The 72,089-nt window shown below is 32.6% G+C and overlaps 3 protein-coding genes and 1 pseudogene across 3 annotated transcripts; 2 read left to right on the top strand and 2 right to left on the bottom strand.

Moving 5' to 3' along the window:
• Positions 1 to 47,650: 47,650 nt before the first annotated feature.
• Positions 47,651 to 51,186, bottom strand: LOC131172660 (uncharacterized; annotated as a pseudogene).
• Positions 51,187 to 53,430: 2,244 nt separating this feature from the next.
• Positions 53,431 to 56,322, bottom strand: LOC131172661 (uncharacterized). Its single transcript, XM_058134108.1, has 3 exons — positions 55,915 to 56,322; positions 53,956 to 54,056; positions 53,431 to 53,842 (listed from the first exon to the last, which is right to left on the bottom strand). The coding sequence occupies exons 1-3, from the start codon at positions 56,047 to 56,049 to the stop codon at positions 53,446 to 53,448; spliced, it is 633 nt and encodes a 210-aa protein (XP_057990091.1). The 5' UTR covers positions 56,050 to 56,322; the 3' UTR covers positions 53,431 to 53,445.
• A 2,959-nt stretch (positions 56,323 to 59,281) lies between these two features.
• Positions 59,282 to 62,811, top strand: LOC131173130 (zinc finger A20 and AN1 domain-containing stress-associated protein 8-like). The gene is made up of 3 exons (XM_058134943.1): positions 59,282 to 59,430; positions 59,557 to 59,651; positions 61,990 to 62,811. Exon 3 carries the CDS (start codon positions 62,011 to 62,013, stop codon positions 62,512 to 62,514), a length of 504 nt encoding a protein of 167 aa, XP_057990926.1. The 5' UTR covers positions 59,282 to 59,430; positions 59,557 to 59,651; positions 61,990 to 62,010; the 3' UTR covers positions 62,515 to 62,811.
• A 3,967-nt stretch (positions 62,812 to 66,778) lies between these two features.
• On the top strand, positions 66,779 to 68,176 carry LOC110643700 (zinc finger A20 and AN1 domain-containing stress-associated protein 5). Its single transcript, XM_021796159.2, has one exon. The coding sequence runs from the start codon at positions 67,227 to 67,229 to the stop codon at positions 67,761 to 67,763; it is 537 nt and encodes a 178-aa protein (XP_021651851.2). The 5' UTR covers positions 66,779 to 67,226; the 3' UTR covers positions 67,764 to 68,176.
• Positions 68,177 to 72,089: the final 3,913 nt, after the last annotated feature.

Genomic DNA, 72,089 nt, shown 5'->3' with positions numbered 1-72,089 from the left:
ATATGATAATTAAAATACTCATAAGGATAATTAAATATTAAAAATGATATGAATATGTAAAGTGGGACTAATATCCTATTAATATGAAATTAATAGTACCAATAAACAGTACCAGAAAATAGTAACAATAAATAGTGCTAAAATAATTAAAAATGTTTAATTGCCCATAGTATACCTAGACTTATTTATTTAGTTTGGATAAATTAGTATACCAATTAGGGACTACAGATAGCAGTACCGCCTACTGAGAAAATCATGAACTGACAATATATGTCTTGTATGATTGTTCTACAGGCTATATGCCTACTTACTAGCTATTGTGCCTACTTTATTTCTGGCTTTACAAGCCTGACAACGGGTCTCATGTCCGACAGCTGGCCTCGTGCCTGACAGATGTATAATGAATAGGCATATGGCTATCTAACCAGTATACACCCGTGCATCCAGCTTTTATAATTTGTTATAAGTTTCTTGGGCACTGATAAAAAAATTGATTAAGACTTAAACTATAATAAGTAATCATAAAAGATCCCGATAATGTTAATTGCTTCGAAAGAGCAATAAAAATGTAAAAGACCCAAAAATTATGATTTGCAGATATTATTTCAATTGTTAAATTATTGTTATTATAAATTATGCACCACTAAGCGTTATGCTTAGCGCATTGGTTTTCCATCGTGTAGGTACTGGAGATTAGTTCCAGTAGCCGCAGCAGCACCACCAGTAGTGCACTGACAGAGCTCTGACCAGATCTGCCTTTGTCCAGAGTTACCTCACCGGTCTTTTATATTTTGGTGGAGCCCATTTATAGACTAGTATTTTGGTTCATTGTATTTAATCATAATGTAATTACTAGTTTATGATGTACTTTATTTTGGACTTGAAATTAAACTTGAGATTGAAATGAAAACTTGTAATTTATTATTTATGAATTTCCATATGAATGCAATAGATGATACTTCATTTTGAGATTTTATAAATAGTTGTGAATGATATGATAAAAGAGAATATGATATGGAAATATGTGAGATGACTATGAATATATTAACAGGTGATAGTGGAAGCCGCCAGATGCTAATAAAATAGAGGAGGATCTGTCCGGGTCTCCACAGAAATAAGATATAAAAAAAAAAATTTTCTACACATAAATTACATGATTTAAATGACATTAAAATTTACAATAGACATGACAAGACAAGATAGGGTGCTCCGACACCGAATGTGGCACTCATCGCTCGGCTACACTGTAGACGAGTGAGGGGTGTCAAATTTAGTAGTATCAGAGCAGAGGTTTAAGCGGTCCTAGACCTAAATAGCTAGAAATAGATAGAGTGCATCACATGCATGGGCCTTTAAATAGAGTCGAGGTGACACTAATGCGGATCTGTTCTTTGTCTGTTTTATAGGATCGATGGCATCTGATCCTTCAGAGCATGGACCTCCAGGACCGATAGAGGAGGAAGTAGAGAGTCACGCACCTGCTCCTAGTCGGGGGAGAAGTGGTAGTAGAGCAGAGTCATCTCGAGGTACTGTGAGTAGGTCACAGCAGGCCTTCTATGAATAGATGACACAGCTGTTCCGTTAGATCACTGGAGCCATTCCCCAGCCACAGCCATCTCCACAGCCACAACCACCTCCACCTCCACCTCCACAGCCACAGCCACCACCACCACCACCTGTACAGCCACCTCCACCCCCACAGCCGCAACCTGTACACAGATCTCTACCAGAGAGACTGCGAAAGTATAGGATAGTTAACTTCAGAGGTAAGAGGGATGATGATCCAGCCGCAGCAGAGTATTGGCTGGAGAGGACAGAGAGGGTATTACAACAGTTGCACTACACCCCAGAGCAGCAGTTGGAATGTGCTCTGTCACTGCTATAGGAGGATGTATCTAGATGGTGGGTGATAATATCTAGAGTGGTACAGCCTGCACAGATCACCTGGGAGTTCTTTCTGGCTGAATTCAGAAAGAAATACATCAGTCATGTGTACTTGGAGGCCAAAAGGAGAGAATTCTTGGCACTGAGACAGAGGCAGCTGATAGTCTCTGAATATAAGCGAGAATTCATGAGACTTAGCAGATATGCATTGGAGTTGATGCCGATAGAGGTTGATAAATGCAGAAGATTTGAGGATGGATTGAATGATAACATTAGGTTGATAGTGACATCTCACCACTTCACAAATTTCTCTCTGTTGGTAGCATCAGCCCTTGATGTGGAGAGAGTAAAAAATGAAGAGCAGTCCAGAAAGGATAGGCAATGCAAGAGGGGTTCTAGATTTGGTCAGTCTGGTTCAGCAAGCACAGGTAGTAAGAGGCCCAAGGAGTCTCAGGGTCAGACTCAGGGTCGGGGCAAGAAGCAGAAGTCTTAGTTTGCTCCAAGGAGAGGAGGAGGACAGTCTGGTGCATCAGTGGATAGTTCACCTGGTGCAGCTACATGGGGATCAGCCCCACCACCTACTTGTGTAAATTATGGTAGACCCCATAGAGGAGAGTGCAGATTGTTAACGGGTGGATGTTTCAGATGTGGGTCTACGAATCACTTCCTGAAGAATTGTCCACAAAGGAACACTAGTGCTCCCACTGCTCCACCTCAGATGGAGAGGTCTGCCCTAGCAGCACATAGGGGTAGAAGACCTACGAGGCCTGATACACCTATTGCAGAGATAGTCCAGAGGCAGGAGAGTAGGGTAGCACCTCGTGCTTATGCCATGAGAGCTCGAGATGAGCTAGAGCCCATTGATGTCATTAGAGGTACATTTTCTCTTTATGATATGCTAGTATGTGCATTGATTGATCCGGGTTCCACACATTCATATGTGTGTATCACATCGCCAGTTGATAGAGGGGTACAGATAGAGGAGTTAGAGAAGGACATACAAGTCACAAACCCTTTAGACCATAGTGTTATGGTGAAAAAGGTCTACAAGGGTTGTTCTCTGAAAATACAAGGGTATGAGTTTTTAGCTGACTTGATTGAGCTACCATTCCATGAGTTCAATGTGATATTAGGTATGAATTGGTTATCACATCATCAGGCGACAGTAGATTGTCGGCTAAAGAGGATGCCACTACAGACAGTAGATGGGGATGAGTTTACAGTTGTAGGTGAAGGAATGGGTTGTCTTTCCACCATCATATCAGCCACAACAGCCAGGAGATTTATAAGAAAGGACTGTGAGGCTTTCTTAGCACATGTGGTTGACATCAGGAAGACTAGCCCAAGCATGCAGGAGATCCCCACTGTATGTGATTTTCTGGATGTATTCCCGGAAGAGTTGCCGAGTTTACCACCTGATAGAGAAGTGGAGTTTGCCATAGAGGTTGTGCTGGGTACTGCACCGATGTCCATTGCTCCATATAGGATGGCACCTACTGAACTGAGAGAGTTAAAAGTTCAGTTACAAGAGCTACTAGACAAGGGCTTCATACGCCCTAGTGTGTCACCCTGGGGAGCACCAGTGCTATTTGTAAAGAAGAAGGACGGTACCCTTCGGCTATGTATAGACTAATGGCAGCTGAATAAGATGACTGTGAAAAACAAATATCCTTTACCTAGAGTAGATGACCTGTTTGATTAGTTGAGGGGAGCTGGAGTATTCTCCAAGATAGATCTCAAATCAGGCTATCACCAGTTGAGAGTGAAGGAGACAGATGTTCCTAAAACTGCTTTCAGGACCCGGTATGGACACTATGAGTTCCTAGTGATGCCATTTGGGCTGACAAATGCACCAGCAGCTTTCATGGACCTAATGAACCGTATCTTTCATCCCTACTTGGATCGGTTTGTTGTGGTCTTTATAGGCGATATCTTGGTGTATTCTAAGAACCGGGAGGAGCATGATGAACACCTGAGAGTAGTACTACAAACACTATGGGAAAAGCAGTTGTATGCCAAGTTGTCCAAGTATGACTTCTAGTTAGATGAGATATCCTTCCTTGGACACATTGTGTCAGCAGATCCAAGGAAGATTGAAGCAATAATTGAATGGAAGCCTCCCAGAAATGTAATAGAAGTCAGAAGCTTTTTGGGGTTAGCTGGATATTACAGGAGATTTGTGAAGGGATTTTCCCTTATAGCAGCCCCACTGACTAAGTTACTGCATAAGAATGCAAAGTTTGACTGGAATGATAAATGTCAAACCAGCTTTGAGAAACTAAAGGCTATGCTTATAGAAGCTCCAGTGTTGATACAGCCAGAGTCAGAGAAAGACTATGTGATCTACAGTGATGCCTCTCAGAATGGGCTTGGGTGTGTTCTGATGCAGGAAGGGAAAGTAGTTGCCTTTGCTTCTAGACAGCTAAGGCCACATGAAAAGAACTACCTAACTCATGATCTGGAATTGGCGGCAATAATATTTGTATTGAAGATATGGAGGCATTACCTATATGGTGAGAAGTGTTACATCTACACTGATCACAAGAGTCTAAAGTACTTGCCAACTCAGAAGGAACTCATTCTGAGACAGAGGAGATGGATTGAATTCCTTAAAGACTATGACTGTGTATTCGACTACCATCTTGGGAAGGCAAATGTAGTGGCTGACGCCCTAAGCAGGAAGTCCATGATGGCTTTGAGAGCATTGAATGCTCAGTTGTCTTTAGCACATGATGGGGTACTTTTGGCTGAGTTGTGTGTAAAGCCAAGTTTATTATAGCAAATATAAGAAGCACAGTTAAGGGATGAAAAGTTGCTAACTATCATAACTCAAGAGGGGAAGGAGACTGATTATGAGTTGAAAGGAGATGGGTGCCTGTACTATAAAGGCAGAATATGTGTACCAAGAGATGAGGAACTGAAGAAGAATATCTTGAAAGAGGCGCCTTTTGGTGGAATGGCCTGGAGAGTTGGAAGAACTCCAGGATTAAGCGTGCTCGCTTGAGAGAAATCCTAGGATGGGTGACCTCCTGGGAAGTTCTCCATTCCACCTATGGGACAAAACCGTGAGGCTTATGGCCAAAGCAGACAATTCCTCTAATGGTTGGAGCCCGATCATTGCAATTTGCCTCCTCACTATAGTCTAGGTGTAGTTCCAGACATTTTAACTGTCCGAATAGACATTAGTCATCGAAACAGTATAATGTACGGACTACCTATGGTGAGGGCGTTACACAAGTAACCTATACAAATTGACCGGACTGGATAAACGGGTAAACTAGCATTGGGTACTAGGTACCTCAGGCCGTCACACCATCGGTCACAATGTGTCTCCCGGTGTGTAAACAGAATGGCTAATAAGCCATACAAGAAATAAGGCATAAAGCCAAGTATAACATCATAATCAGTATAGCCATAGGCTATCATATCACAGAATGGCATGAAGCCATGCGCAGTACTGCTATCAGAACCCCATTGGCATGTCAACCTATCCAAATCAATCACACTAGGCCTACTAGGGTATTTAACATTTTTAATTATGTAATTCTTTGGAATTGAATTTTAATTGTTACTATTCATTCCATTAGTCAACTAAAATGTTGACTTTTTCATATAAAATAGGTATATTGGTTCTAATATCATCAACATACCACATTTTGCATTCTAAAATTATTGGCATTGGTTGCCAATACCATTATAAAGCTTAGTGTTGGTTATTTTAAAATTTTCAGATTTCAAGCACTAAGTTTACTGTTCTATTGGTTATCTGTACAGTAGGAATTTGACTAAATTCTCTTCATGAAAGTTGTTCCTTTATATATCTTCTTTAATTTACTTTTTGAATCACTCCATTTGGAGTTTTCTAGCTCAAGATATACCAATTTGAATAAGGCTGGCCAGATTGGTATCTGGCCAGAAATTCTAGGCAGAATCCTATTCTGCCAGATTTGGTAGTTCAACTTTGGCTAATAATTTCTTTTGGTTATGTCCAGAATTAGAGTTTGTGTTCTGCATAAAAGTTGTTGTAATTTGTCTAAGCTTTTCATTGATATAAAGTTCAGGTCAAATGGACATTTCTACACTGAGTTATGACCAAATGAATAAACACTGTTTATTTAGTCATTTTGCCCAGGCAGAATGTGTGTTACTCGAATTTGGTAAATTTTTAAGGCATTCTAAGTTTGTTTTATAGATAGGGTTCCTTCATCAAAGTTGTGCTATTATGTGTATAATTTTATGTCCAATTGGCCTTATATCAATTAAACCTGCACAACTCAAGTTATAGCTACCCAAACTTGTTGGACTCACATTCAGCCCTGCAGGTCACCCAAGGCAGCACATCTAACCTCAAATCCAAAGCTACAATTCACTTCAATTTCTCATCATACATAGCTAAATGGTCACTAATTGACCATTAAAACTTCCATTCACCAACACATGAGCAAAACCCTAGGTTTTCCCCAAACCCTAAATCCACAATTCTAATTTGCTCAAACAACATACAATCAAGTGTTCTAATCATCAATTCCATGTTCAATGACATCTATACATAATTATAATTCACTTGAATCATTGAAACTCTATGGTATCTTAAGGCTGCCAAAATTTGAAGGAGCTCAAACATGTAAAATTTGTTTCATTCAATCCAAATTCAAGCTCAATTCCTAACCTACACAAGGTTAACTCAAAGATTCATAAGAAAAATGGCACTAACCTCTTGGGTGCAGAATTGTTCCAAGCTTTATCTTCACTTTCTCTTCAATTCTTGGCAGCCAAGCACTTTCCCAAGAGGAATTGACAAGGTTTAATGAAGGAACTTAGGTTTAGCGGTGGAGATTCAAGGTTTGGAAGAGAGAAAATGGAAGAAATTTAATGGAGGTAGAGAGGGAAAAGGGAGCTAGCTGGAATGGATCTAGAAGATGATAGAATTTTCTTTTCATTTTTCCTCATTTTTATCTCTTTTAATTTGGTTTAAGAGTGCTTATTGAAAGGTGATTGGTGGAGGCATTATTAATGACATCATAATGATGTCATAATTCATGTTTTCCTTCATTTTCCTTTCTTTTATTTTCTACCCATTTTCAATTCAATTTTTAGCAATATTTATTCACATTTTATATCATATAAATTATTTATTTAACTGGACAAGTTGGCCAAAAATCATCTCTGAAGATGAAATGACCAAAATGCCCTCCATTTGGCTTATTGAGCCAAAATTGTCTGTACCAAGTGAAAATTTTTTCTAAGCATTTTCTTGGAATTCTAATGTCATCGAAACCTCAATGACTCTTCTCTAGAGTCCCAAGAATTATTTCATAAATTTTCTCCTAGGTTTAGGGCTCCTAGCTGCGAGGACCGTAACTTCCCACTAGGTTACCCATCACTAGGGCACCGGCTCATTTAACTTCATTATAATTTATTTCTAAAATTTTTCCTAGATTTTTCTTACCATTATTTGAGTTATTTATGACTCCTCACTTTAGTCTAAATATAGTTCCAGACATTCTGACTGTCCGGACCGACACCGATCACCGAAACAGTAGAATGTACGGAATGGCTACAGCGAGGGTGTTACAACTCTTCCCCTCTAATTTAAATTTCGTCCTCGAAATTTGCCTGACTTAAGTAATCTTGGAGTTGCTACCTCCTTGCTTCTTCACTTCCTTGTATCGCCTCATCAATGTCTGGGTTCGGCTCCTCCTGAGCTTCCATAGCATATACCCGTGGTGCCACCATGACTTTGGGCCTTTCAACTATCTCAGAAATAATCTTCTGTAAAATGTCAGCTGTCTCTGCTCTACCCGGTCTTTTACCCCTTTGAACTGTAGGGGCAGGTCTATCAACTTTTACTGGAGCTATTGAACCACTCCTCTAAGGGCAATCTCTTAAGAAATGATTTGTAGCCCCACACTTGAAACACTCTCAAGTTAATAGTCGACACTCCTTTTTGTGTCTCCTACCACAGTGCATACATTCAGACACTAGGGCTAATCCCCTTGTTACTGTGCCCGGAGAGCTAGCTATAAATATCCCAGTCTGGCCTCTCTGGCCCTGTGTCTGATCTTGTGAACCAGAACCCTTAAGCTTCTTACTATCAGTCAGTATACTTGACTGTCCTGGTCCAAATTCCCTCTTACGTTGCCTATCTTTCCTATTCTGTTCACTTACTCTGACCCTTTCCACTTTCAGTGCGGCTTCAACTAATTTCGTGAAGTCCGTAATCCCCAAGGCAATGATCATTATTTTAATGTTGTAATTTATCCCCTCTTCAAACATTGTGCACCTCTCTGCTTCTGTGGGGACTATCTCCCTTTCGTAGCGGCTTAGTCTGACAAACTCTCTCTCATACTCCGTAACTAATAGCTGCCTCTGCTTCAGACTAATAAACTCTCTTCTTCTGTTTTCCAGGTACACATTTCCCACATACTTCTTCTTAAGTTCAATGAGGAAGAAATCCTAAGTTATCAACTCTGGCCGGACCTCACTAGATACGGTGTCCCACCACTGATAGGCATCGTCTTGGAGCAGGGATACAACACCCTCTAAGTTCTGCTCTGGGGTGCAATGCAGTTGCTTCAACACCCTTATGGTGCGGTCTAGCCAATTCTCAGCCGCCATCGAGCCATCTTCTTTGTTACCCATGAAGTCCACAGTCTCAAAATTTTTGAGCTTTTCTAAATGTGACTTCTGCTGTAGAGGTGGTGGCAGTGGCATAACTCTGGCTATTTGTCTGAAAAACTCAGCCATTTGCTGAAACATGGCCTATGGAGGCTGTGCAGGCACCTCTGGTGCTAGTGGAGCAAGTTCCTCCTTGTCTCCAGCTTCAACCACTGGTGGAGCATGACTCTCCACCTCTTCATCAATTGCTCTCTGCGATGTGGGGTCCATATCCTAATCAAAAGAAGAAAAAACAAACAAATCTGCATTAGTGTCACCTCGACTCTTACAAATGCAATGCATGGTATGGACTCTATCTAGACCCAGAAACGCACTAAATCGTGCTCTGATACCACTAAATGTGACACCTCTTACCCGTTTACAGTGTAGCCGAGCAGGGCATGTCACACTTGATGCCAGAGCACCCTATATTATCTTATCTTATGTCAATTTATTACTTCTTAATTATCACATTCAATTTTTTTTCATTAAATTTAATCAATTGTTCATTTATTTTATTTTATTTTATTTTTTTCTGTGGAGAAACTGACGGAGTTTCCCCTCATTTTTTAATAAATTGATGATTTTTCCACCTGTGTAAAATAATTATCTTTGCACAGATTCACAAAATCGCTTTCTCATTCAGAACATTAATAAATTTCACTCATATAAATATATAAGAAAATTTAAATCATTTTCATACATATACAATTCAAATATGAAAATTTTAAATTGTATTAATTTACATCATCTGCACATTTCATGTACAAAAATACATAATTTACATTAAATGTCCAAAATTTGATTACAATGATCAAAAATAAAATACAAGCTGCTGGACACTGCCAATATATGCAATGCTGAGGAGGTGACACTCGGGACCCAAATACAGATCAAAACTTCTAATCTCCTAGTCTATGATCTATTGGGTTCTCTGGCCAAATCTTCAGTACCTACGTGTTGCAAACAACGACGCGCTAAGCATAAAGCTTAGTAGTGCCAATAATACTAGAAAATATAATATACAAATAAAAGTAAAAATTTCCTAATTATTGTACTTATAAGAAAATAAATAATTACTAATTTATTTTAAGTTGAAGGCTAATTACATTTTATAATATTAACTTTTCCTAGCATTTTATTAATCGTTCTCATGATGATTTTGAACCTCTTTTTATTGAAATCATTCTTGTTCTTTATCTCGATATTTAATTTCCTTACTTCCTTTAATAATCAATTCAATTACATTTATACTTTTCCATGCCCAAGTAACCTATACAAATTGACTAGACTGGATAAATGGGTAAACTAGCACTGGGTACTAGGTACCTCGGGCCGTCACACCATCGTTCACAATGTGTCTCTCGGTGTGCAGACAAAATGGTTAATAAGCTATAAAAGAAATAAGGCATAAAGCAAATAATAACATCATAATCAGTATAGCCATAGGCTATCATATCACAGAATGACATGAAGCCATACACAGTACTGCTATCAGAACCCTATTGGCATGTCAACCTATCCCAACCAATCACACTAGGCCTACTAGGGCATTTAACATTTTTAATTATGTAATTCTTTGAAATTGAATTTTAATTGTTACTATTCATTCTATTAGTCAACTAAAATGTTGACTTTTTCATATACAATAGGTATATTGGTTATAATATCACCAACATACCACATTTTGCATTCTAAAATTATTGGCATTAGTTGCCAGTACCATTATAAAGCTTAGTGTTAGTTATTTAAAATTTTTTAGATTTCAAGCACTAAGTTTATTGTTCTATTGGTCATTTATACAGTAGGAATTTGATAAAATTCTCTTCATGAAAGTTGTTCCTTTATGTGTCTTCTTTAATTTACTTTTTGAATCACTCCATTTGGAGTTTTCTAGCTCAAGATATGTCAATTTGAATGAGGCTGGCTAGATTGGTATCTGCCCAGAATTTCTGGGCAGAATCCCATTCTGCCAGATTTGGTAGTTCAATGTTGGCTAATAATTTCCTTTGGTTAAGTCCAGAATTAGAGTTTGTGTTCTACATGAAAGTTGTTGTAAATTGTCTAAGATTTTCATTGATATAAATTTTAGGTTAATTGGACATTTCTACACTGAGTTATGACCAAAAGAATAAACATTGTTCATTTGGTCATTTTGCCCAGGCAGAATGTGTATTACTCGGATTTGGTAAATTTTTAGGACATTCTAAGTTTATTTTCTAGACAGGGTTCCTTAATCAAAGTTGTGCCATTATGTGTCTGATTTTATGTTCAATTAGCCTTGCACCAATTGAACCTACACAACTCAAGTTATAGTTGCCCAAACTTATTGGACTCACATCCAGCCCTGCAGGTCACCCAAGATAGCACATCTAACCTCAAATCCAAAGCTACAATTCACTTCAATTCCTCATCATACACAGCTAAATGGTCACTAATTACCATTAAAACTTTCATTCACCAACACATGAGCAAAACCCTAGGTTTTCCCTAAACCCTAACTCCACAATTCCAATTTGCTTAAACAACATATAATCAAGTGTTCTAATCATCAATTCCATGTTCAATGGCATCTATACACAATTATAATTCACTTTAATCATTGAAACTTTATGGTATCTTAAGGCTGCCGAAATTTGAAGGAGTTCAAATATGTAAAATTTGTTTCATTCAATCCAAATTCAAGCTCAATTCCTAACCTACACAAGGTAAACTCAAAGATTCATAAGAAAAATGGCACTAACCTCTTGGGTGCAGAATTTTTCCAAGCTTTATCTTCACTTTCTCTTCAATTCTTTGCAGCCAAACACTTTCCCAAGAGGAATTGACAAGGTTTAATGAAGGAACTTAGGGTTTAGTGGTGGAGATTCAAGGTTTGGAAGAGAGAAAATGGAAGAAATTTAATGGAGGTAGAGAGGGAAAAGGGAGCGGGCTGGAATGGAGCTAGAAGATGACAGAATTTTCTTTTCATTTTCCCTCATTTTTATCTCTTTTAATTTAGTTTAAGAGTGCTTGTTGAAAGGTGATTGGTGGAGGCATTATTAATGACATCATAATGATGTCATAATTCATGTTTTCCTTCATTTTCCTTTCTTTTATTTTCTACCCATTTTCAATTCAATTTTTAGCAATATTTATTCACATTTTATGTCATATAAATTATTTATTTATCTAGAGAAGTTGGCCAAAAATCATCTCTGAAGATGAAATGACCAAAATGCCTTCTGTTTGGCTTATTGAGCCAAAATCGTCTGTACCGAGTTAAAAATTTTTCTAAGCATTTTCTTGGCATTTTAATGTCATCGAAACCTCAATGACTCTTCTCTGGAGTCCCAAAAATTATTTCATAAATTTTCTCCCGAGTTTAGGGCTCCTAGCTGCGAGTACTGCAACTTTCCACTGGGTTATCCATCACTAGGGCACCGACTCATTTAATTTCATTATAATTAATTTCTAAAATTTTTTCTAGATTTTTCTTATCATTATTTGAGTTATTTATGACTTCTCACTCTAGTTTAGATATAATTTCAGACATTCTGGCTGTCCGGACCGACACCGGTTACTGGAACAGTAGAATGTACGGAATGACTACAGTGAGGGTGTTAAATAGAGCATGGGAGAACCTTGACTCCCTAACTTATAAATTTTAACATATTTTTAAAAATTATTATTTACTCTTTTAATATTTTTATTCTTTATAATTGTTATTCATATTTTGTATATTGTTTAATATTAATCTCTTAATATTTTATATTTTTGTTTTAGTTCTATATTTTAAATAAAAATTTCACCAAATTTTGCCTTGTAAACTTCCAAGATAGAGGCGAAACCAGAAATTGACATTGAAGGGGGCAAACGAAAGATTTCATAATTTTATTTTCTCTTATAAAAAAAAATAGTGATTACTTTTAATTGAATTGAAAAAATAGCTTATAAATTTTAAGAATTTCTTTTTCTTAAAATACACATCAATAATTTTATTTTTATTCATAAAGATGACTTTTTAATTTTACTAGCTTCAAATTTTATCAATTCGCTATTCAAAATATAAAGTAATAACTTTATAAGCTCATAATTTACGCATAAATATAGTTATCAAAATAAAATACAAGTTGTTATAACTTAATAAAAAATTTCACCAAATTTTACATCTACCTATACTAAATATCAAAGTTAATAAAAAACCCTCTAAATAAAATTATCAATTTTAATTACAAATATAATGAAAAGGAAAAAAAAAATAGAGAACAGTTATAAATAATGGATGAGAAAGAAAGTTGAGTTTTTTTTTGAATCTTTAGATCTTGAGCTTATAAAGTATATTTATAAGTAATTATGATTTGTTATTTTGATGGCTAAAATATTTATTTAATTAAGAGTTTAAATTATGAAATGTGATAAATTAAAATTATGACAAAAATTAAATTTAAACATCACAAAACAAAATTTTTAATTGAACTAAGAATATAGCGCAATAATTCAATCAAGGGGCAAAATGAATATGCACCAGAAAAGTCCAAGTAGCCCTCAAAAATTTTCTTTTGGCTGGGGGGCAGTGGCCCCTGTTGGCCCGCAGTTTTCTTTGACCAGTTGCTTAGACTCACGCCCTTAACTAATACGTTCAAACCGCAAGGGCATTAAGAATGTGATTTTAATTAAGTCAACAGCAGGTTGATCTCCTGTTTGATATGAGTGAAAAATCCAAAAACACCGGCAACCACTGAGAAGCTGCTGAATATCATCAACCATTGTTACCAGACGCGAGCAGAAAGTAAATATTAGCAACTTTTTTATTAAAAAGGAACAATAAATTTATTAATGATTTTTTTTTTTTTGTCTTTATAAATATATTACAATTATTTTTTTAATTTTTTAAAAGAATAAATAAAACATTTATTTGATTTATAATAACTATTTACGCTTACACGAATGACGTCAGGATAAAAGGGCCAATTACTTGTGCCACTGCTAACTTTCATGGTATTCCCATACATTTCTTTCTTCTTGTACCAGCTGGTAGAAGATTTTCCACCCAGTGAAACCCAGTTACATAATTCTGGTTCCAATCTCTGGATTTGCTTCCCAAGCCAAACGCCGATGTACGTATACTTCTTCTTCTTGTTGAACTCCATATTTTGCTTTAAGCTCTTAATATCTACCTCAAAGCTTCTTGTATTTTATCATCAACTTGATGAATTAATTTCAAGATATAACTATTGTAACAGATGTGTCATGTATTTTATCATCAACTTTATCCTGTGGACTCTTGGAGATTCATTTTATGTTTCTTTCGTGTTGCTGTTTTTGGTCTTGAGGAGATCAAGAAGGAGAAGTCCGATTTCAGCTCCAAATCTCAACATTCACACAGCTTCATATATTCGTCCACCCATATTCCCATACACTTCTTTCTTCTTCTTCTTCTTCTGCCAGAAGGTAAAAGATTTTTTTACTCATGCCAAACCCAGGCACTTGATTCTGGTTCCAATCTCTTGATTTGCTTCCCAAGCCATCAATTTTGTTTTAAGTTCTTAATATCTACCTCAAGCTTCTTGTATTTAATCATTAACTTGATGAATTAATTTCAAGATATAACTATTATAACAGATGACTCGTGTATTTTATCATCAACTTTATCCTATGAACTCTTGGAGAGTCATTTTATGTTTCTTTCGTGTTGCTGTTTTTGGTCTTGAGGAGATCAAGAATGAGAACTCAGATTTCAGCTCCAAATCTCAACATTCACACAGCTTCATATATTCGTCCACCCATATTCCCATACACTTCTTTCTTCTTCCTCTTCTTCTGCCAGGAGGTAAAAGATTTTTCTACTCAGCCAAACCCAGGCACTTGATTCTGGTTCCAATCTCTAGATTTGCTTCCCAAGCCATCAATTTTGTTTTATGTTCTTAATATCTACCTCAAGCTTCTTGTATTTAATCATTAACTTGATGAATTAATTTCAAGATATAACTATTATAACAGATGACTCATGTATTTTATCATCAACTTTATCCTATGGACTCTTGGAGAGTCATTTTATGTTTCTTTCGTGTTGCTGTTTTTGGTCTTTAGGAGATCAAGAATGAGAACTCAGATTTCAGCTCCAAATCTCAACATTCACACAGCTTCGTATATTCGTCCACCCATATTCCCACACACTTCTTTCTTCTTCTTCTTCTTCTTATGCCAGGAGGTAAAAGATTTTTCTACTCAGCCAAACCCAGGCACTTGATTCTGGTTCCAATCTCTAGATTTGCTTCCCAAGCCATCAATTTTGTTTTAAGTTCTTAATATCTACCTCAAGCTTCTTGCATTTAATAAATAACTTGATGAATTAATTTCAAGATATAACTATTATAACAGATGACTCATGTATTTTATCATCAACTTTATCCTATGGACTCTTGGAGAGTCATTTTATGTTTCTTTGGTGTTGCTGCTTTTGGTCTTGACGACTCAAGAAGGAGAACTCAGATTTCAGCTCCAAATCTCAACATTCACACAGCTTCATATATTCGTCCACCCATATTACCATACACTTCTTTCTTCTTCTTCTTCTTCTTCTTCTTCTTCTTCTTCTTATGCCAGGAGGTAAAAGTCTTTCAACTCAGCGAAACCCAGGCACTTGATTCTGGTTCCAATCTCTAGATTTGCTTACCAAGCCATCAATTTTGTTTTAAATTCTTAATATCTACCTCAAGCTTCTTGTATTTAATCATCAACTTGATGAATTAATTTCAAGATATAACTATGATAACAGATTACTCATGTATTTTATCATCAACTTTATCCTATGGACACTTGGAGTGTCATTTTATGTTTCTTCTGTGTTGCTTCTTTTGGTCTTGACGAGTCAAGAAGGAGAACTCAGATTTCAGCTCCAAATCTCAACATTCACACAGCTTCATATATTCGTCCACCCATATTCCCATACACTTCTTTCTTCTTCTTCTTCTTCTTCTGCCAGGAGCTAAAAGATTTTTCTACTCAGCCAAACCCAGGCACTTGATTCTGGTTCCAGTCTCTAGATTTGCTTCCCATGAGCCATCAATTTTGTTTTTAGTTCTTACTATCTACCTCAAGCTTCTTGTATTTAATCATTAACTTGATGAATTAATTTCAAGATATAACTATTATAACAGATTACTCATGTATTTTATCATCAACTTTATCCTAAGGACTCTTGGAGAGTCATTTTATGTTTCTTTCGTGTTGCTGCTTTTGGTCTTGACGAGTCAAGAAGGAGAACTCAGATTTCAGCTCCAAATCTCCACATTCACACAGCTTCATATATTCGTCCACCCATATTCCCATACACTTCTTTCTTCTTCTTCTTCTTCTTCTTCTTCTTCTGCCAGGAGGTAGAAGATTTTTCAACTCAGCGAAACCCAGGCCCTTGATTCTGGTTCCAATCTCTAGATTTGCTTCCCAAGCCATCAATTTTGTTTTAAATTCTTAATATCTACCTCAAGCTTCTTGTATTTAATCATCAACCTGATGAATTAATTTCAAGATATAACTATGATAACGGATTACTCATGTATTTTATCATCAACTTTATCCTATGAACTCTTGGAGAGACATTTTATGTTTCTTTCGTGTTGCTGCTTTTGGTCTTGACGAGTCAAGAAGGAGAAGTCCGATTTCAGCTCCAAATCTCAACATTCACACAGCTTCATATATTCGTCCACCCATATTCCCATACATTTCTTTCTTCTTCTTCTTCTTCTTCTGCCAGGAGGTAAAAGAATTTTCTACTCAGCCAAACCCAGGCACTTGATTCTGGTTCCAGTCTCTAGATTTGCTTCCCATGAGCCATCAATTTTATTTTTAGTTCTTAATATCTACCTCAAGCTTCTTGTATTTAATCATTAACTTGATGAATTAATTTCAAGATATAACTATGATAACAGATTACTCATGTATTTTATCATCAACTTTATCCTATGGACTCTTGGAGAGTCATTTTATGTTTCTTTCGTGTTGCTGCTTTTGGTCTTGACGAGTCAAGAAGGAGAACTCAGATTTCAGCTCCAAATCTCAATATTCACACAGCTTCATATTTTCGTCCACCCATATTCCCATACACTTCTTTCTTCTTCTTCTTCTTCTGCCAGGAGGTAAAAGATTTTTGCACTCAGCCAAACCCAGGCACTTGATTCTGGTTCCAGTCTCTAGATTTGCTTCCCAAGCCATCAATTTTGTTTTAAGTTCTTAATATCTACCTCAAGCTTCTTGTATTTAATCATTAACTTGATGAATTAATTTCAAGATACAACTATTATAACTGATTACTCATGTATTTTATCATCAACTTTATCCTATGGACTCTTGGAGAGTCATTATATGTTACTTTCTTTTGTGTTGCTGATTTTGGTTCCTGATGAGTCAAGGAGGAGAACTCAGATTTCAGCTCCAAATCTCGACATTCACATAGCTTCATGTATTCGTCCACCCATATTGCCATACACTTCTTTCTTCTTCTTCTTCTTCTGCCAGGAGGTAAAAGATTTTTCTGCTCAGCAAAACCCAGGGACTTGATTCTGGTTCCGATCTCCAGATTTGCTTCTCAAGCCATCGCCGATGAACTCCATATTTTGCTTTATGTTCTTAATGTCTACCTCAAGCATCTTGTATTTAATTATCAACTTGATGAATTAATTTCAAGATATAAGACTTTCCTATTATAACAGATTACTCATGTATTTTATCATCAACTTTATCCTCCTCCTCTTTTTTCTCCTTCTTTGAACTGCATATTTTGGTCAACTTTATCCTCTCCCTCCTCTTCCTCCTCCTCCTCTGAATTGCATACTTTACTCTACTTGATCCTCCTCCTCTCCCTCCTCTTCCTCCTTCTTCTTCTTTGGACCGCATATGACAGGTGAGTTTAGTTGCATATTCACATTCTAAGTTTTTCTTGGATTTGAAAATTAATTTTAATAAAATTTTGCTTCTGAAAAAAAAGTGATGATCTTCATCTTCAGTGAAAAGCTCCAAACATGTGATTTAATGAAGACTTCTGTTTTGGTGTAGTCAGATGGATCATTCTCGTCAATCTGTGCATTTTCTTTTTATTTGATCTATTAATTTTCTGTTAGCGCAATTGGATTTGGCCGGTTTTGCGAGCAGCAGAGTGGCTTGTCAGTTATCATGTTACTGTTAGTGTCTCTTTAAACTTAATATTATTATTAATGTCTACGTAGCTCAAAAAAAACCTCTTTCTTTTATGTATTTATATCCTCCTCCACCCTTTTTTAGGTATTCTTATTTTCTTCTTCTTCTTTGAACTGCATATTCTGCTCAACTTATTGATCTCCTCCTTCGATTATTATTTTTAAATAAATCTCTCTCTTCTTCTTTGTATTTATAAATTAAAACAGGGCAAGTGCTGCAGTATTATCTGTACTTCAAATATTTAGTTCCCTCAGTTCCGAGAAACAGCTATTGGCAATAATCAGCTTAGTCGCTTATTTAATTATTTTGGAAATAGAAGATAAAGCAACAAATTACAAACCAATCATTGGCGAAGCGCGTCGGCTAATAGGCTATTTCGCAGTTGTGCAATTCGTTTGGATTCGCGATGAGACTTGTGGAAAATCACTTTTGATTTTCTGGGTTTTAAAAGTTATACATATAGCACATGTGTTACATGAAGAGTTACATCTATTTATGCGACAGGCGCTGCAATACATGAAGATGGCAGCTGAGTATGTAATCCATAAACTGGAGAGGCTGGTTAGAGGAGAAAGGAACGAGCCACCAAATATATTGCCTATTTAAGTATATTATTCTAGTAAACCAGATTTATCATATGGTATTAGTGATTACAATGGATATACATATATATATATATATATATATATATGTATGTATATGAAATAATGATGTCAAATTTTTGTTTGAATCATTAGCTAAGGTCCTAAGGATATTTGTAATTAATAAATGCCAGGTATCTAATCATTTATGCAAATTTCCTTGAACCATATTTGTATTGAACACTGCTACATAATATCTAAGATGTAAATAAGTTATTATATTATGATTGCTGCCTCGTGTTTTTCTATTGTTTTTGCTGCAATTGTTGTTTACAAATCGAAAATTGAGTTTAGAGTTGTTAATAATTGAGAATTTAGGGTAACCTTGAGATTGAGTCTGAGTGAGCTGATCAGCTTTATTTTGAGATCTAAAGTTTCTTAAAATCCTTTTTTAATAAAATTTTATTCTCCTTTTCTCCTCAACCTTGTGTGCCTTATATGAAAAAAAAAAAAAAAACCTTTATATTTTTATTCTATCCATAAATTCAATATGTGGATTCTGCCTGCCCAACAATTTCATAATCTTCGTTCTTTTTAGGAATGAGAAGACCATGACCTCGGAGAAATTATATAGCTTGCCCTGCCGCAAAATTGGAACCCCACTAACTCGTTATCCATTGAAACCGACCCTCGTGGTTGATATTTAATTTTCTTTAATTAATTCATATCTCATTGGTTGCAAAAAAAAAAAAAAAAAAAAAAAACCTTTATATTTTTAGTCAATCGATCAATTCAATATGAATCAGCTTAAGGTAATCCACGTGGATCAATTTTATTTTGAAATTTAAAGCTTTTTAAAATCCTTTTTGAATAAAATTTTATTCTTCTTTTCTCCTCAACCTTGTGTGCCTTCAATGAGATAAAAACAAAAAGCCTTTTATTTTTTTTTAGTTTTGATTAATTCATAAATATTATTATTTTAATTCAATTTTAATCGATTCACAATTGATAAAATTGACATCAATATTTGCTAATTTTAAAAAAATCAAAATTAAAAATTTTGAAAAAAAATAAAAAAAAATCAAAATAAGGAGCTTTCTTTTTTTTTTTTTTTAAATTACGTCTTTTTTTTTTTTTTAAATTACGTTGTTGTATAATTCTATATTTATTAGGGAGGATATATTTTAGTCAATCCGTCAATTCAATATGACAATCCATCATCAACTCAAATAGGAATTAGCTTAAGTGGGCTACTTTTAAAAAAATAATAATAAAATGCGTTAGTGGACTACATGGAATGCAAGTGGGTCCCTGTCAACAAGGAATACAACAAGGAGTACAAGTGGTTCCTGCCTCCCCAACAATTTCATAATTTTCCTTCTTTTTCGGTGTGAGAACCCCCTGGCGGCGGAGAGATTATATGGCTTGCCCTTTCACAGAATTAGAACACCACGAGCTTGACGCTCGTGGTTCATATTTCATTTTCTTTAATTAATTCATATCTCATTTCTTTTTTGGAGCTTGAAAATTTTCAGGGGCCAAATATAATATATCGAATATATATATAATTTATGTTATATTAAAAAAATAATTATAAATTCTATGTAACTAACTATATGGCATAATAGTAAAGATTGAAAAAATATAATAATTATTAAAATTAAAGAGACATAAAAAAATAGATATCAGTAAAATAATAAAATAAATATTTTCTTATAAAAAAATAATAAAATAAACACATTAATTAAAAATAAATATATATTTAAATTGTTCCATCTAAAATGTGTATAAAAGTTGAGACCACTAATTTAATTTACTTGTATAGATGTTAATAAAATATATATTTTTTAATTTAAATGAAATAAATGATAGAAAGCTAAATGAGAAAAAAGATAAAGAAAAAAAAAATTATATTGTGTCCATAAAATAGGGAAAGAGTAAAAATGGGGAAAAAATTCCAATCTGATTTTAATTTATGGGACTATAAATTATTAAATTAGTTTGAATTTAATATTCAATAATAACTACCAATCAAATTTTAATTTAGAAATATAAAAGTTTGAATAATTATTAAATTTTTATATTTATTTAATAACAATTAAGTAATTTTAATGTTTTATTTTAAATTATAATATATAAATTATAAATTATTATGGTTGAATAGAAAATTTAGGGGGCAATTGATGAAAAATAAAATTTATTTATATATATTTAAGATTTTTTTATAAATATAAAAAGAGATTAATAAAAAAATTTTAAAAATCAATTAATTAAAAAAATAATTCAATATTCCTACGCGAAATCTCCAAGAAGCTGTATTGAAATCACAGCGATCACTGACTCTCCCCATGGCTTCCTTTACCCTTTTCCGTTTACCAGGGTAGTTTAATTTATAATCAAATCTTTTGATTTTTAATTTAAGTAATATAAAATTTTTAATTTCTTTTTACAATTAAAATCATTAACTTTTAATACCTGACTTTTAAGTTTTTTTTTTATTAATATGATAATTTTTAAAATAAAAAAAATTAGAGGAATTATTTGGTATATCTAGTAGTATTTGTATTCCTTCACTCACAAAATATATGGATCCATCTTTTCAAATTAAGGTAGTAACTAATTTTTATTTATAGAAAGCGTACTATTTTTTAATATTTTGAGTATATTTAAAAATTTTTTAAAATATTATATTTGCTTTCCATCAATTTTGCACTCATCAGAAAAATTTAATTAACTAAAAATAATATTTTATAATTAATTCTCTCTGGTTTATCTTCTCCTTATTTTCTACAAATTTCATACTAACACTTTAGTAACTTAAAACTTATTTATCCAAAGTTATGTTAGCATACATAACTTAGAAATCAACTTTTAAAAATCAAATGGAGTTTTATATCACTTAAATTAAATATAAAAATTTGTGTTATAAATTAAAATTTAAGTATCTTACTTTATATATCTTAAAGTATCGTCTATATAATTTACCTCTGATTCAGAATAAAACTTGAAAATTTTAAAAAAATAAAAAATATCAAAGAATGAGCTTTCTTTTTCTTTTTTAAATTTTTGTCTTTTTTTTTTTTTAAATTACGTCTTCATATAATTCTATATGTTATGTGCATTATATTTATTAGAGATAATTTTTATTCCATCCATCAAGTCAATGTGAATTAGCTTAAGTGGGCTAACGCGTATAAGTGGGTCCAGCCTACTCAAGAATTTCATAATTTTCATTCTTTTTTGGAGTGAGAACTTAGTTATTTCATGTAAATAAATTACATGGATTGACAAATCATTACAAAATTACAATAATTCAAAATTTCCCTTAAAAGATGGAAAATTTTATGTATGTTCAATTCAATTTTTATGTTAGAATTGCAGAATTATTTTCTTTATTGTGTTCTATTGAGACACCTACACACTGCACTTACAAAGATGATTCTTCTCAAATAAAAGGCAAATGGGTTTAATTTTGAATCCTCTGTCAATAGTTATATAAAGGATACTAAGATGAAATTATTAAATATATTTGGAGCATTTCTCTTTCACTCTTACAAATATAGAAATTTCTTTTCTTATTCATGAAAGTACTACAACGATGTGCTTCAGGTGCATACTTTTCCGATACTATTATTTATTTTCGTTTCAATGCAACTCCCATTATGTGGCTGTATCTTGCAATATTGCAGGTGGTGTTCATCTTAGATTCTAATCCAAATTTGCATTTTGCTGTGTTTGAAAAGTTGTTGCAGAGAGTCAAGTCCAACAAGGTAACTAACTAAAACTTATATTATAATAAGATATCAAGTCAATACTCCGGTTCCTGAATAGAATAGGGAGCAAAACTGAATCAAACTCAAAATTTTATTGAATTCAATTGAATTTTATGTTTTGTGTGTTTGATTTAAAAATATATATATATAATTCAATTTTAGAAATTTAATTTTAGAAATTAATTATAATTAAAATTAAATTCTATTAAATTTAATAGAATTTAAAATAAATTCAATAAAATTTACATAACATTTTTTATTAAAATACCTCTTATCGTAAAATTTCCTCTCATTCATTCATTTTCTGTTTAGCTACATATCAATTCCACTTAAATGGTAAAATCAAAAATTTTAATATCAATCAATGTGTTCCTGTATTTGTCACAATATGAAATTATTGTTTAAGATATGCATGCCTTAAATTACATTTAAATGTCTGAAATTACTATTTAATTGTTGTTTAAGATAGACACCCCTTAAATTTTATATTTATTATTTTATTGTTAGTTGGTTTAAATATATGCTAATTGCCATATACCTTCAAGAAAATTGGGACAAATGAATTTCAATTTTAAAATTATACCAAATATGAATCAATCATATAAATTTCAATTGAGTTCTGCCATACTAGATAGTTAAATTTATTTGAAATGAATTCTAACCAGCTAGAATTCATTTTTGTGGTAGAATTGAACTAAATACTATATAAATAGTTTAGAAATGCAAACTGAACTTCATAAACAGAAAAACTAGAAAAAAAAAAAACGTGAAACAATTAAGAGAAGAAATTTGAGAATTGTGGAAGAAATTTATACAATAAAGTGAAATTAAGACATCTCAATCGATTGTGGTAAATTAAAATTCATTTTTTTATTTATATAATTTATTTATTTATAAATATTCATTTATTTTTTGATTGATTGATTGATTTATTTATTTAATAAAAAAAATTCAGATTCTGATAATTACTTTCACAATTATAAAGTTGAAAATCATTCACAATTGATTGCAAATATTTATTAAATTACCATTACTTTTTAGATTTTTATTTTTTTATTTATAATTACCATTGTCGACATTTATATAGTATTTGCATATGCTTTTAATATATATACATATATTAAGTTTGTTTTAAGTTATTGAGTTCATATTTATTTATAATTAATCCATATACATATATATCTAGAGTTTCAAACTAATCTATCAGAAGTGAATTATTAGTTTTAAATAATTGAAAATATATTATAATATATAGTAAAAAATTTTATATTCTTGCATTTTAATTATAAATTAAAAAATTTGAAATAAATATTATTCAGCATTTTTTAGAAGTGGACAATCTGTTGTACGTACGGGACGGGATTTCCCAATTCATATTAATTTGACGTTTAAAGCTTGTGTATTTGTGGATTATATATGAATAAGGTATTTATTAAAATTGTCATGATTTTAATAATAGTCTATTTCTATCATTGATCTATTCATGCTTCTATCTATCAAAGAAAAAAAAAAAAGAAAGGCACTTGAGTGAAAATAAAAAAGAACTAAATATCTTGGTGTGACCTTAATTGAGATCTGCGAATGAGTCAGGCATGCCCAAAGACTGATTCTTCAGGATTTCACATCGAATATGAGTGTACATATGTATAGATTATACAAGAATATGAGTTTTGTTAAAATTGTCATAATTTTTACAACAGTTCATTCTTATCTATCAAAATTAAAAAAAAAAAAATCTTTTTCTTTTCTCCAGACGTTAGAGAGAAAAAATTTTAAAAATTTTTTAACCCTTATGGAAAATTAGCTTTCTTTTGAACAAAAAAGGTGGAGGATCAAGTTGAAAGAATTAATAAAAGATTTGTAGTTAACACCTTTATGTTAAAAGAGAATGAAAAATAATTTTACATGAGAAAAGTTAAGATAAACTATTTATATAAAATATAATAATAATTATCTTAAACAAAATATCTCAAGTTGATATCTTAGATGCCTCTATATCAATATATGCTTGAAAATGGAACTTATGCAAAATTCAAGGGCCTTCAAGTACATGATGCTTTGAACTAAATCACAATCCTTAATTTTAATTAGAATTAATCAATACTTAAAAGCCGAAGACATCCAAAATTGAAACAGATGATGACCTTTAATTATCAATCAAATTGAACTAATCTGAAAATTGGATACCCATAATCAAACTAGTATAATCTACATAAATTGTAATGCTAAATATATATTAATAAAAGTTCATTAGAAAACAACTAGAATGTACATCTCAATCATCAGTTTTCACTGATTAATCTTACAAAAATCTCAAAAATTCAAGTCTATTAATTATTATTATTATTAAAAACGTTGCAATAACGATATAGTTTAATAATAGCTACATATATATATTGAATTTGAGAAACTTGGGATAAGTCCCTGATATATAAAACAAACAAAAGCAAGTGCAATTATTTGTATTTCCATTTTATTGTTTTCCACTCCAATGATGCTAACCTTTTGCTCTTTCACTTTTAGTCTAATTTAAATCTAAAAGTCAATAGTAAGGACCACCGCCACGGCTCCTGAACAACCCTAAACACATATATTGGTTTTTGCTACTTTAGACACAAGATCAATTCCAAGTAAAAAAAGCCCGTACAATACTTTCCAAAAAAAAAAATAAAAAATTAATTAATCTTTTATCAGTGCCCAAGAAACCTATAACAAATTATAAAAGCTGAATGTACGGGTGTATACTAGTTAGACAGCCGTATGACTATCCAATATACGTCTGTCAGGCACGAGGCCAGCTGTCGGGCACGAGACCCGCTGTCCGGCTTGTAAAGCCAGAAATAAAGTAAGCACAATGGCCAGTAAGTAGGCATATAGCCTGTAGAACAATCATACCGGACATATTTTGTCAGTTCATGATTTTTCCGGTAGGCAGTACTGCTATCTGTAGTCCCTAATTGGTATACCAATTTATCCAAACTAAATAAATAAATCTAGATATACTATGGGCAATTAAACATTTTTAATTATTTTAGCACTATTCACTGTTACTGTTTTCTGGTACTGTTTATTGGTACCATTAATTTCATATTAATAGGACATTAGTCCTAATTTACATATTCATATCATTTTTAATATTTAATTATCCTTATGAGTATTTTAATTATCATATATAGCATTTTTCCCATGAACATTCTTTAGGTTCATTTTGATGTGTTATCTTTATCTAGGAATTTGACTAGGTTAGGATGTCTATTTGGTCATACTTCCTTCACAATAAATGCCCCTCTATGTTTAAACTTGAATTTCAGTTTTTGAATCACTAAATTTGGGATTATAGAACTCAAGTTATGGTCAAAATACCATAACTGGTCCCTTTGCCTCTAAGCTGTCCAGAATTTACAATTTCTAGTCAATAAATTTTGACCAGTCCTTTGATCATTTTATGGTCATTTTTAGACTTAGGTTCCTTCACAAGATATGTTCCTCTATGTCTTAGAGACTCCCAGGTACAATTTCATAATTTTTCAAGCTTGGTATAGTGAGTTATAGTCAGTATATTAACCTGGACTCTCAGTCCTATAAGGGCAATAACCAACTTCAGGGCAATATGTTTGACCCTCTTTTTAGGGTCTTTACACTTAGAATTTGGCAAAGGTGTCTAAATCTATGTTGTAGCCCTGAGTATCATGTTTCCATTGATGAAATTTTAGGTCATTTGGATCAGTATAGAGAGAGTTATGACCAAATGAACACGTACTGTTCATTTGGTCATTTTCTGGGTTGTCAGTTTTAGTGACTCAACTTGTGCTAACAATTTGATTTGGTTAAAAGCAAAACTGGGTCAAGTGGTCTTCATGAAAAGTGTAGCCCTATGTCTAAGCTTTCCATTGATGTAATTTTAAGTCATTTGGACCAGTATAGAGAGAGTTATGACCAAATGAACACGTACTGTTCATTTGGTCATTTTCTGGGTTGACAGTTTTAGTTACTCAATTTGTGCTAACAATTTGATTTGGTTAAAAGCAAAACTGGGTCAAGTGGTCTTCATAAAAAGTGTAGCCCTATGTCTAAGCTTTCCATTGATGTAATTTTAGGTCATTTGGACTAGTATAGAGAGAGTTATGACCAAATGAACACGTACTGTTCATTTGGTCATTTTCTGGGTTTCAATGTTTGGTCATCCAGGTTTGGGCAGAGAATTGGTCATGATTTTGGCAAAATTTGGGCATGGTGTCTACATGAAAAATGGGCTATTTTGAGTCTATTTTCACCTCCAATTGGCCTCATATCAATTGGAGTCACACATTTTCAGTTATGGGTCAATAAACCCACTGGACTCATTGAGTCCAAACCTGCAGAAAATTGAACACTCCCAATATCTCAATTCCTTCAACTTCCTTACTTCAATTTGCATGCAATACACTTCTATAAGCAACAATTTCAACTCAATAGGTCAATTTCAACATTTACACCAAGTCCTCAAGCATTTACACAAACCCTAGTTTTCAAAGTTTTAAATTTTCACAAACACTACACAATCAAACACCCAAACATTTCAACTCATTACACATTCTCATAGAACCATTTTTCATCACTTAAAAGCAATAAACTTCAAGTTCCATGGCTGACAAAAATTCAATGGTTCTTTCCTTTAGATTTTCTTTTTGTTTTAATAATATTTATGCTTGGCTAAACATGCTTTTCATGTTTAATAAGAAAAGGGATTAGTGCACTAACCTTACTTGAGCTTCCCAAAACTTCAACCTTTCTCCTCTTTATGGCTATCTATAGCTTCCTTAGAGTGTGGGGAGGATTTTTAATGAAATGTGTTATGCAATGCAAGAGGGGTTCTGGGTCTGGTCAGTCCGGTTCAGCAGATACGGGTAGTAAGAGGCCCAAGGAGTCTCAGGGTCAGACTCAGGGTCGGGGCAAGAAACAGAAGTCTCGGTTTGCTCAAACGAGAGGAGGAGGACAATTTGGTGCATCAATGGGTAGTTCACCTGGTACAGCTACACGGGGATCAGCCCCACCACCTGCTTGCGTACATTGTGGTAGACCCCACAGAGGAGAGTGCAGATTGTTGACAGGTGGATGTTTCAGATGTGGGTCTACAGATCACTTCTTGAAGGATTGTCCACAGAGGAACACTAGTGCTCCCACTGCTCCACCTCAGATAGAGAGGTCTGCCCTAGCAGCACAGAGGGGTAGGAGACCTGCGAGGCCTGATACAACTGGCACATCACAGAGGCCTCATCAGAGAGACACCTGCAGGGGAGATTAGGGTAGCACCTCGTGCTTATGCCATGAGAGCTCGAGATGAGCCAGTGCCAGCTGATGTCATTAGAGGTACATTTTCTTTTTATGACTTGCTAGTATGTGCATTGATTGATCCGAGTTCCACACATTCAGATGTGTGTATCACACCACCAGTTGATAGAGGGGTACAAGTAGAGGAGCTAGAGAAGGACATACAAGTCACAAACCCTTTAGGCCATAGTGTCATGGTGAAAATGGTCTACACGGGTTGTCCTCTGAAAATACAAGGGTATGAGTTTTTAGCTGACTTGATTGAGCTACCATTCCATGAGTTCGATGTGATATTGGGTATGGACTAGTTATCACGTCATCAGGCGATGGTAGATTGTAGGCTAAAGAGGATGTCACTACAGACAGTAGATGGGGATGTGATTACAGTTGTGGGTGAAGGAACGAGTTGTCTTTCCACCATCATATTAGCCACAACAGCCAGGAGATTGATAAGAAAGGGCTGTGAGGCTTTCTTAGGACATGTGGTTGACACCAGGAAGACTAGCCCAAGCATGCAAGAGATCCCCACTGTACGTGATTTTCCGGATGTGTTTCCGGAAGAGTTGCCAGGTTTGCCACCCAATAGAGAAGTACAGTTTGCTATAGAGGTTATGCCGGGTACTGTACCATTGTCCATTGCTCCATATAGGATGGCACCTACAGAACTGAGAGAGTTAAAAGTTCAGTTACAGGAGCTACTAGATAATGGCTTCATACTTCCTAGTGTGTCACCCTGGGGAGCACCTGTGCTATTTGTGAAGAAGAAGGACGGTACCCTTCGGCTATGTATAGACTACCGGCAGCTGAATAAGGTGACTGTGAAAAACAAATACCCTTTACCTAGGGTAGATGACCTGTTTGATCAGTTGAGGGGAGCTGGAGTATTCTCCAAGATAGATCTCGATCAGCTATCACCGCTAAGAGTGAAGGAGACAGATGTTCCTAAAATCTGCCAGACTCAAAGATGGACACTATAAGTTCCTAGTGATGCCATTTGGGCTAACAAATGCACCAGCAGCTTTCATGGACCTAATGAACTGCATCTTTCATCCCTATTTGGATCGGTTTATTGTGGTCTTTATAGATGATATATTGGTGTATTCTAAGAACCGGGAGGAGCATGATGAACACTTGAGAGTAGTACTACAGACACTGTAAGAAAAGCAGTTGTATGCCAAGTTATCCAAGTGTGACTTCTGGTTGGATGAGATATCCTTTCTTGGACACATTGTGTCAGCAGATGGAATCAGGGTAGATCCAAGGAAGATTGAAGCAATAGTTGAATGGAAGCCTCCTAGAAATGTAATAGAAGTCAGAAGCTTTTTGGGGTTAGGTGAATACTATAGGAGATTTGTGAAGGGATTTTCCCTTATAGCAGCCCCACTGACTAAGTTACTGCATAAGAATGCAAAGTTTGACTGGAATGATAAATGTCAAACCAGCTTTGAGAAGCTGAAGGCTATGCTTACAGAAGCTCCAGTGTTGACAAAGCCAGAGACAGAGAAAGACTATGTTATCTACAGTGATGCCTCTCACAATGGGCTTAGGTGTGTTTTGATGCAGGAAGGGAAAGTAGTTGCCTATGCTTCTAGACAGCTAAGGCCACATGAAAGGAACTACCCAACTCATGATCTGGAATTGGCGGCAATAATATTTGCATTAAAGATATGGAGGCATTACCTATATAGTGAGAAGTGTTACATCTACACTGATCACAAGAGTCTAAAGTACTTGCCAACTCAGAAGGAACTCAATCTGAGACAGAGGAGATGGATTGAATTCCTTAAAGACTATGACTGTGTGATCGACTACCATCCTGGGAAGGCAAATGTAGTGGCTGACGCCCTAAGCAGGAAGTCCATGATGGCTTTAAGAGCATTGAATGCTCGATTGTCTTTAGCACAGGATGGGGTACTTATGGCTGAGTTGCTTGTAAAGCCAAACTTGCTACAGCAAATACAAGAAGCACAGTTAAGGGATGAAAAGTTGCTAACTGTTATGGGCAAAACTCAAGAGGGGAAGGAGACTGATTATGAGTTGAAAGGAGATGGGTGTCTGTACTATAAAGGCAGAATATGTGTACCAAGAGATGAGGAACTGAAGAAGAATATCTTGAAAAAGGCGCACAGTAGCTTCCATGCTATGCACCCAGGAAGTACCAAGATGTACCAAGATCTGAAAGCACATTATTGGTGGCCTGAAATGAAGAAGAGATTGGTGATTTTGTGACTAGATGTTTGACATGCTAGCATTTTAAGGCTGAGCATCAGGTTCCATCAGGGTTGTTGCAACCTATATCCATACCAGAGTGGAAATGGGACCGCATCACCATGGATTTTGTGACTGGGCTACCATTAACACAGAGGAAGCATGATACTATATGGGTGATTGTGGATAGATTGACAAAGTCAGCTTATTTCCTACCAGTTAGAACCGACTACTCATTAGAGAGATTAGTAGAAATTTACATAAATGAGATAGTCCGGCTACATGGAGTGCCAACATTGATCATATCTGATCGAGACCCGAGATTTACTTCAAGGTTTTGGAAGAGGCTACAGGAGTCTTTAGGCACTCGACTACACTTCAGTACGGCTTTTCATCCACAGACGGATGGACAGTCAGAACGGGTGATTCAGGTATTGGAGGATATGTTGAGAAGCTGCATCATTGATTTTGAAGGAAGTTGGGAGAAGTATCTTCCATTGGTAGAGTTTGCTTACAACAACAGCTACCAAGCCAGCATAAAAATGGGTCCATATAAAGTATTGTATGCGAGGAGATGTAGGACTCCCTTATGCTGGACAGAAATGGGTGAGGAGAAAGTAATGGGCCCAGATTTAGTGAGACAGGCAGAGGAAAAAGTGAAACTCATCAGAGACAATTTAAAAGTCACCTCAGACGGACAGAAGTCATATGCCGACCTGAGGAGAAAGGATATAGAGTATGAGGTTGGCGATAAGGTCTTTCTTAAGGTATCACCTTGGAAGAAAGTGTTGAGATTTGGTAAGAAAGGTAAGTTGAGCCCTAGGTTTATTGATCCATACGATGTCATTGAGCGTGTGGCTCCAGTAGCCTACAGGCTAGCTTTACCACCTGAGCTGGATAAGATCCACAGTGTATTCCATGTGTCGATGCTCAGGAGATACAGATCAGATCCTTCACATGTCGTTTCAGCAGAGGAGATATTTGACATATGAAGAAGAACTAGTCAGAATCTTGGCACGAGAAGTGAAAGAACTCAGAAACAAGAGGATCCCACTAATGAAAGTCTTGTGGAGACACCACAACACGGAAGAAGCGACATGGGAGAGCGACGAGACGATGAGGCAACAGTTCCCTCAACTCTTCACATTAGGTAAATTTCGAGGACGAAATTTTTATTAGAGGGGAAGAATTGTAACGCCCTCACCGTAGGTAGTCCGTACATTTTACTGTTCCGACAACTAATATCTGTTCGGACAGTCAAAATGTCTGAAACTACACCTAAACTATAGTGAGGAGGCATAAATTGAAGAAATAAATGTTAATAAAATATAAAAAAAATAAATCAAAGTTTAAAGGATTTATAAATTGGTACAAAAATAATAAAAATAACCCGATATGCATTATGAATGGCATTTTGGTCATTTCATCTCCAGAGGTGAATTTTGACTCAAATGTCAAATTAAAAATTTAGAGAATAAAATAATTAACATAAATTAAAATTTATAAAATAAATTAGGAAAAGAATGAGAAAGAAAAGAAAAGAAAAGAAAAGCTTATGGCATTTAAAAGAATTAAAGTACACAAAAATAAATAAATATATAAGACAATAGAGACAAAAGCCACCAACCACAAGCTTCTTCTCCACCTCTTCTCTCTCTCTTTCTCTCCCATGGCTGGCACACACTTTTCCGCCACCTTTTCACCATTTTTGTCAAGCTTCCAAGCTTGATTTCTCAAGCTTAATCCACTCAAAACCTATAGCCCACTTCACAAAAAATACTCCCCATACCCTAAGGAAGCTATAGATACCAAAAAGAAGCAAGAAAAGTAAAGTTTAATAAGTTACAAAAAAAGGTTAGTGCTCAAAACTCTTAATCTCTTCTTTAAGCATGAAAATCATGCTAAACCAAGTGAAGATTTACATGAAATTAAAAAGAAAAATTTGAGAAAGAAACCCTTAAATTCAGCAACCCTAGAGGAACCATGAAAATGAAGAATTTTGTTGGTTTTAGTTTAGTGAGGGAAGTTAATTAACAAGGTATTATATGTGGGAATTGATTTCATGGTTATATATGTGAATTTGATGTTTGAAATTAGAGTTGTACACTTGAAAGTGGCGATTTTGTGACATTTTTTAATTTGACCTAATTGTGTTGAGATTGATGATAATAGAAGTGACATGTATACTTATTTGGAGTTTGGAGAAGGAGGAGATTGAATTTTAGGAGTGTCAAATTTTCTGCAGGTTAGGACTTAATGAATCCAGTGTGTTTGTTGAACCCTAACCGACAATGTGTGACTGTAATTGGTATGAGACCAATTGGAGGTGTTTTGGGACATCCAAACCTTCATTTTTCAAGAAGAAACCCTGCCCAAATTCTGTCAAAATCATGACCAATTCTTTGCCCAAACCCGGATGACCAAACACTGCTAACCCAGAAAATTATCAAATGAACAGTACGTGTTCATTTGGTCATAACTCTCTCTATACTGGTCCAAATGACCTAAAATTTCATAAATGGAAATCTTAGACATAGGGCTACACTTTTCATACAGCTCAATTGGTAAGAGGCGAAGCAAATCCGTGAGGTGATATGGGTTCGAATCCTAGCTCTGCAGGGCGAAGGGATTGAACTCCACCAAAGCGGACATTACCGATTTGAGTTGCATCGCCGGCCTCTAGAGGGGTACGCCGGCAAGATGGCCACCCATAGAGGGGCTTGAGCTGGGGCCCACTAAGTCGGGGTGTGACACCACTTGACCCAGTTTTGCCTTTAACTAATCTAAATTGTTAGCACAAGTTGGGTCACTAAAACTGCCAACCCAGAAAATGACCAAATAAACAGTACGTGTTCATTTAGTCATAACTCTCCTATACTAGTCCAAATGACCTAAAATTTCATCAATGGAAATCTTAGACATAGGGCTACACTTTTCATGAAGACCACTTGATCCAGTTTTGCCTTTAACAAATTCAAATTATTAGCACAATTTGGGTCACTAAAACTGCCAACCCAGAAAATGATCAAATGAACAGGTCATAACTCTCTCTATACAAGTCCAAATGACCTAAATTTTCATCAATGGAAAGCTTAGACATAGGGCTACACTTTTCATGAAGACTACTTGATCCAGTTTTGCCTTTAACCAAATCAAATTGTTAGCACAATTTTAGTCACTAAAATTGCCAACCCAGAAATTATCCAAAATACTGTTCCTTTGGTATTTTGACCATAACTTGAGTTCTATAACCCCAAATTCAGTGATTCAAAAACTGAAATTCAAGTTTAAACATAGAGGAGCAATTGTTATGAAGGAAGTATGACTAAATAGATATCCTAACCTGGTCAAATTCCTAGATAAAGATAACACACCAACATGAACCTAAAGAAAGGTTCATGGGAACAATGCTATATATGATAATTAAAATACTCATAAGGAAAATTAAATATTAAAAATGATATGAATATGTAAATTAGGACTAATGTCCTATTAATATGAAATTTATGGTACCAATGAACAGTACTAGAAAATAGTAACAGTGAATAGTGCTAAATTAATTAAAAATGTTTAATTATCCATAATATACCTAGACTTATTTATTTAGTTTGGATAAATTGGTATAACAATTAGGGACTATAGATAGCAGTACTGCCTACCGAGAAAATCATGAATTGACAATATATGTCTGGTATGATTGTTCTACAGGCTATATGCCTACTTACTGGCCATTGTGCCTACTTTATTTCTGGCTTTACAAGCTCGACAATGCCTCGTGCGATACCGCCTCGTGACATGTGACGATATCTTTGGATAGACATATGGCTGTCTAACCAGTATACACCCGTGCATCCAGCTTTTATAATTTGTTATAGGTTTCTTGGGCACTGATAAAAATTAATTAAGACTTAAAATATAATAAGTAATCATAAAAGATCCCGATAATGTTAATTGTTTCCAAAGAGCAATAAAAATATAAAAGACCCAGAAATTATGAGTTGTAGATATTATTTCAAATTGTTAAATTATTGTTATTATAAATTATGCACCACTAAGCGTTATGCTTAGCGCGTTGGTTTTCCATCGCATAGGTACTGGAGATCAGTCCGATGAGCGCAGCAGCAGCACTGAGTACATCGACAAAGCTCACCGGATTCGCCATCGCCCGCAGTCACCTCACTGGTCTTTTATATTTTGGTAGGGCCCATGTATAGACTAGTATTTTGGTTCATTATGTTTAGTCATGATGAAATTACTAGTTTATAATGTATTTCATTTTGGACTTGAAATTAAACTTGAGATTGAAATGAAAACTTGTAATTTATTATCTATGAATTTCCATATGAATGCAATAGATGATACTTCATTTTGAGATCTCATAAATAGTTGTGAATGATATGATAAAAGAGAATATAATATGGAAATATGTGAGATGACTATGAATATGTTAACAGGTGATAGTGGAACCCGCCAGATGCTAATAAAACAGAGGAGGATCTGTCCGAATCTCCACAGAAATAAGATATAAAAAAAAAAAAAAATTTCTTCACATAAATTACCAGTTTTAAATGACATTAAAATTTACAATAAACATGACAAGACAAGATAGGGTGCTCCGGCACCGAATGTGGCACTCATCACTCGGCTACACTGTAAACGGGTGAGGGGCGTCACATTCCATATATGTTGTACTTTAATTTTGTTTTAAATTTTCATAAGCTTATTTTTCTTTTCTTCTTTTCTTCTTCTTTTCTTCTTCTTTCCTAATTCAACTCATAATATTAATTTGTGTTAATTATTTTTATTCTCTAAATTTTATTTTGACATTTAGGTCAAAATTCACCTCTGGGAGTGAAATGACCAAAATGCCCTTCTAATGCATATCGGGTTATTTTTATTATTTTTGTACCAATTTATAAATCCTCTAAACTTTAATTTATTTTTCTCTAAATTTTTCCTATATTTTTTTAACATTTATTTCTTCAATTTATGCCTCCTCACTATAGTTTAGGTGTAGTTCCACACATTTTGACTGTTCGAACAGACATTAGTCATCGGAACAGTAAAATATACGAACTACCTATGTTGAGGGCGTTACAAGAAATTAACATAAAAAGAGAAAAAAAAATTCAAAAAAGCTTCTATAATTTTAGTTGAGTGCAAAATATGTTCATATATTTTTTAATTAAGGCTAAATAAGTTATCACTTATAAAATATTATTTTCTCAATTTTTTAATAATAAAATATTAAAGATAATCATTTTAATATTAAATAACTTTTGTTTATCATGTTGTTTAATTTCTTTTTTTTTAATTTTTTTTTAATTAAAAATTATAATTAATGTTTAATATTTAAAATTAATAAAAAAAATATTTTATTAAATGATAACTTATTTGACCTTAATTAAAAAGTATATGAACTTATTTGATTCACAAATTAATTTTGAACTTATTTGACAGAATTACAAAAACTTATTTAATATTTTTTCATAAAAGAAAATAGCTTCATCTACTTTCAAATTAATTACCTTACATGCTAGGCATCCTTTCAATTGTTTCCTCAGCATTTTCGTTAGCGGTGGTAAAATTTTCAATTTGCCAATTCAATTTGAATTTGTTCATTCTAAAGCAATTTGTTATCTGGTTCAATCCACACAAAATTTTAAAGAACTCGAACCCAAATAACCCATGAAAGTAAAGGTCAACTCAATAACCTATATCTAACCTGAAAATGATTCATTTGAGATAATCAGATCAATTCAAATTTTAATAAAAAATAAATGGATAAAATAGTTAATTTTAAAATAAATGCATAAAATCAATTTCCAAAAAGAAAATTAATATTTTGATTTAAAACAAACTATAACTCATAAATTGACTTACCAAATGAGTAAACCTGACTCATAAATTAATATTTTTAGGAAATTTTTTATCTTTTATATGTTATTGGAGAAGTGTAGACTTAAACCTGACTATACCAAATGAGTAATATACCAAAACTAATCAAAAGATGATCATTCAAACTAATTTTCCCTCTATCTTTGCATAGAACATCTAAAGTCTAGGACAAGTACCAAAAAATTCTAAAGTCTAAACCGATCACATGCATAGCAATAAAATCTTAACATAAGAGAGCCAAAACAATATAGAACTCGATAATAATTTTGGTCCATATATAGTTACTCATTTTTCGTTTACTATAATCCAACAGTTTATCAAAAAAAAAAAAAGAAAAGTTAATATTTTTGTGCTTGGAGCTGTTAGAATTTGAATCCTTAACTTCCTGCACAATGAAAGAAGCTTCCAATTGTGAATGCAATGAAAGCAAACTGTTGAATTATTACATTTTTGAAATCTGTAATTATTGTTGGAGGGAAATTCTTGCCCGTTTGCCGGAAGCTTGCTGCAAGAAAACTGCAGTTAGCCATTGTTGAAAATTTCTGGTCCAAACCTGAAAACATATATGAAGGGAGGTTCTTGACAGGATCTAGACAAGGAAAATATATATCGGAAAATTTTTTGTAGGCCTAATTTACTCTAAACCTAAGACACAAATATATGGGATTTATAAATAGGTGCATTCTACCATATATCTTATATTTTGGATTTATAATAAACTAGGTCTAATCAAGAAAAATATATATAGCCCTTAGCTATCATTAATTTCTGTTACAAATGGAAAGAGGGAGGAAGAGACTGCACTTTTGTACTCCTTCATATTATCAACCAATGTTGATTAATTTACAACCCTAACCAATAAGTACATACAAGAAACGTTTATTGAAACAAGAATCAAGAAAAAGAAGAAAGACTTAGCAGGCATTTGATGATTTTGTTCTTGCATCTCGTTATTTCCAATATCTTCAATTTTTCTCTTTGGTTTGTCGAATGCATCCACACAAACCCTTTTCAACGACTCAAATACATCTCCACATAGCCTCTTTAATCTGTGGAATAAATTTCTAGCTACCCTTTTTAATGCAAGAAATGCATCGTCAAGTATCTTCTTCAATACCTCGAAAGCTGCAAGTAGCAAGTCGTACGACGCTTGGTATGATCTTACAGCTATCCTCACAAACATAAAGAACCATAAGCACAAAAGCATCCTTCCAATGTTGGAGACAAGCATCAACAGAAGTAAAACGATGGAAAGTGTGCTAGATAAAAGACGGATATGGGCAACAATTCTATGGTGCACAGAGCCACGAGCCCTGAGTTTAATTTCGCCTGACCAGGCTGTGCAATAGATAACAAGATCAACCGTCAATGAGGGTATGATGATGCTGTGTATTTCGAACGGAGATTCTTCTGAGGATTGGTATTTCACTTGGACACAGGAAGATAGTATAGCAATCAGACTTAAAATGACTAATTGATCGTTTTCCCTGTCAAAATGAAATCGCTTCAGATAAATATTAGCTCCTTTAATTATAATGAAATTTTAAATTAAGAAATTTCAGCCAACTTCTACTGATTTAAGGTCAAATTATAAAGAAATTTGCAAGTGGTTTGACTTAAAACAGGAAAAAAAAAAAAAAAGCAGATTAAGAAAGCTCCTTGTGCACTCGATGAGATATATATCACTACTTTTATTATAAAAGAAATTCATATTACAGGCCAATGAATTATGTGACAGACGGAAAATTATTCAATACAATTATTATATGTATAATAACTTCATTGTGATTATTGATCATGGTGGATTTGATCGTGTATCCCATCATAATTAAAAGTAAAAATGTATTCATTGTAAATACCATAATTACAATTAATAATTATTCACTTAAGGCTTATTAAGTTTATGTGAAACATTACAAGTGAATACTAAAAAATTTATTAACACAAAAGTTATGTTTAATTAACGGTTAGTTAAAAAATTAAAAGCTGAAACTAAATCTGTAGGAAACTGAGATCCATGTATATATTTTAATTTGGAATTCACATGAAATGGGATTGGTAGTCTTTAATTAAAAGGCTAACACATAGGCTTAAAAGAGCCTTAGTCTGGATAATCATTTGGATACAATTAACGTCACTGCTTTCCTTTCTTTTTCTTTACTTGTAAGAAAAACTATTCCATGCAATCATTGTTTGTGAGCTATCTCTTTATATATAGCATACAGGGGTAGCTGTTGGTGAATTCTTTATAGAAAGTGGATTGTTTTTGAAACTGAGAGATTTAATTAGGAATTTGATTAATATTTAAATAATCACTGCCGGTACATCATCATCTGTTGCTGTCGTTCCCTGCCTATCAACAGGTACACAAAAGCACCTGCCATGAATGCCTGCTGCTCAACTAATGGAGGTCGGTTCATTTTGAGAATGGGATCACCGTTTCTTGCGCCCTGATCTCTGGTTTCTATTTGCTTTGTTTTTCTCTGGTTTCTCTGCAGAGGGTTGAGTAGTTTGTATAGAAATGCATTCTTTGAAGCGGTATGCTCGTCTTTAAATGAAGATTTAGGTTTAACTCCCATCTCGGTTCTCACGTATATTTGCTGCCCCGTAACACTCGTTTCCTACGATCATTTCATGCTCAACCAAAAACCTTGGTTTTTCCAATCAAATCCGATCTTGTTTTTATTTTCGATTAAATCCTTAACATATTCATTTTTTTTATATATAGTTTTGATCGCTGATCAATGTCCTTATTAATTTTATATGCATCTAAATAAATTATTTTTCTTGACACGTATAGTTTTATTCATTGAAATATTTTAATTTTTTTTATTCATTTGAAGTGAAATAAGACTTCATTTAAAACTTCACCATTCTAAAACTAGACCTCATTGTTTTTCTATCAAAATTTTGATATATAATTATATCACCATTAAGGGGGTGTTTGATACGAGGTTAACAAGGGTTAATTGTTAACCTTATAACTTTTAACTCTTATTAATATTATTGTTTGGATACTTAAAAAAATATGTTAATTTTTTATCTCATTACTATACTTTTTTGGAAAATTAAATATTAATCTTGGAGGGCCTAGATTAATAATTACCCTCCTTAAAAATTAAAACTTATAAGGTAACATTTATCCATTGACTTTTTAAACTTCTACCAAACACATCCTAAATCTTAAACGTTAGAAATGTGTCATTACACCAAACCATCATCGATCCGACCATTTTTGTTGCTATTTAATTAGTTATTCTAAAACTAAATTAATTAGAGAACAAGCTATAGTGTGATACTTTTGGATTTTTTCTTGTGAATGAAAATTGAACAAAAGATTTTGATTTAACAAGCTATTTAATGGAAATTTGGATTGCACATTTTTAAAATTAGAGAACCATTCGCTAAGGGCCACAAATTTGAAGTCTGAATTCAAACATATTTCTATAGAATTATTCTTGTCATGATTTATCACAAATAATTTTTTATTGAATAATCTTTTATGCAAACGAGAATGTCTTAGTCCCACAAGTCCAGTAATTAAATGGATAAAAATTAATTATCAAGCATTTTAGATAGAAACTTTTTTTAATAATGTTTTATAAATCCTCAAGTTTTGTAGATATTCTATTCCAATAGAAGAAAAAAAATTAAAAAAATTTATTTAATTATTTTGAATTTTTTTATGATTAAAACATGTTAAATTTAAATCAAATCTCATTTTTTATCAGTTATATACAGTGTCTATTTGGCATTGAATTTAAGAGATTAAAATTATTTTTTAAATAAAAATACTATTTTAAATGCTATTAAAAAGAGTAATTTAAAAAAATTATTTTATTACTTTACTATTTTTTATTTTTATGATTAAAACTTATCAAATTTAATTTTAAATTATTTTTAATACTCTCTAACTAGTATACTTAAAAAAGTGATTTTCTTTAACAGTAATTTCAACGACAATACCAAATAAGCTGATAGTTTGATTACATCACTAACCAATATCACACACCTATGAATCAAAATTCAAAAAGATACTTGAAGACCGAAAATTTGTAAATAATTAGCTTAAAGTTTTTTTTTTTTCAGTTAATACAGTTAGACCCAATTTTATTAGTATCCTAATTGATTCATCCTTTCAGATAAGTGTGTTAAAATTTAGTTTAAAATTAAATTTGATATAGTTTAATTATAAACAATTAAAATTTTCAAATAACTAAAGGCTTTTTTTATTAATTATGTGTATCCCACCTGTACATATGGGTGAAACTAATCCACACTCAACTCAGAATCGTAACTAAAAATTTTTTTAACAATACTTAAAATAATACTTTTAAAAAAAAATAATTTTTTCAAACTCTCAATTACAATTTCAAACAGAACCTTAGAAATTACCTACTTTATGAGTGTTGATTATAAAAATTAAATAAAATAAATTAAAAGAGTAAACTTAAGCACCACAGGAATTTTTTAAAACAAAAAATTATTCAATATAATCAATATATGTATGCATTCTCCCTTGAAAGCTGGAAATGAGAATCACCATATTACTTGTCAGACGCATACCCATGCTAAAGAAGCTCCCAGAACTTGTGCACAGCCACATTGGCCTCCACATTTATGGACTGGATTTTAAAGTAATATGGACAACCAGAAGGCATAGACAGGGGTTCTACAATTCTTGCTACATTCAACAATCACATATATAGTTCTCAGATTTATAGGAAAAAACAAATTAGGGACGGAAAATCCCAAGGATTTCGTGAGGACTAGAATAGAAAATGGACAAAGAAAATTTTACTCCGATTAAAATTAAACTGCCTTATGATGATTGAACATTTAAATGCAAATACTCTGCTGTAGTTTTCAGATGTCCTGATCAAATGTGGTGACAATTCTTTCATAATTACGTTCATTTCGATAACGTCTCTTTAAGTATAAGATAATAACAAGGCTTAAATATCATCTTTAATGTTTGGATTTTTCTTTACTAGTTTCATAAAACCTCTCCCACCCACGGAGAAGAACTGGCCGAAGAACGTAGTAGCCCATGCTAATTGCTGTTTAATTTAGATTTTTTAATTTTTTTAAGCTTTGGAATGGTATAAAGAAAATTAAATTAAGAAAATTCAGAGATATCGAAGACCATGAATTTACACATTCAAACATTATAGCTAGTCTCAAAGTTGGATATATATATATATATATATATATATATATATATATATATATATATATATATATATATCAAAGCATCCATGTACCTAAAAAAGTTTAGATTTTGAGTTAGTTTGACTAAAATATTAATATTACAAGAAAAAATAATTTATAAAAAACTTATTAATTATTTAATTTTTAAATCTAATTTAAATTAATTCAATCAATTTGGACAGATCATATTAGGTTATTTGACTTTTTTTTATAAATAATATTTTATTAATAAGTAATTTTGGAAAATTTTGGAAAAACTTAGCCATACGGAATAGATCCCAGTCAACAACCTCCCCAATATCCTTTCTGCCTCTCGATGAGGAGATAAACGCAATTGATCAGACGCTCCATGAATTTGATAGTTGGCATGTTTGATATCGCTATCAGATGCACGAAACACACTCTTGGGTCCACACTTTTCTGATTTCTTCTTCCATTAGTGGCTAATTTAGGATAAAACCCCTAAAGATCCTTAGTCATTCTGGTCTTTCTACGTTTTTTAATTAACCTATTTATCTTCAGTTTGGGTGGGGGAATATCATGATCCCAAATTGAATTGGCAACAGGAAATAAATTGTTAGATTAACTGAAATAAGTATAAGTTCTACCAATGTTTTTCTCAAAAAACGAATCAAACCAAACCATTTAACCAGTTTTACTCACCCTCTTCTACCCAAATTTTGAAATTGCAAATGATGCAGTCAACTTGGACTCACCTAAACATTTGTAAGAGATCCATCAACTTGGTAGATTACACAAGTGTTCACTTTCTCTCCCCTTTACGTGCCATTAAATGACCTACACAATTTAAGTTGCTCTCTCCTCCATTCACCTCTGAACATTCTATTACAAACTCATGTTTCCAAGATTGTTCATATGCAATGATATATATTGTAGGAAAATGGATTTGTTGAACTGTGCACATTGGAAGATCAATTTCCAGGAAATAACTCCACATTCCCAATTCTAAATGCAGAAACGCACGCAAGCTGTTCTATTTAAATGACAAAACAAGGTTGATTTCTCTTTTTTTTTTTTTTTTGATAAGCTGAGAAGTTTTATTAATTGGAAGCCCAGGAAATCTGTATATGGCCCAATCACCACTTAATATTAATTATTTTTTGAAATCTGTAATTATTGTTGGAGAGAAATTCTTGCCCCCTTGTTGGAAGCTTGCTGCAAGCAAGCTGCACTCAGCCATCGTTGAAAATTTTCTGTCCAAACCTGGAAACATATAAGAAGTGAGTCTTTGGACCTACTTTTATATGCATACATGTTGGAAAATTTTTGCTTGTCCATTATGAATTGAAGTTATAAACATGTGAGACTTGTATATGTATTTATTAGTTAGATTTCACCATATATCTTGTATCTTAAATTTATGATAAATCGGTCTAAACAAGAAAAATATATATTAAAAGTTGAATTTAGCCCTTAACCATCCAATAATTTCTGTTACAAATGGAAAGAGGGAGGGAGAGACTATACTACTGTACCCCTTCACATTTATCAACCAATGTTGATTAATATACAACACTAATCATTAAGTACATACAAGAAATATTTATTGAAACAAGAATCAACCAAAGAAAAAAAAAAAAATAGACTTAAACAGGCATTTGATGATTTTGTTCCTGCATCTCGCTATTTCTAATATCTCCAATTGGTCTCTTTAATTTGTCGAACGCATCCACACAAACCCTTTTGAACGTCTCAAATACATCTCCACACAGCCTCTTTAATCTGTGGAATAAATCTTTGGTTACCCTTTTCAATGCAAGAAATGTATCTCCAAATATTTTCTTCAGTTCCTCAAAAGCTTCAAGTAGCAAGTGATAAAACTCTTGGTACGAGTTTCTAGCTATCTCCATAAACGTAAAGAACCATAAGCACAAAAGCAACCTTCCAATGTTGGAGACGAGCATCAACATGAGTAAAACGATGGAAAGAGTGCTGGATAACAGACGGATATGGGCAACTATTCTATGGTGCACAAAGCCACGAGCCCTGAGTTTAATTTCGCTTGACCAGGCTGTGCAGTAGATAATAAGATCAACCATCAATGTGGGTATGATGATACTATGTATTTCGAATGGAGATTCTTCTGAGGATTGATGTTTCACTTGGACACAGGAAGATAGTGTAGCAATCAGACTTAAAATGACTAATTGATCGTTTTCCCTGTCAAAATGAAATCGCTTCGGATAAATATTAGCTCATTTAATTACTTACCAAGCAATTAAATTATAATGAAATTTAATTTAATAAATTTCAGCCAACTTTTACTGAATTAAGGTCTAGCAGATTATGAAAACTGCTTGTGCACGCGATGAGATATCACTACTTTTATTATAAATAAATTCATATTGCAGGTAAAGAATTACGAGACATAATTCAATCCAATGATTGTATCTATCATAATTTTATTCTAACTATTAATTATAATAGATTTTATGTATATCTTATCGAAAATGCATTCATTATCCAATTATTAGAGTTAATAATTATTCAATTAAGACCAGTTAAGATTATGTTTATCAAACATTACAAGTGAGGCTTGTATATAGCAGCTAATTAATTAGGGCTGGGAGCTTGCCATTAAGTTGAGAGTCCATCTCTTAGTGAATGATTTGTAAACTCCTCTATAATACTTTAATGAAGTTAGTGGTATACGCTGGTCTTGGACTGAGAGAGTTATCTTTCACCTAAACTTTTACAGCACAAAAAAAAAAAAAGTGGCCGGGGGGGGGGGGGGGGTGTTGCCGCCTCGGGGGGCGGGGGGTCGGGGAGGTGCGGCTAACACAAAGTTAAGAGCCTATGTCTGGATTATTATTCAGATACATTTAACGTCACTTCTTTCCTTTCTCCTTCCTTTTAATGTAGGTGCTGAGGCTGTGATTATTCCTTGCATTTAGGTTTTCTTATTATAGCATAAAAGTATTGGGGGCTAGTTCAGCTGTTGGTGAGTTCTTTATAGAAAAAGGAAGTTTTTGAAACACTTAGATTTAATTAAGAATTTGATTAATATTTAAATACTCACTGTCGATATATCATCATCTGTTGCTGTCTTTTCCTGCCCATCATCAGGTACGCGAAAGCACCTGCCATGAATGCCTGCTGCTGCTGCTCCACTTGTGGGAGTAACTGCTGCTCAGCTAGTAGAGGTCGGTTCATGTTGAGATCTCTGGTTTCTATTTACTCTTCATTTACTTTCTTTTCCTCTGGTTTCTCTATAGAGGGTTGAGTATAGTTTTTATAGAAATGAGTTCTTTGAATTGAAGAACCATGCACTTCTCTTTAAATTAGGATTTAGGTTTAAATCCTATCTCGGTTCTTACGTACATTTGCTGCCCTTTAACCCTCGTTTCCTACCAACCAAAAACCATGATTAACCAAAAACCTTGGTTTTTCCGATCAAACATTGGTTTCCTAAGATCAAGACTTGTTTTTTACTTTTAATTAGCAACGATATTTTATTAAAGAAAATTAGTCAAGATTTAAAAGAAAAAAAAAATTAGTATGAGACTCGAATCTTTATTTTTTTTCAATTAAATCCTTAACATATTTTTATATATTTTTTAATCGATAATGTCCAAATTAATTTTATATGCATCTAAATTAATTCATTTTTCTTCCCAGTATAGTTTTATTTATTTGACTCAATTAAAACTTAAAATTTCACGATTCTAAAACTCGACTCCTCTTTGTTTTTCTATCAAAATTTTGATATATAATTACATTACAACTAAACCTTAAATATTAAAAATGTCATTAGACCAAATCATCATCGATGAACCATTTCTGTTGTTATTTAAATAGTTATTAATAAAACTAAATTAATTAGAGTGATACTTTCGAATTTTGTCTCGTCAGGAAAAAAAAAATGAACAAAAGATTTTTTATTTAACAAAGCATTTAATGGAAATTTTGATTGCACATTTTTAAAAAATAGAGATCCATTCGATAAGTGCCGCAAATTTAAAGAGTAAATTCAAACATATTTCTATTGAATTATTGAGATTCTTTCCATTTTTTTCATAAATAATTTTTATGGAAAAGCTTTTAAGGGATAGAAGAATGTTTTAGTCTCACTCATCTTAATAATTTATCAAATGTTAGAGATCCATAAGGCCCAAAATGTTTAGAAACTTGTTCACATAACTTATAAAAGAATACACAAATGGGTTGATTTTATATCCAACCCAAAATAATTTATGAGTACTTTTTATTTATATATTTGCCACTCAGATAATCTCTTTTCAATGTAAAAATTTCTTACTTGCATATTTCTAATAATCTCTCACAAGTATAAGTCTTTTTCACATTGCGAATTGCTCTCTTAGAATGAAAGCCTTTTTCTTAACTAAGTATTTATGGCAGTCTACCACTTACTAGCCTACTAAGAGTCTTCTTGCTACTTCATTCACATAAAAGGGAACTACGAAAATCACTGACCATTGTCTCTAAACTTACCCTTATCGAATTTTCCGGTACTACTTATTAGAGATCCATTGAACTCAAAACACTTAAAGAGAATTTTTCTTGATGGAACTTGTAAAACAATACTTATGAATTTATTCAATAAAAAACACTCATGGATTCTTCATATTTTCTTTGTGTGAGACAAAAGAGACAAAGAAAATATAAGATAAAGAAACTTATATATATATATCACTTCGATTTGTTTAGCTCGAAACAAAATCTTGAAGATAATAACTAAGAGCTACTTTAAATAAAACAATTTAAATAGAAGACAAATATGTGTGTGTACTAGCGTAAATAAGCAAAGTGGTGAGTCCTAAAAGTTCCCGGTAGCTTCTGTAATAAAAGCCAAGACAGATTTAAGAAAAAGAATGGGATCATGGCGTCATGAGCTATAACCCATATATAGCCCCAAAATAGGCAGAAGAGTCATACCACTAATATCACACCACTATGAATTAAAATTCAAAAAGATATTTGAAGAATAATTATAAGAAAAAAATTTTTTTTCCAATTAATGCAATTAGACCTAAATATAAGCACATTTCAAAATAATCTATCTTTTGTGTATTGATGTAAAAATCAAATAAAATAAAGGATAAAAAAAATTATTCAACACAATGTTCAGAATGTTGATCATGATGGGTTTCACGTGATATTTATCATGATTAACAATAGAATTATATTGATTGTACTTATAAAGTTACACTGAATAAAATTCTCAAAGAAAGCTGGTTTGGTAAATGTTTGATTCCTTAGTCGAAATCAGAATCACCATATTACTTACCAGACGCAAATATAGCTACGCTAAACCTGCTCCCAGAACTTGTGCACCAAATTGGTTCTATGGATAAGATTTTAGGGTAAAAAGGACGAAGAAAATCTTGCATGAGAAGACCAAGTCATCTAAAGGCTCTAAGTTAACCTGAGAGAGAGAGAAATCTTGAAGCAGATTCAGCATTTAAATACTAAGCATACAGCAACTTCTAGCAACTACCCTGCTGTAGTTTTCAGGTTTGCTGTTCGTGGTAACCAAAGAAAAAACAAGCAGGATTTTGATTTTTAGTGAAAGCCCGAACACGTAGGAATGCAACTAGTTTTCCCTAGAACACAACGCCGGGATTTGACGATTTGAAAGGATTTCTTTAGACCAGAATAAAAAATGTGGCGCATAGAATTTCAAAGTAATGTAACTTTGATGATTTCGATGATTTTTAAGTTGGCTATGATTTCAATGATCAAATTATCATCTTTTAATGTATGGATTTTTCCTTATAAACCGAGTCTTGCTGAACTGTGAATTCCCAAATGAGTACGTAATTTCACAAAATCCTCTCCATGTGGTACCGGTCAGAGTGATCTAAATTTTATACAGGTGAAAAAAAGCATGTAGAATAAACATTTAAATGTACGAAAGTGTACAGATTGGTGGTTATTATTTTAACATATTTCAAAGCTATTCATTTGTCGTTATTATAAAAAAAATAATTAATTTATAAGTGAAATTACCATCATTTTTAAAAAAAATTATTTATAAATGTATTTAAAATTTATTAAAAAATAAAATATAATAAAATTTTAAAAATTAAATAAAAGTAACATGTAAAATATTCTTTCAGAAAGTATTAGTCTATGGGTTTGGACAATAAAATACAATTGAACTAGTAACTATTTGTTGCTGTGAATATTTTCTGAAAAAAGAAAGATACCATCAATGTAGATAAAGATACTGTTTAGAATGAGTTCAAAAATACAGATCATAATTTTTTGGAATAGTGAGGGAGTCTAAAAATATTATATATAAATAAGTAAACTTATTTTTAAAGTTTATAAATTAATTTAAATAAGTTATGATAAACCCCCATGTCGGGCAAAATATATATAAAATGTAATAATAATATTGATTAATTATAATGATTACAATAACATCTTTTTCTATCCAGACCACTACTCGTAAAAGGTCGATCATAACAATATGATACATATATAATGACAAATTAAAAATAATTGAATATATTTTTTAATTTAATTCCAATAATTACCACCAAACAGATTCTTGGAACATACAATTATAAATTTTTTAATATGATTTTACCGCCTTCAGTGCTGTTATTTGTAAGAGTGCCATCAACTTGGTAGATTATGCAAGTGTTCAATTTCTCTCCCTCTCATGTGCAACAAATGAACTACACAGTTTAAGTTGCTCTCCTACAACTCTTCACTCTGACCTCAAATCAAATGTTTTTTTAGCCTAAAGATTCTATAACAAACTCATCATCCCAATATTATTCATATGCAATGAAATCAGAGGATGCAAATTTAGATGAACAAAGACATTGCCACATGAAATGGGAGATTTCTAGATGTTTATTTGTCAGCAAATGAAATCAAAATCTGAAATTGTTTGTTCTGAAATTTGTAGGAAAATGGATTTCTTGAACTGTGCACATTGGAAATTGGAAGATCAAATTCCAGGAAATAACTAGCTTCTATTTAAATTTCAAAACAAGGTTCATTTCTCATATAGGTAAAAGCATTTGGAAACTAAAATAATGCTAGCTGATGCAGATTTAGATGTTACCCAACTTACAAGTTCTCTTTTTTTTTTTTTTTCCATTTCCTAATTTCTCATTTTAATAAAAAAGAACTGGAAATAAAACAAAATCCCTCAAACAAAAGAAACCAAATACCCATCCATCCTATTCACAAATTTCCATTAATGGTATAGTCTATAGATACCTCAGGGGCCAGACAACTTGGCAGCCAGGGTCCCTTGTCACTTCGACTCTTCCCAATTGAACTTGTAAAAACCACCAGCCCCAGAAAAGAACCCAAAAATATTTGCCAATGATAAACTCTTCCATATCACTCAACTCCTTTAGATTTCCACCTAATTCTAGCATATGTCGTTCACCATATACAGAAGATCGATAATCTAATGAGCAAGAGAATTTACTGGATTTGTAACAGCCGCAGCGTGAAAACATTCCATGCAGTCAGGATTCAGACATTTCAATGGAATTCGACACACTTATATTCCGAACATTTGAACAAAGGAAAATATGCATCGTTCGAATAAGTGGTACCCGAATTCCCATCAGGTTTTAGGCTCTGTTCGGACATAGGTGAGACTCCTGGCAGTAGGGGACACAAGACTGTTCGCTGAGACTGGAGCCCCACTCTCAGCTGGGGTGCCTTGAGCATCTCGCTTCCACTGCAAACTTCTGGCACCAAGTTTCATGGGAACTCGAGGCCTAAATGCACCAGGAATACCTCTAGCAAAAGGAACTCTGGTAAACCTAGTAGTAGCATATTGAGAGCCACGGAAAATACGGGCCATGTCATGATGGGAGTTGCTTCTTGGTGAGCAGAGCTTCTCTTAACAACCTGCAAGAGCGAAAAAGCTTAGAGAATCCATGACATATCTTAGAAGCAATGAATCATCAAGCAGCATTTCACGATCCATATATGTATAAATATATCTGCCATTTTAACACCCTAACTTGTAATCTTCAAATTACAGAGAGTGTCAACACAATGCAAAATACACAAACCCTTGTTATCCATGTAAACTTTAAACTGATCTTGTATTCTATTATCCAGCTTGTTATATATGTCCGTAACAGGACACAAGATGTACATGATATAATTACATCTCAACCAATTATATCAATATTTAAGGTCAAACAAGCTAAAATATATAGAACCTGCAACTTCCCTTGATAGTTGACATAGTGATTTTAAGAATTACACCAATATTTCAAGACTCCCAAGAAACTACTCAAGTTTTAGCATAAACCAAGGACAGCCACTACACTTCTAGCAGTGGTCCATAAAATCATTATCAAACTAATTTTTTTCATGTCATGCCCCTGAAAGTAACCGCACATAACACACCTACATATACAGGGAGAGAGAGACAAGGAAAAAAAAAGTAAAAAACTTTTATGACAACACAGTAATAAACTATTCAGTCACAGCCTATTAAACTATCTTACAGCCAAAATGCAAGCAATCAATTAATTATTACCAGTTTTTAGCAACTTCAGCTATCTACCTAACCATTTAAGATATTTTATTACAAAAAAAAAAAAGGCACAACACCCTCCCTCAACTGAAAGACAAATCCATACATGCAACAAGCACAATAATCGAGTACAACTAAGAGAAGCAGTAGAGAGAGAGGGGGAGGGGGGGATACCATTACTATTAGCTAATTAAGCCACCAGAATATATGTTTCCTACCTTGAGAATCCGTGACATAAAGGAAGTACCATCAAGAGATAATGCATTGTCTGCCGCCTCTTTTCGCATAAATTCTACATAAGCTGACCTGTGCAACAATAGATAGTGAAAAAAAAATGGCAAAATACATGAAAAAGCAGAGCATAATAGTATCTGAACAACTTACCCCTTTGGCTGCCCTGTTGCTGCATCAGTGACTATAACCACTTTGAGCACTTCACCAAACTTATTAAAATGCCGAGAAAGGCTGTCCTTAGTAGCAGCAAAGTGAACCTGTTTGAAATGATGATGAAAATAATGTTGAGAAAGGAGAACAACCATTGCAAAAATATAGGTAAACATGTATAGGACATTACATTGCTAACAAAAATGGTTCGAGAATCAGCATCCTCTAATGGACGACTAATAGCATATGAACCTGCAACATAATCCAAAACAAACCCTGCTAAGTTTCAAGATATCAGAGGCATAGAAAAGGGTGGCAAATGCAAAAAAGAACAGAAATTATCACACCATTAAAGAATTGAAAATAAATCATCAACAAGACAAGCAAAAGATGGAAGCAAATAACTAAAGAAGTTGCAATGAATTACTGGTGCTATTTTCAGTTTTTTTTTTTTTAAACCACCAGAGCCACTTGGAAGCATCTTCAGAACTCACCAGGTACAGTTTGCAGTGTCTTCTGAAATTCTTTCTGCATATCAGCAACAGGTTTCGCCTGTTTAACATCATCCCAATAAAAGAAACATCAGAAACCAGTAGAAAGAATGAAGTGCTAAATGACACCATAAGAAAATCGAAAGAATAAAATCTGTAGACATGCAATAAAGACCATCTTACATTTCCATTACCAACCATAACAGGGTAGCCATTCTCCTTCATTACTCGTGATACCAGATTTCTCAGCATCTTCCTCATTCTCCCCAACAGATTTCCAGTTACCCATTTCTGCAACCTCTCTTGATTCCTGATAATGAGGGGGTTTCCAGATATTTAGATTCACAGAAATGTTTGCTGAAGCTTTTGCAGATGAAACAGGTTGGTCTTGATCCTTATTTCGAGTTATTTGCATTATATCATCAGCTTTCTTAGCTACACTGTATTGTACCATGAGTGAATCCTCCCTCATATCTCCACCAGATGTGCCAGTCTCAGAAACATCCATAACGCTCTGGCCTAAAACATTATCATTGTCATAACCTTCATTGTCATACAACGAGTGACCAGCCAACCTGGTTTCACTCTCCATAATTCCAATATTTGCTCTACGTCTTTGATTATAGATCGACAGTCTGCTCAGGAATTTGGTTAAATTCTTCATCATCAACAGCAACATCTCTAATGTCTCTGACTAGTTCAGTAGTATCTGATATATCCATTTCACGACCAAGTCGGTCAAACACACTTTTTGAAGATTTAACTTTTACATCTTTAGCAGCTTCTTGAACAGCTTTAATTACAGTAGCCATTGGATTTGGAACTCTAGCAATTGACTGAATCCTCCTAGGACGATCAATTAATGATGATTCCCCAGTGGATGTAGACACCACAGAACGAAGCCGCTTTAGTGAGGGTTCTTTTACCAGACCAGATGGCCTCAAATTTCCCACAGCATCTCGCACTGCAAATTGAAGAAGTCGTCGAGGAGCATCAATGGTTGCTTGAGAAACTGCCTCCTCTGCCAAGAAGTTTGTGTTTGTCAACATGTAAGAAATTTGGCAAGTAATGGACCAGGTGCAAATCATGGAAAGAAAGAAGAGAAATGAGGACCTAATTTGCAACATCACTTGCAACACTACAGGACAAAAGCCTACCAATAAAGGGCATTAGAAGGGTTATAAACCATGTCTCCGAAAAACAGAAAACAGTACCATATGCATGGTGAAACAACTGCAACCAACTTAGAAAAGACATCAAAAGTTAAAATCCCTCATCAAAGTACTTTACTGTAGTATAGGCATATAGAACATTTACACAATTTCAGGAGAGAACTATTACTCTTGAGACTATCAATTCTTTAACTCAACAGGAAATAGGCTCCTGATCTTATCAATGATAAATTGGGGAAAGAAAAACCTAGGCGTCAAATTTTGAACTGAAAAATTTTTAAAAAAAGCTAGCAGCTAAATTACTAAACCTGAGATTTTCAAGTCCTATTATTCAGTACCATGATCATGCTTCAAAAGATGATGATTTAAGGCATAAAATCAAGCAAGACTGAAACAACATCAATGGGAAAATATCACCATACTCAAGACAGATAAAAGTTACCAATTCCAATAGTGTTGTGTCATTTTCAAGCTCAGACATGCATTTCAAGTGTGATACATAATTGTTAAGCAAATATTCCTTCTAGCATGACTGCCAAGTAGCTTTCTTATACCAGAAACATGTTAAGGCCAGTTTAATGCTCACGACTCACAAGCATCTCATTTCACATAAGTTGAAACAGAAGCTCTATTTAAAAGGACATAAAGAAAGCTGATAATGCTTTAAATTATGATGCCTAAATTTCTGAATCTGAGTTAGATTTATCTTAGCATAATAATGAGAACCTGTTGACTCGAGCCATCTACTGGTAGCTACACAACAGTCACACAACGTCCCACTAAGTCAAGGGCTTTGGTACTCAAAATATCAATAAATTGCAGATTAAAATGAGAAAGCAGGAAGAGTTACAACTGGATTAATAAGAAAGTTCTTTATGACTACACAGACTTTGATCCCAATCTACAATAATCACAAACCTGCAAAAGATAAAATCAAATACATTAAGAGAACTATACAACTCAACTCAACTAAGCCTTTATCTCAAAAATTTGGGGTCGGCTATATGGATTCTCTTTCTCCACTCTAAACGATTTTGGATAAAATTCTTGGAAATGTGTAATGCTTCTGGGTCATGTTGTACTACTCTCCTCCAAGTCAGTTTAGGTCTACCCCTTCTTTTCTTTCTATCATCTAACCTAATGTGCTCTACTTATCTAATCGAGACTCCGCACGCCTATGCTTCACATGACCAAACCATTTCAATCTCCCTTCTCTCAACTTATTCTTAATTAACACCGCTCCTACCTTTTCTCTAATAATCTCGTTACGGATTTTATCTAATCTAATATGGCCACTCATCCACCTTAACATTCTCATCTCCGCAACTCTTATCTTAGACACATACGACTCCTTCAGTGCCCAACACTCACTATCATATAACATGGCCGATCGTATGGCTGTACGGTAAAATTTTTCTTTCAACTTATTGGGAATCTTGCGATTACATAAAAATTCTGTTACACGTCTACACTTCAACTATACGGCTTTAATCCTATGACTAACATACTCCTCACTTCCCCCATCTACTTGAAAGACTGAGCCGAGATATTTAAAGTGATTACTTTGGGACAGTATCACTCCATCCAAACTAACTCCTTCTCTATCACCAGTTCAACCTTCACTGAATTTGCAATGCATGTATTCTGTCTTCGTTCTACTTAACTTAAAGCCCTTTGACTCTAGAGTATTTCTCCAAAGCTCTAGCTTTCTATTGACTCCTTTTCGCGTCTCATCTATCAGAACTATATCATCCACAAACATCATGCGCCAAGGGATACTCTCTTGTTTATGTTTCGTCAATTCATCTAAAACTAATGTAAAAAGGTAAGAGCTTACATTAAGGGAACTATGGAGAAGTAAAAAATGACAAACTCAACTTCATCATATACATCCAACTTATAGCACAAGGTCTCTATTATTCACAAATGTTGACAACTTACAGGGTCATTGGAAAAGAACAAAATAGAGAGTTCTCCTTTGCAGTCAGCTATGACAGTTGCATATAATTTTTCACTTCTAAAAATTCAAATCCTTATTTTGAGAGACAAACAAAAAAAAAGTAGGTGAACAGTTTTACCATCTCATTACATATTTCACTAAAGAATTCAACTAAAGTTTGAAGTTGCTCTAAAATATGCACCACCCAACTAAGATAATAACAAAGTAGTTCAATTTCCACGCCCTGATTCTTAGTGAAACACGGAGAGGAAAAGAAAATAAACCTTCATATGCTGTCGCTCATCCTGCCGACTCCTCTTCTTCTGTTGTGGAGGGCAAGGAGATGGAGATCTTCTTGCATGACTTGATTTGTGATGACTTCTTTCATCCAAATGTCCAATATCAACCTCAGAGCTTCGAAGAGGAGGTGGTTCAGTTGCATCCCTCATTAAGCCTTTCCATTCTCTTTTGTGTCGACTTACGGATAAGTTATCAGACTTCCCTTTCCCAGATTCGGAATCAATATGATGAGATTCATCGCTCCCAGCATGGTCTCCCAGTGTGGGTTTTGTTTGGACTACATCACTTACATAAGTCTCCTGAGGCTGTACATATAAGTCCAAATTTGAAGCCAGGTGATCCCACAACCTGTTCAAATATAAATATTGTCATCATTGATGAGGATAATGTAAACCAAAGTTGCCAGCCATATATTTTTACAACCTCAAATTTCTCATAAAATGGAATAAGAATCAAATTACCAAGATACAAAAGAATCACTATCATCCCCCAGAAAAACATGCAATTCATGCCTAGCTTCTTCTTTACGCCTGCCATTTCTCAGTAAGACAATCACGTATTCCTGCCAATGCCAGAACTTGAAATATTATGATTCCACATCACTTAAAAACTAAAAACATTTTCATTTCAAAGATAAAAGAGATATTCATAAAATCCTCCGCTGAATTACAGAAAACATCACAACAGAAATATAGAGGCATATACATCAACAATCATTCTTGACACCCATTAATACTCAAACAGAATTACAACAACCGAAATGAAATATACACAATAGAAGGACAGTACAATGCATCATTGAGAGCCTGGAGTTGGTTAATAGAACTGACAAAGAAGAATTTTTCAGATTAAAAGACTGCATGATATCAAATGCACTTAATCACCTAAATTTTATCTTTACATCAAATGAAGCAAAATGGGGCCTTCAGTTTATGTGACCAAGCACCAGCAACCACAAAATATCCTTATGAACAATAGAAACAAATTGTAAGTTAATGTACCTCTATAGCTCTCAAATAAACATACTTCAACCAACAAAAGAACAAGAGCAAATTTTGTTTCTTTTATGGAACCGCAGTAAGCATTACCCATATTAAGAAACACGACGTCCTGAATAGTCCACTTAATAGACAAAACAAACTGCTAGATTAAAGCCCCATTTGGCATTGAGGTTCATGGTACAAAAAGGAAAAAGCACTTTTTAAAAAATATATATTATTTTAGATACTGTTGAAAAGAGTAGTTTAAAAAAGTATTGCAGTGTTTTTTACGGCTAAAACATGTCACATTTAATTTTAAATCAATTTTTAATACTTTCTAACTAACATATCTAAGAATGTTTTTTTCCCAACAACAGCTCTAACAGCAATGCCAAATAAACCCTAAATATTCCAGCTAATTAAGCCCATTTTAAATTAACCAATCAACACAGAAGGAAAAGGCTCATCAGCTCAATTAAGGCGTGCCTAGCGCTTAGGGTTCCCCTTACCCTGCCTTTGGTAGAGAGTATTTCCATAACTTGAACCCATAACTTTACAGTAACAAAAATTCAATCTTAACATTGCACCAAGACTGCCCCCAATAAACAGAACTTTTGGTTTTTCCTAAATAGCAACATTTCATCTACAACTACTGTCAGCAACATGTTCCCATATCTTAAAATTCATGTTCAACTGCCATGAGATAAAACAACAGGAGGTACCAAGCCCATCATTTCAATTGTATTTTTCAGCAAAACCTTCAAAATGTTAAGCATCAGTGCCCTATGGATATGGTCCATCAGGTTACTGTTGCCTTGTCCTCTATTGAGATCCATCAATCCAAACCCAAGAACCAAATAGCATTAAAATGCATCAACAAGCTATCAATAATTAAACTCCTCTCCAATGAAAGAGATTTCTGCTATTATTAAATTATAACAGCCTTATTCTCAAACAAGCTTTCCACATGAAAACCCTTGAAAAAAAATATTGAGGTGATTAGACAATAAGGAAGCCACTTCGCAACTGAAATCCTAACTAGATAAACCTCAACAAATCCGCTATCTTGAGCGCACAACTGCACTTCTTCTTGCTGATAGCCAAATACATAAACTCAGATCTCTAAAGCACTCCCAAATTCTTATCTAAAATCACTTCGAAAATAAACATCAATCATTTCAAAAAAATATAAATAATTAAATAAATACAGGGATAGGGCATTTAGGCATGAATGTTATCCTCCTGGCACGTTCAAACTAAGCTCTGAAAAGAATTTCATTCCAAAACCTAACAATGACAGGGACGTATAAAATTTCCCAACAAACCAAACCAATTGAGAAATTGTATTCGATAGTTCAAAGAAATTACACAGCACGCAAAGGCATCAAAGTCCCAACATACAAACAAAGATTTCCACATATGTATATACATATGCATTACCACAAGCGTATCGTCAGTATAATCGCCCATGAACTCCTTGAGCTTATCCTTAACGCTCTCTCTCAACTTATCCGCTCCATCTCCGGTGAAATTAACCTTAAACGTCCGATCCTCAAGTCGATCCACGCTCCCCATCTTTCTCTCTCTCTGGCTTTTCTATCAAACAAAAACCCTAATAAATTACTCTCTTTAAACGCCTTTCCAATCCACGATCCCCAAAATTAAAAGGCAACAGGGACGAGATAGATTTGGAAAGGGCGGCGATAACGCAAGTGGAAGAATGTGAGAAGTTTAGGATTGTGTTTTCTTGAGAAAGTGATGGAAAGAGGGTTGAGAGAGGGAGTTTTGGTTTGGGGGTTTCACACCCCGGGATTTTAATTCAGTAAAGGAAATCAGAATGGATTAAATAAAACCAAACTTTATTCGCCAAAAAAAATAAAATAAAGCAAAACCTAAACATATATTAAAATTATTAAAAAAAAACTTATTTTTATATGGTAAAATTTATAAATTTAATTCAATTATAAAATATAAATTAAATAAATAAAAAAATAATAATTATAAACATATATATAGAGATAGAAGGTCCAAATAGAATGTTGAGGGAATTCGTAGAGGGACACTATTGGTTTATTTTTAATAAATCAAAAGAATTTAATTGAAGCCTATTTATATTTCTTTAAAAATGAAATTATTTTTTATTTTTTAAGTTAAAAATAATTTAATTATTTTACTTTAAATATAAAAATTAATTAAAAATAAATTTAATTAAATTTTATAAAATTTTAATTTTTAATAAAATATTCATTATTATATTATTAAAAAAATACACATTTCTTAATAAAATTATAGTAAATATGAAAATATACTAACATTTATGTATATTAAATGATTCAAGTTTTTTAAATTTAATTTAATTTAAATTAAATTATTCAATTTTATTTTTATGTAATGTGAATTTTAAATAATTTCAATTAATCCAATTTTAGTTTTGGATCAATTCCTAAATGAATATCTAGTCACCACTTTTCTCCATATGAAAAAGAATGTGTTTATATTATAGTCAATTGTGAGGTATCAAATTTAAGTTTTAATAAATTTGGTTAAGGAAAAAAAAATTAGATTATGTAAACTTAAACTTTAGTTTTGAAGATAGCATTAGTAATTGCGTTATTTTTATTCACTTCATTAAATAAATTGTCCGTGTTAATGCAGGTGACTATTAATAATTTTAATTTATATATTTTTTATAATTTTAATATATAAAAATAATGTAATATTGTAAATTTTTATTAATTATTTTAAATTTTATCTATATTACTCTTATCTCTATTTTTTAATAAAATTTTAATAATATAAATAATTAATATCTATTAATAAATAATATATATATAAATATATATAATTAATATATATTAATATATTATAAATTATTTTATACTAATGATTACTTATTATAGTATTAATAAAGTAACTATTAAATAATTTATAACTTACATAAAATAAAAAATATTACGTGATAATATTATAAAAAAAATCATATATTAATCATATTTAAAATATTATAAAAAAAAATACCGGATATATATATATATTTATTAGCATAAGAAACTCAAAACTTAACTATCAAAAAGTGATAGCTCTTACAATGAAACAATCAAATGAGTCCTTAATAATGATTGCCCCTATGTGCAAATTCCCTCATCTTAGAATGATTATGAAACCTCTTTAATGATTAGTTAATTTTTACTTCATTATTCATATGTTTTATTTTATCTTGATTATTGAATTTATCCATGCTACAAATTGCACTTCCCATTTACCATAATCCATTAACTAATTTATAATGAAAATAATATTTTTATTTATTTAACTTTTAAATCCCTTACTCGGAATATTCATGCTAGAAGTATAATTTTTATTTTTTTTTAAATTACAATATATTTTTATAGCATCCAAATTTTACCATTATATTGAAAGTGTATAGGGATGACAACGGGTCAAGTTTTTGTCGGTATTCGATCCGATCGAACCCTAATAAAACAGATTTGGATAATACATAATCGGGTTTATGATGGATTTGAGTTTAAAATTTAATATCCGTAACGGTTTTGGGTTTTATATGTTGGGTATCCATTATCCGAACTCGTTTTATATAAATATTTAATTAAATATAAATATATATATATTTTTTAATAATATTTATAAATTTTTATATATTTTATTTTATATAAATAAAATAGAATTTTTTTTTTGAAATTATTAAATTTTTAAAATATAAATTATTAATAAAAATAATTTTTTATATAGATTATTAATTAAATATATAAAATTAAATAGATTTAAATATTTTTTAAATAATAATAATTAAATTTAAGATAAATTTAAATAATTAAAAATAAATTTTAATTATATTTAAGATAAATTTAAATTTTAAAAATATAAATCAGATTCTAGTAAATTAATTTTTGCTATCTATTATTATCTCTAAACTGTATTTATTTATTTATTTGTTTAATCACATGATAAAGAAATATAAGATTCGTGGAGGTGGAAGAGAAATCAGAAGAGGACATGGAAGCCACAAGCAGTTGCCACGTATTCTTTCTGACTCGCTCACAATACCCAAACAAACCAAATACTACACGTAATCTCGCCACCCCTTTCCTTTAAGAACCAATCACACGCTCCCAATCCCACCCTATTCACATGGTCTGTCTCTCTCTTTTTCTTTTACTTTTTTTTTTATTATTTCAATTAATTAATAATTAATACTAACGTTCAATAGTTAAAGTATTTTTTTAAATTAATAATTTTTAAGAATTAATTGAATAATTGTATTTAGTAAGTATTGTTAAAAATTATTTTATTTAAAATTTATTGAAAATAATTATTTTATAAAAAATAAAAAAAATTCGTTAAATTGTGAAAAACTGAAGTTATTTTATGAAAATTATTCAAAAAAACTGAAAATTTATTTTTTATTTAAACATGCCAATTTTGAAGTGAAGAATTACAAATTAATTTTTTAATTTTAAAATTTTTAACATTAAACAATAATTTTAAAATATTTATTTATAATAAAAAATAATTATATTATTATAAATAAATTAATAACACGTATTATAAAATTTTTAATAGTAAAAAAAGTATTAAACGTATTTTATAATAATTTTTAATTATAAAAGATATCAACAATTTTTTATTTTTTAATTTAAAACATTATTTTCAATTATTGATAAGTAAAAGTATTTTTCATTTTTTAATGTTTATGGAAAATGAAAATTATTTTTAATTAATTAACATAAAAACATAAAGGAATTAAGTATAGGTATTAGGTAATGAATTGTGTTATTTATCTCCAAATTTGTTCCAATAAGACCAATCACGTATACTTACTCTCTAGAACCTACCACACCGGATCAATCCGTCATCACCAGGGGTGATAACCCCCATCTCGATGCTCTCTGTCTTTCTCCTCTCTGCCACTCCCCTCACTTCTTGCTTACTCCATAGGTCTCTCTCTCCCTTTCTGTTTTCTTTTCGTCCATGTTTGTATAGATGGTTTTTTCCTCTGATATTTGAGACGGGTTCAATTCTAGTGTATCATTTAATGATTTTGCCTTGTTGGGTTTTGTTCAGGGGAGTTCAAGACTAATCTCTGATTGGCGGATTTTTTAGGACCTTGGATTCACCAGAGGTTGCGGGTTTTAAAAGACTATATTCCCTGCAAACAGGTAACGGTAAAAGTTTTGTTCCAGTTACCCACAATACGATTTAGAGTTATATCTAGTGGAACTCGGCTTCAATTTACAATCTTTTTTTCTTAAACTGTGGTTTCGTATCTTTTGATTGATATTTGGAGAGTGGTTGATGTAATTTGCACTTGTAATGGTGTGTACCATACACACACAACCACATATTTGTGTGTGTGTATACTGTAGTACAGCTATTGAGAACTTTGCGTGCTGGATTGAAGCCAGGGAATTTTTTGTGGAAGATGTTTTGATTGCTTTGTACCTTGTACTTGGATTGAATTTGTTCTTCCATTCGGTTATTGCCTGACATTGTAATAGTTGTTTGAAAGATATGGTTTGAAGGTTATGCTAAAAGTAACATGTTTTATTTGTTATTTAGGACCTCAATTGCACTTGATGTTGTTCATATTGCTAGACAACAGTAAATATTGGGATTTTTTTGTAATTTTCTGGTTTGTAAATGAGAAAAGGGAAAATATGGAATGCACGGGAAAAGTTTTTCACCTTCTTTTACTACAGTTTTCACTCCAATTTGGGATTTGGGTGGAAATTTTAGGTGAAAAACATAGCTGAGGGAAACAAATTGTAGTTTGTTGTTCTTTTTGTTTGCCGTTGCTGCCGTGCAGGCAGAGGAAATGCACATTTGGATTTTTTTACCATGTTCTATCCAAAATAGACAGGGAACAATGGGGACCTCAAGTGCTAAAAAAAGGCCATTTGAATGAAAGAATGTGTGCCATGTATGTCGTCTATGTCTATGTTCTGCCTTTTAATTAAACTTGTCAGTTTTTTTTTTTTAATGTTTTGTTTTCCTTGAGTTGTTGCCAGACCCATACACACTTAGCTTTGCAGTGTAAAAAAATTTCAACATGTCTATATGTCTCATACGAGGAACATGACAATAACCATAAAATCACTGGGAATTAAAAAAGAAAAAGAGAAAATTTTCCACATGCCGAAGAGCTATGATCATTCTGTTTGCCAACTAGTTGGCCTTGAAATGTTCTATGTGCCATGTCCTTTACATTGGATTGGATGGGGCATGTAATGGATGCTGGAATGAGAAACTCTAATGAAAGATTATCTTTATTTTAGAAGTTGAAGCAAATTATGGAAAGCAAGACCATTCAACGTGGCTACATGCATTTTTATTGGCCTGTAGTAAGAGTGTGCAAATTTGATCATGCATAAAATTTTGAAGAGAGCTCAACTTATAAAGTTAGAATGTTAGGTGCAAATATCTTAAATTTACTCAGGTAGCAAACTTTAGAACAACAAAGTTGTGAAGGTATTGGCCTAAAGTCTATAGTTAACAGCTAATAGATTTGTGGTTCACCACAAAAATTGTTTTTGTTGTTTAATTGGTTTTCTTTGCACATTCTGGTTCCTTTTCACATATAATGAAGTTCTTTCAAACAATGAATTGCTTTCTTATTTTCCTACTCTCCCTCCTCTCTCTCTCTTTTTTTTTTGGGTGAGACTCTCTGCTCCTTTTATTATTCTTTTTATTTTTTATTTTTATTTTTTTTGCATTTTTGCATTTGTGATATTTGTTTGACTCAATGAAGCTTGTATAAGAAAATGTAATGTCTCTTTCTATTTTCTTTTGATGTTGTGAATTTTTTGGATTGTTAATGTATTTTTCAGAGTGAAGGTTTTGAAATGAACATTAATTGTGTTTAGTAGGGTTGAATCCATCACCATTTATTGTGAATTTGGTTGAGACCTGTTAAAGGCGTTTACTTGTTTTATTGAAATGTGTAAATAGAAGTACATTTGTTCAGGTGGCAATGTTAAAAAAATTGTTGCCATGGCTTCTTAGGACAGTAGTATTAGGCTGTGGAGGCTACCGTGATCGATAGAATTCATTGCTATTAGATCAAAGGTTGGCATTTCTGCCTGTCTTCAATGCTCCTTTATGCTAAATGAATTGCTATTTTGGAAAGATTCCAATTAGATTAACCTGTCTTACTCCAAAAGGAGGCACCTTTCCTATTTTTAGTGAATTATAGTTTTCTTTATTCTTCTTAAACTTCTCATGTGAATCTCTTTTTATTTGGTTCCTGAATTAATTTTGGTGTAGTTCATGCTGAGACCTATGGTAATTTTAATTTGTTGATAATTGCCATTTATGTGTGTGTTTCCATTGGGATATTGAGAGAGGCCCAGGAGGGGCACAACAGAATACTGGTGTATTTGCCTATGTGAATTTGAGGATGTGAGGTTGGGGGCAATAATCATTTCCGGATTCATTGTTCTGGTCCTTTTCCTTCTATCTTCATTCTTTTCTATTTTTAACAAGTCAAGTCTGGTGCAGGAAAGTTGTCTTTTTTACGTGATGGAGCACAATGAGACAGGATGCCAAGTTCCTCCTGGGGCTCCCAAGCTTTGTGTCAATGGTTGTGGATTCTTTGGTAGTGCAGCAACAATGAACATGTGTTCTAAGTGCCACAAAGACTTCATACTGAAGCAAGAACACGCTAAACTTGCTTCATCATACCCTAGGTTTGCTGAGAATGGAAGCTCTAGCAACACGACTGTTGGTGCAATGGATCTGCAACCTAGTTCAGCAGAGACTCCGGTCACCTCTAGACTGTCATCCTCGAACTCAGCTCTGAATACTGATGGTGATACAATGGTGAAAACAGGTCCAAATAGGTGCAGCACTTGCAGGAAACGTGTTGGTTTAACTGGCTTCAATTGTCGATGTGGAAATATTTTCTGTTCAATTCATCGCTACTCAGACAAGCATGGTTGCACCTATGATTATCAAACTGCTTCTCGAGATGCTATTGCCAAGGCCAACCCCATTGTCAAGGCTGAAAAGCTCGATAAAATCTGAGATAGAGATTCCTGCATGTGGAAGGTATTACATTAAGCTTTGGATGCCATGCACGAGTCTTCTACCCCATTGCTCATCTTACATCAAGATGTCAAAGGTTGAATAACACATGACCTGACATCTTTCCAAATTATTAGCTTTCTATACCCTAGAAGGTAGTGCTTGTTAGGCTAAGTGAAATGGTGCATGTAATGTTTCACTTGTGGTTTGCTATTTTATTTCACTGTTGAACTTCTCTTGGTCATCATTGTCTAGACAGTCTCGGACATTTGTGGTATTTGATGTCAAATTTTCACATTCTATGCTCCTTTTGTAGGATAGCTTACCTTGTGCTGCTTTTTTTCTTTCTTTAATTCACCTCCAACTCTAATTGGAGAGCTTTCAGTCCCCAAGATGACTCAAATACTATGAAGTTAAATCTCTAACCTTGTGTTTCTCTTTAGTTCTTAAATCTTCACCAAATTTGTATCATTTATCAATCTTGTAGTAGATAAAGGATAAAATTCTGACAATGTCTAGAAATGATTTTTTTTTTATTAAATTCTGAAAATTGGATAAGATTTTAACTTTCAAAAATTTGATTACTTTTATTAAAATTTAAATGTTTGGATTAGATTGTCATAAAGGAAAAAAAAATTTTTTTTTTTAATTACGCCATTCTAATTTGGTTCTGCTTGTGCAAACTAAAAAAGATTGTGGGGCGTTCTAATTTGATCCTGTTCGTGCGAACTACAAAAAGGCTGTGAGGTTGGGCTGGCAACCCGCACTAGGCTCATCTTCTTTGGTCACTATACAAGAATATTGAATTTAAAAGCGAATTATTTATTTTAATAGACTTAAATTTAATTTTTTATTTTTTAATTTTTAAAAATTAAATAATAAATAAATTTTATTTTAATAAAAATTTGAAAAAATTAAAAAATTAAGATATCTACTGAACTATCACCACTCAAACTGCTGAAAGAAGACATTAATATGGGTGAAAGTCGAATGAGGAGATAATTAAATTACTATCCATGAAAACTGAAAATTTGTAGGTAGGTGGGACCAATCGTGAATGGGACCTACAGAACCGCTCCTTATCCGATGAAAGCGATTTTATCTAGTGGCATGGTCACGTGTGGCCGAGCACAAAGCCCCAGTTTCGCTGCTTCATTGAGAAAACGGCAAGTGGTGAACGCAGGCATTGTGGATGAATCAGAGCCGTTCAAGCTTACCCTGAACTCTGTTTGACTTTATACTAGGTCACATCAAGGAGACCAGGTCAAGTGGTGGACCCACCAATAACCGCCCAAACCTTTTTTTATTTTTTTTTTTTATTTTTTTTTCCATATGGCGTTGGTTAGCCGCGTAGATTCCGCTAATTTTCCAGACCAGCTTTCAAATTGTATAAAAGAAAAGCAAAGATTATTTAATAAAAATTAAATAAAAAATAATAAAGCAATCATCATAGTTATTTAAATTTTAATTATTATTTTTTATTTTTTAATTATAATTTAAAATTTTATGAGTGATTTTAATATTATTAAATAAATAAAATTTTAATAATTTTTTATTTCTTAGTCAGTTATTATAAAAAACGACTTGAATTGAACAAATTCAAAACACATAATTTGTTTAAGTAATTAAGCATTAATCAACTAGTGGTAATCACATGTTTTGCACGTTGAGAGAGCAAGCAACCCACGCGCTCGCAGAGACAGGGCTGAACGAAGCACGTACGCGTGTAAAGCACACGTGATGGCCAGGCGACGGAGGACGAGAAAACTGAGGAAAGGTAGTGGAGTGGGCGGTCAGATTGGGCGGCTCAAAGCTTCCTGCTTCCTTGTCGCCATCAACCAGCAAGTGGGTTGCGGTTGTTCTGTAAAATGACTTATTTGCCCCTGTCCTTATTATTGTATGTGTAGTGGAGCCATTGGTTTGATGGACCGATTCCTTATTGGCTAATTCCAGAGACTGTTGGTGCATGTCGGCGGATTTTTGTGCAAGATGTATTCTGCCAACTTACTATAGTCTTAAATCTATTTTATAATTTTTTAATTTCTTATGTAGACTTTTTTATTTAATAATAATAATTATTATATTATTAAAAATTAAATATTATAACTATTAATTATTTTAATAAATTTTATATAAATTTCATTATAATTAACTGTTAAAGTGTATTTATTATATATATATATATAATAATTGTCTTAATTTTTTTATTAAACATATAATTATTAAAATTTTTTATCATAAATATTACTCTAACAAACACCATGCACACAGAGAAATATTACTATAGTCTCAATTTTTTCAATAATAAATAAAAATAAACAGAGAAAATATAAAGAAAATTTTAATGCCATTAATAAGAGATGGTATTTAATTGAATTTTAAATATAGTAATAATATGAAAATTTTATAAAATACATTTTAATGTTGTGACGATACAACTCAACTCAACTCAACTAAGCCTTTATTCCAAAAATTTGGAGTCTGCTATATGAATTCGCTTTCTCCACTCTGAACGATTTTGGGTTAAATCCTAAAAAATGTGTAATGCTTATAGGTCATGTTGTACTACTCTCCTCCAAGACAATTTAGGTCTACCCTTTTTTTTTCTTTCTATCCTCTAACCTAATGTGCTCTACTTATCAAATTTAAGTCTCCGTATGTCTACTTGTCTAACTGGAGCCTCCGTATGTCTGTTGTGACTATAAAAGCTTAAAAATAATTTTAATTTTGTTATAATTAAAAAAAAAAAGATACAAAAGAATTAAACCTTATTGTCATAAAATGATTGCTCAAAAATCACAAATCCTAATCATATGAAGGAGGAAAATCTTGCTTAAAACTTTGTGTGTTTCCTTAATCCTCAATTCTCAACCATAAATAGTAAAAAAAAAAAAAAACAAAAATATGTTCATAGATTTCTTCTAGAATAATTTCAATTACCTTTCATCTAGTTAAAGTTTGACAAAGGATAAGAAATTGAAAAGAATAAACTATTAAATTATGAATAAACTTTTATTTTACAATATTAAAATTAATTAATGATATATTTTCAATTAATTAACCAAAAACTATTGGTATCTCTAAAATGTTAATTGAACTAAAATTTAAAGAAAATTGAACATAATTGAAGTCAAAATTTTGTCCATTAATAAAAAATAGTATTTAATTTCTATTATTATAAAATTATAAAAAATATATTAATTAATAAATAAAAATTTTATTAAATTAAAAGTAATCAAATTACCAATAGAAAATTAAAAATTTTAAAAATTATTAATCAAATTAGTTTGATTCTAAAATTAAAGATTTATTTATTTAAATATTTAAATTTCATCAATTCAGTGTAGTATTTGATTATATTGAATAAAATATATTTTCAACTAAAATTATATTTTAAAATTGTGAGATTTTGAATTTAAATTTTATCAAAACTTAATTAATTTAATAAGCATGGCTAATGATAATATATTTAAATTGATTAAAATAAAATTAAATTATGTATATTGATTCCTACTACCAACTAAAGACTTTAATTTTAGGATATTTTGTTAAGAATAACAATTTATAATAATGATTGGACTTTTGGGATTTGCCGTCAAAGTACAAAACAATTGTATAACAGAGACAATATCGCTTGAATTTTAAGCTATCTAGATTTCCACTTTCCCCAGCTGAAAGCTGCCTATTTTCCTTTCCTTACCTTTCAAATAAATAATTTAATTAATAAAATAAAAATAAAAAAAAAATCCACACGCAACTCTAATATTTGAAAATTGTCATTTTCCCATTTCTAAAAAATTTATTTAGTGCTGGATAAAAATATTTTATATATGGTTTGAATAATGCCCATTTCATGATATGCTTTTTTTTAGAGAGTTAGTCTCACCTATTTTATTAAAAAATAAAATATAAATAATATATTCTTCAATAAAATGTGAATAATAAAAAAATATATTTATATAAATAATTGAGCTCGAATTTATCTGAATTATAATTACATTTATTCTTTAATTTATTATTTTAAATGTAATTTTTGTGATTAATACATATACAAGCAAAATATAATTATACCATTTTTTAAATATTGAAAAGAGAAATTTTAATATTACTAATAAATAATTATTGAGTTTTAATTTAATAAAATTAAATTATTTTTAAAATCATAAAATTTTAATTTTGAGTCTAATTTAAAGTTCAATTTATCAGAAAAATATTAATAGTAAATTCCTTTGAAAAAATATCAAAACTATGACATTAGCAATTAGCAAAGCTTTTATTAAGCATAGGAGAAGCAATTAAGAGAGAATCAAGTGGTTTAAAATACCGGTCCCACAGTTCCATAAAATAAGCAAACCACATTATATAATTTTCTCGATAATGACGAGTAACACGTCAGAACGCAAATCGCTTAACAAAACAAGCCAAAACCCAGGTAATTAATTAATTCCACCTAAATCCCAAGGATATTTCCGTAATTCCACTCATAGTCAGAAAAGAAATGTTTGATACGCGTCTCTGTGAGGCCCATATTCCATCGCCATTGCCGACCTCTCCTTCTCTTCATATCCCCTTTCACCTCCGCTCTCTCCACCCCCAAAATTCACCTGTCCTCTTCCTCTTCCTCTTCCCTCTTTCTCTAGCTAAAGAATCTTCAATTTCGTTTCTGAAATCTTGGACGAGAGGTGATTTGAATCAGAAGAATCGATCCAGAAATGGCTCAAAAGACGGAGAAGGAAGAGACTGAATTCAAGGTGCCAGAAACTCTTGCCTTGTGTGTTAATAATTGTGGATTTACTGGTAATCCTGCCACTAATAATATGTGTCAGAAATGTTTTAACGCTACCACTAGCACCTCTAATTCCACGACGGCGGCACCTGCAACTACAGCATCATCAGCCCTTGGTGTCTCATCCGGGAGCGAGATCTCGAGTAAATCACCTAGATCTAGCACATCTCGATCTCCTGTGAGAGATCCGCTTTCGGAGACGAGTCAAAAGGCGGAGACATCGATAGATCGGGAAAAATCCGACGTAGCGCTGGCTAAGAGGGAGGTGAATCGGTGCTCGTGCTCAGGATGCAGGAAGAAGGTTGGGTTGACCGGATTTAGATGCCGTTGTGGAGAGCTGTTCTGCTGGGAACACCGGTATTCTGATCGACACGATTGCAGCTACGACTACAAAGCCGCCGGCCGGGAGGCGATCGCTAGAGAAAACCCCGTGGTCAAGGCGGCGAAGATCGTTAGAGTTTGATAAAGAAAGAAAAAAGTCAAATTTGAACAGAAAACTTCCAAAATTTCACGATGATCGATACTCTCGATCTGATCATTTCTCTTTTTTCCTCTACGAAGAGATAGAGATGTCTTCGGCTAGTGAGAGATTTTAGGGAGAGGAAAGGAGATCGATCGATGAACCTGAATCCAATCAATCATGGTTTCGAAGACCATCCAGATCAAAATTCTTCTATAAATCTTCTCTTTATTTGTCTTTTTCTTGAAATGAAAAATCATTATTATTATTATTAATATGATTATTAACGTTATTATTGTGGAATCGTGTTTGCTGTTTGATGTTTTTTCTTCAGTGTGTTGGAGAGAGAGAGAGGTTTAGATATGGCAATGGCATGTGAATGTAAATTAGAAGAAATCTTTATGGTTTTTGTGTCATTTCGCTCATTATTTATTTATTTGGCTTGCAACTGGAAATTTCAGTTGGAAGGTTAAGAAAAGTTGTGGGGTCCATATGTGGGGAAGGGAAATGACATGTGATGTTTTGTTTTCTTCTGACATTTGTCTTGGTTTTTTAACCTGATTTAGCGAGGGCAAAATATCGGGATAAATTTACTTTTCCCTTGACATGATTGGCATTATATCATCGTCCAATTAAACACTGCCACGTCTGCAGGCATAAAAGGAAAGTAAAAGGCTGTAAAGTTGGTCATGACGGGAACATTTGCGTGAGGAAATTGTTTTATGGTTTTTCGGGTTTTGGGTTTGTTGTAATATAATAGTGGTATTGGAAGAAGTGGTGAGGTGAGATCTCGAGGATGGTGTGATGATCGGACGGCTGTGATTAGGTGTGGTGCAAAGGGCTTCTATAATTGAGCACTGTGTGACTACAGAAAGTTTAATTTCATATAAAAATGTGTTATTAAATATAATTTATTTATCATATATATTTTTTAATTAATTTTATATAAATTTAAAAATAAATATTTAATTTTATTAAATTTATTTTTATATAAAGTGGAATTTATATTAGGTGCAGTTTCGCTTGTATTGGGAAGCATTGAGAATGGGAATTGGAGGGTAGGGACCATCTTTGAAAGAGATTGTTGGGGGTGTCCCTGCAGGGGCATGAAAAGCTGTTTGGAGGAGATAAATATAAACCAACGAGAGGTGTACATTTGTTGCTCTCTTATGGGGAACTGAGTTGGCTTTGCTCTCTTGCGATAATTAATTGTCAGCTGTTATGGTAAAAAAAATTTATAATAAATTTTCATTGAGTTCCTAAAACAAAAATCACTGGGAGGTTATTTTTAATATTCTTTTAAAAAATAACAATTTAAATCACATTTTTTTTAATACTTTGTCCTATATATAGGCATTAATGTTATGTTGTGCAAAGGTTTTTAATTCATAATATTTTCTTTTGTTAAAATTGACAAATTCCATTGATGGAGTCCAAATATGTGGGTTATTTTTTTTTCCCTTTGAATTCAAAGACAATTATTACACGTCAAGTTTCAATATTTGTATAATGACTACTGAATATTTCTCTCTCATATTCTATTAAAAATATAATATTAATTTCATAATTAAAAAATTTTAACCAAAAAAACCTCATATGATTTGATTTTGATTAAAATATTAATTTTCTATAATTATTTTATTTTTAATTTTTGTTATTATTTTATAATTAAAAAATTATTGGCATGCCACGCATGCCCATTAAAGGGTTTTATCTTTTTCTAATAAAAGTTGCAACTTAGTTGCCAAATGATGGGGAATCTACCCATTTCCATGATTGGTGATCAAATGTGGAGCGACCTAAAATTAAAATTTTTTTTTCTTTAAAAAAAAATTGAAAATCAATAAAAATTAAAATTTTATTGTTATTATTAATTAATTGAATTAAAGGCAGTAATAAGACTTTGGGCTATTTAATTTAACTTGTTAATTAGTTATTAACAATTAAAAAATCTTAATTTAAATGAGAAAATTATAATTTTGCTTATTTAATTATGGAATATGGTTGATAATCAGACTAAGGGGACCATTTATATTGACAGATAGGCCCATAAATAATATTACACGTGGTTCTGCCCTAGTAAAGCCACCTGTTCAAATATTAGTGGACCATATAAGCAAAATCTTTTAAAGAGCTGATGTGGGTGATAAAAATAAAGTCGCTGTCAACGAGATTGGGGTTTGGATCCATTAATCTTCTTTTGATAGTTTCTTAATAAAATATCTAATTGAAATTTTGGGAAAATATTGAGAGAGTTTAGCGTTGTTAATTTGAGTGTATAAAAGTCTAATCAATAAAGTGATACTATAATAACCAAATCGAAATTTTATTTTTTAAATTATTTAAAAAAATTATAAATATTAAAAAATATTAAAAAATATAAAAATATTTTTTTTGAAAAATATTTTTAAAATATTTTTTTGTGAAAGGTTTCATTTATTTTTGTAGATTTTTCATGGGAATTACTTCTGTGGAAGTATTTTTTATTATTTAATTGTAATATAAAATTAATAATATATATTTATTTTATGTATATATATAAATATTTATATATTTAATAAAATTGTTAAATTTTAAAAAATAAATTTTTTTTTTAAGATTTAGTGTTTGTTTGGTATTGAAGTTTGAGGAATGAAACTTTGTATGGATTTGTATGGATTATTATCATTATTATTATTATTATTATTGTCAATTATTTGATAAACCTGTTCTATATTCTCTTCATTGGATGGTTATTTTCAACTTTGGCAACCTCTGCCTGCAAGATTATTTCAGATAATTGAAAAATAAATTTAAAGATAAATAAAAAGTATTACAAGGTAGTAAAATTAGGAGTGTTCATTCAGTTAATCAAATGAAAATTCATCGATTATCAATTATAATTGAATTAATTAAAGGATTAAATATATAATTTATGTTATAATTAATAAAATATTATAAAAATCTGGTTAAAATATTCCCGAATAATACTCCTCTAAACCAAACTATAAACACATGAGTGTCTGTTTAGTTTAGCTATTATATGTAGCTGATAATTGATAGATAATAATTATTATTGTTAGCTGATAATTGATTGTAGTTAATTTATGTTGTAACACCCTGATTTTTATATATTATTATTGGGCTTTGTGTAGGTATCTTCAATTCGCGGAAATTCGGCTTGTCCGGATTGAATTTCCACGCATGCATCTACCACCGGAAAAGTCTCCAATTGATCGAGGTTTTGGCTACCCCACCATTGTCGTGCATCCCGAGCGCTGCCTCAAGTCGGAATCGCAAAGGTAAACCCAACCTTGCTTTTTGTAATTTTCTAGTGCTTAAATAGGATTAAAAATTATAAAATATTCGTGGTAGCTTAGAAAATTACGATTCTTTTGCAATAGCTTAGTAATATTTCTAAGGACCACGGGGCAGAGTTTTATAATTTTTAGAGCTTATTTGAGCAGTTTTTGCAAAAATGATCAATTATAAGGACTAAATTGAAATTTTACATATGTTATGATTGATTTGATGGGCCCGATGTGATTGAGTTGTGGATATATGGATTGTGGATATAGAAGTGTGTTTTGAGCCCTTTGCAGATTGGGTAAGTCCTAGGTATAGGGAGACTTACCTGATTTTCGCCACGACTTAGGACGATTGGGTCTTTTCGATTTGTATTGGGTCATTTGTATTAAATAATTGTAATATAATTGTCGTGAGCCGATGCCTTTCTTCCTCCGCCCACCGCCACGGATTGTCGCCAAGTCCGTGAGTAAAATATTAATTTTAATTATAATTTCGATATTATTATATGTTCAAGATGCCCATGCATCACTTATATGCATATATTTATGTAGTTAAACTCTAGGCACGATTTATGTTGCATTCATAATTTGATGTACCATGGATGTTGTTGTGGTAATTTGGAGCAAAGCAGCGTGCGCTGGCGGCGTGGTGATGTGGTGTGGACTATGGATAGGATGGGTAGTCACGGAGTAATTCACGAGACCTGCCTTCGAGGGGTAGTCACGGCTGAGTAATTCGGGGACCTCGATTTGGTTATTAAGTGGAAGTCCGAGCTTGAGTAATTACCGCACCGTGTTGATTTAAGAGAGTCAGATAGGGATCACTCCCATATGTTATGATTGATACTACAGGTGGTGGAGTGCTCCAAATTACCTTTTGATGTTATGATGTGAAAATGTTGTGTATGTTGCATTTCACTTACAGTTGCATTAGTTTCAGATAGTTATAGAGATTATAGTTAAGATTGATATTTTACTCGAGTCGAACGCCACTCCTGCTCAAAAATTTTACAGCCACAGGAGGATATTTTGTTCTCGTTAA

This window comes from Hevea brasiliensis, chromosome 14, assembly GCF_030052815.1.
Source record: "Hevea brasiliensis isolate MT/VB/25A 57/8 chromosome 14, ASM3005281v1, whole genome shotgun sequence".
NCBI lineage: Eukaryota > Viridiplantae > Streptophyta > Magnoliopsida > Malpighiales > Euphorbiaceae > Hevea > Hevea brasiliensis.
The sequence above is the reverse complement of the archived record's forward strand: the minus strand, read 5'-3'. Positions and strand labels throughout refer to the sequence as shown.

Coding starts and splice junctions, on each gene's coding strand:
- LOC131172661 (XM_058134108.1), bottom strand. CDS start 56,049: ATGGGGAGCGTGGATCGACTTGAGGATCGGACGTTTAAGGTTAATTTC. Junction 54,057..55,914: donor ATACTGACGATACGCTTGTG/GTAATGCATATG, acceptor TGGCATTGGCAG/GAATACGTGATTGTCTTACT. Junction 53,843..53,955: donor AGTGATTCTTTTGTATCTTG/GTAATTTGATTC, acceptor ATATTTGAACAG/GTTGTGGGATCACCTGGCTT.
- LOC131173130 (XM_058134943.1), top strand. CDS start 62,011: ATGGAGCACAATGAGACAGGATGCCAAGTTCCTCCTGGGGCTCCCAAG.
- LOC110643700 (XM_021796159.2), top strand. CDS start 67,227: ATGGCTCAAAAGACGGAGAAGGAAGAGACTGAATTCAAGGTGCCAGAA.